The sequence below is a fragment of the Oncorhynchus gorbuscha genome, linkage group LG10, assembly GCF_021184085.1.
Source record: "Oncorhynchus gorbuscha isolate QuinsamMale2020 ecotype Even-year linkage group LG10, OgorEven_v1.0, whole genome shotgun sequence".
In the NCBI taxonomy this organism is placed as follows: Eukaryota; Metazoa; Chordata; class Actinopteri; order Salmoniformes; family Salmonidae; genus Oncorhynchus; species Oncorhynchus gorbuscha.
In genome coordinates, this window is record NC_060182.1 from 91,694,055 (window position 1) to 91,754,479 (window position 60,425).

At 42.9% G+C, this 60,425-nt stretch overlaps 3 protein-coding genes across 3 annotated transcripts; 1 reads left to right on the forward strand and 2 right to left on the reverse strand.

Annotated features, from left to right (window-relative positions):
* Positions 1-9,371: 9,371 nt before the first annotated feature.
* Positions 9,372-11,901, reverse strand: LOC124046739. The gene is made up of 3 exons (XM_046367460.1): positions 11,750-11,901; positions 10,188-11,572; positions 9,372-10,043 (listed from the first exon to the last, which is right to left on the reverse strand). Exons 1-3 carry the CDS (start codon positions 11,899-11,901, stop codon positions 9,652-9,654), a joined length of 1,929 nt encoding a protein of 642 aa, XP_046223416.1. The 3' UTR covers positions 9,372-9,651.
* Positions 11,902-12,260: 359 nt separating this feature from the next.
* Positions 12,261-15,350, reverse strand: LOC124046745 (SRA stem-loop-interacting RNA-binding protein, mitochondrial-like). Its single transcript, XM_046367468.1, has 4 exons — positions 15,172-15,350; positions 14,661-14,719; positions 13,767-13,874; positions 12,261-12,729 (listed from the first exon to the last, which is right to left on the reverse strand). Exons 1-4 carry the CDS (start codon positions 15,233-15,235, stop codon positions 12,658-12,660), a joined length of 303 nt encoding a protein of 100 aa, XP_046223424.1. The 5' UTR covers positions 15,236-15,350; the 3' UTR covers positions 12,261-12,657.
* A 73-nt stretch (positions 15,351-15,423) lies between these two features.
* Positions 15,424-36,005, forward strand: alkbh1 (alkB homolog 1, histone H2A dioxygenase). Its single transcript, XM_046367461.1, has 6 exons — positions 15,424-15,591; positions 26,130-26,238; positions 27,583-27,745; positions 28,057-28,147; positions 34,538-34,731; positions 35,364-36,005. The coding sequence occupies exons 1-6, from the start codon at positions 15,454-15,456 to the stop codon at positions 35,824-35,826; spliced, it is 1,158 nt and encodes a 385-aa protein (XP_046223417.1). The 5' UTR covers positions 15,424-15,453; the 3' UTR covers positions 35,827-36,005.
* Positions 36,006-60,425: the final 24,420 nt, after the last annotated feature.

A 60,425-nucleotide genomic window follows, 5' to 3' on the forward strand; every position in this document is an offset into this window, starting at 1 on the left:
CCTGGACTTGCCTGCGCCTCGTGAGTTTGGCTTTGATTACCAAACGCGCTAACAAAACGAGGTATTTGGACATAAATTATGGACTTTAACGAGCAAAACAAACATTTATTGTGGAACTGGGATTCCTGGGAGTGCATTCTGATGAAGATCATCAAAGGTAAGTGAATATTTATAACGCTATTTCTGACTTTTACTGACTCCACAACATGGCGGGTATCTGCATGGCTTGTTTTGTGTCTGAGCGCCGTACTCAGATTATTGCATGGTTTGCTTTTTCCGTAAAGCTTTTTTGAAATCTGACACAGTGGTTGCATTAAGGAGAAGTATATCTATAATTCTGTGCATAATCATTGTATCTTTTATCAAAGTTTATTGTCAGTATTTCTGTAAATTGATGTGGCTCTCTGAAAATTCGTTGGATGTTTTCAAGACACAACATCACTGATCATAAAGCGCCAATGTGAACTGAGATTTTTGGATATAAATATTAACTTTATCGAACAAAACATACATGTATTGTGTAACATGAAGTCCTATGAGTGCCATCTGATGAAGATCATCAAAGGTTAGTAATTAATTTAATCTCTATTTATTCTTTTTGTGACTCATCTCTTTGGCTGGAACATGGCTGTGCGTGTTTTTGTGACTTGGCTCTGACCTAACATAATCATATGGTGTGCTTTTGCTGTAAAGCCTTTTTGAAATCGGACACGATGGGTAGATTAACAAGAAGTTTATCTTTAATTTGGTGTATTGCACTTGTGAATGTATGAAAGTTACATATTTCTAAAAAATATTTTTGAATTTCGCACTCTGCCTTTTCAGCAGAATGTTGTCTAGGGGTTCCGCTAGCCGTAAGAAGTTAAATAAAGGTGTAATAAAAAATAAAATAAAACAAATACAATTGCTTGTGTTTCTTGGACCATGCACATTGGTGTCCTTTAGTCGTGGTTTCTTTGCAGCAATTTGACCAATAAGGCCTGATTCACGCAGTCCCCTCTGAACAGTTGATGTTGAGATGTGCCTGTTACTTTAACTCTGTGAAGCTTTTATTTGGGCTGCAATCAGAGGTGCAGTTAACTCTAATGAACTTATCCTCTGCAGCAGCGGTAACTCTGGATCTTCCTTTCCTGTGGGGGTCCTCATGAGAGGCAGGTAACTCCAATGAACTTATCCTCTGCAACAGAGGTAACTCTGGATCTTCCTTTCCTGTGGGGGTCCTCATGAGAGGCAGGTAACTCCAATGAACTTATCCTCTGCAGCAGCGGTAACTCTGGATCTTCCTTTCCTGTGGGGGTCCTCATGAGAGGCAGGTAACTCCAATGAACTTATCCTCTGCAACAGAGGTAACTCTGGATCTTCCTTTCCTGTGGGGGTCCTCATGAGAGGCAGGTAACTCCAATGAACTTTTCCTCTGCAACAGAGGTAACTCTGGATCTTCCTTTCCTGTGGGGGTCCTCATGAGAGCCAGTTTCATCAAAGCGATGGAAGGTTTTTGCGACTGCAGTTGAAGAAACTTTCAAAGTTATTTAAATTTTCCTCATTGACTGACCCGTCATGTCTAAAGTCATGATGGACTGTCATTTCTCTTTGCTTATTTGAGCTGTTATTGCCATAATATGGACTTGGTCTTTTACCAAATAGGACTATCTTCTGTATTCCACCCATACCTTGTCACAGCACAGCTGATTGGCTCAAACGCATGAAGAAGGAAAGAAATTCCACACCTGTTAATTGAAAAGCATTCCAGGTGACTGCCTCATGAAGCTGGTTGAGAGAATGCCAAGAGTGTGCAAAACTGTCATCAAGGCAAAGGGTGGCTACTTTGAAGAATCTCAAACATAAAATATATATTGTTTTGTTTAACACTTTTTTGTTTACTACATGATTCCATATGTGATATTTCATAGTGTTGATGTCTTCACTATTATTCTGTAGAAAACAGTCACAATAAAGACAAACCATTGAATGAGTAGGTGTGTCCAAACTTTTGACTGGTATATGTATGTATGTGTGTATGTAGTTCGTTTTTCTTTATTTTTTGTGTTTCTTTTCTGGATGTTCTTATCATGTTACTGTCTATCTAGGGACAGTACTGAAGATTAATGCGAGCTAATGTGTTATGGTGCAATGCGTCTTGCTGTTGTAAATTGAAATGTGTCGATGTTATTGCATTTTTCCCTACTCAATAATAGAGCACGTTAATAATAAATAAATAATAATAATAATACTGTATATGATATTATTAAAAAACAACTGCTAATATATACAACTGTTTACCATAATAACTTTGCTGGGAATGAATATTCAACCCTTTAGTTAGGGATTGGTGCAACTCAATACAATAAGAAAAAGGAAAAGTTAAATATTTACATTTTAGTAGACACTCTTATCCACAGCGACTTATAGTAGCAATTACAGTTAAATGCCTTGATCAAGGGCACGTCGATAGATTCTTCACTTGGTCCGGTCGGGGATTCGAACCAGCGCCCTTTCGGTTACTGGCCAAACCGCCAGGCTACCTGCCACCAAAATTTGAGAGGAAGCCCAGTGAACGGCAGTGGAAGAAGATTGAGCTAGATGGGTTTTGGCCGATATGCTAATATTCTCATAAAGGAAACATTTGATCTCCATACAATGTTCTGTTTCCAAAACTAGAATGTATAACAGAGTGCACTAAGTTTGGTAGATATGACTTACCTAATTGTTTCTAGAGATGATTTTGTTTAGGACGAGAGCACTAGATAGTGGTCGTTTTCCTAATGAACGTTATGCTTATTCAGGAAGGCACAAATCTTCATTCTCTTCTTGGCTGTACCTAGCTTGTTCCAAGCTGGCTAGCTAATTCACAAAAAAATAAAAATAAAAATGTACCTGGCGTAAATAGCTAGAAATCGATTTTCTTTGCAAGTTTCCCACTACTAGTACTCCTTCTGTGAATCAACTTTTTTTTCACGATAAGAAACATATGACATCAGTAAATACCTGTAAAATGGAAGGGAGAAAAATCGTTGTTCCAGTTTCCAACAGACGTTGAAAGGTATGTAACAAATAATGAGAAGATGAAATTGGAGTAATTATTGCATGGTGAGGCACAAGTGCCAGCAGCATTCTACCCTGCATACCACTGCTGGCTTGCTTCTGAAGATAAGCAGGGTTGGTCCTGGTCAGTCCCTGGATGGGAGACCAGATGCTGCTGGAAGTGGTGTTGGAGGGCCAGTAGGTGGCACTCTTTCCTCTGGTCTAAAAAAATATCCCAATTCCCCAGGGCAGTGATTTGGGACATTGCCCTGTGTAGGGTGCTGTCTTTCGGATGGGACGTTAAATGGGTGTCCTGACTCTCTGAGGTCGTTAAAGATCCCATGGCACTTTATTTTATTTCACCTTTATTTAACAAGGTAGGCTAGTTGAGAACAGGTTCTCATTTACAACTGCGACCTGGCCAAGATAAAGCATAGCAGTGTGAACAGACAACACAGAGTTACATATGGAGTAAACAATTAACAAGTCAATAACACAGTAGAAAAAAAGAGAGTCTATATATATTGTGTGCAAAAGGCATGAGGAGGTAGGCGAATAATTACAATTTAGCAGATTAACACTGGAGTGATAAATGATCAGATGGTCATGTACAGGTAGAGATACTGGTGTGCAAAAGAGCAGAAAAGTAAATAAATAAAAACAGTATGGGGATGAGGTAGGTAAATTGGGTGGGCTATTTACAGATGGACTATGTACAGCTGCAGCGATCGGTTAGCTTATTACTTATTGTAAGAGTAGGTGTGTTAACCTCTGTGTCCTGGCTAAATTCCCAATCTGACCCTCAAACCATCACGGTCACCTAATAATCCCCAGTTTACAATTGGCTCATTCAATCCCCTCCTCTCCCCTGTAACTATTCCCCAGGTTGTTGCTGCAAATGAGAATGTGTTCTCAGTCAATTTACCTGGTAAAATAACGGATAAATATATATATATATTTTTTTAAACGTTGTTGGCTGTGTAAGTGTGCTGTATCCATGACTACCCATCGGATCAATCACCAAAGCAATGATCTCTGATAGATAAATCATGCTAGCTACAAGTAATGAAACAAATGTATAGCTGGGTTTAACACAGCATGGCTAGCTAACGGTAGTTTACCAATGTGCCCAGCCAGATTACATCCAAGGCTAACCCAGGGTATGATGCATAATCAATAGAAGCTATCATTTGTGACACTGGGTCATTGCAAAGTATTTTATTGAGTTGTAGAACACCATTAAATACCTCCTAAATGATGGTAGATGTCTGTAAAACATTATATAGACAACTACTTATGTTCTGTTGCACTAGTACGTACAGATTAAATAAGAATAACACAAAATATAGTCTACTATAATTATATGCACCTTTAGAAAATAGACAAAACTCAAAAAGGTTGTAGATTTATTAAATGCCTGTTAACATGGTGACAAATATAGAACACTTGGAAACCATGACAGTAGAGCATTTAATCACAACCTGGAAAGAACAAATTGAGCATGTATCCCTCAATAGGAAAATGGTGCAAAAAAAGAAAGATATACACCATGTGGAGCATTAGAGCAGAGCATCTATCAGGTTTAAGAGGGCAGCAACTGAACATGTTTCATAGAACAGGATAGAGTCTGGGTCTTTATTGTGATATTCCATAGAACAGGATAGAGTCTGGGTCTTTATTGTGATGTTTCATAGAACAGGATAGAGTCTGGGTCTTTATTGTGATGTTTCATAGAACAGGATAGAGTCTGGGTCTTTATTGTGATGTTTCATAGAACAGGATAGAGTCTGGGTCTTTATTGTGATGTTTCATAGGACAGGATAGAGTCTGGGTCTTTATTGTGATGTTTCATAGAACAGGATAGAGTCTGGGTCTTTATTGTGATGTTTCATAGAACAGGATAGAGTCTGGGTCTTTATTGTGATGTTTCATAGAACAGGATAGAGTCTGGGTCTTTATTGTGATGTTTCATAGAACAGGATAAAGTGTAGGTCTTTATTGTGATGTTTCATAGAACAGGATAAAGTCTGGGTCTTTATTGTGATATTCCATAGGACAGGATAGAGTGTGGGTCTTTATTGTGATGTTTCATAGGACAGGATAAAGTGTAGGTCTTTATTGTGATGTTTCATAGGACAGGATAAAGTGTAGGTCTTTATTGTGATGTTTCATAGGACAGGATAAAGTGTAGGTCTTTATTGTGATGTTTCATAGGACAGGATAAAGTGTGCGTCTTTATTGTGATGTTTCATAGAACAGGATAGAGTCTGGGTCTTTATTGTGATGTTTCATAGAACAGGATAGAGTCTGGGTCTTTATTGTGATGTTTCATAGAACAGGATAGAGTCTGGGTCTTTATTGTGATATTCCATAGGACAGGATAAAGTGTGGGTCTTTATTGTGATGTTTCATAGGACAGGATAAAGTGTGGGTCTTTATTGTGATGTTTCATAGGACAGGATAAAGTGTGCGTCTTTATTGTGATGTTTCATAGAACAGGATAGAGTCTGGGTCTTTATTGTGATGTTTCATAGAACAGGATAGAGTCTGGGTCTTTATTGTGATATTCCATAGGACAGGATAAAGTGTGGGTCTTTATTGTGATGTTTCATAGGACAGGATAAAGTGTGCGTCTTTATTGTGATGTTTCATAGGACAGGATAGAGTCTGGGTCTTTATTGTGATGTTTCACAGGACAGGATAAAGTCCAGGTCTTTATTGTGATGTTTCATAGAACAGGATAAAGTCCAGGTCTTTATTGTGATGTTTCATAGGACAGGATAAAGTCCAGGTCTTTATTGTGATGTTTCATAGGACAGGATAGAGTCTGGGTCTTTATTGTGATATTCCATAGGACAGGATAAAGTGTGGGTCTTTATTGTGATGTTTCATAGGACAGGATAAAGTGTGGGTCTTTATTGTGATGTTTCATAGGACCGGATAGAGTCTGGGTCTTTATTGTGATGTTTCATAGGACAGGATAAAGTGTGGGTCTTTATTGTGATGTTTCATAGGACAGGATAAAGTCTGGGTCTTTATTGTGATGTTTCATAGGACAGGATAGAGTCTGGGTCTTTATTCTATAATATGTTCTCTGTTATTGGGGCTGTTGCTGATCAGGAAATGGTTGTTAAGGTGGTGTCTCACAGAGACAAGAGTCCGTTTTGATTGAAGAAAAGGAGTGTGACGTAGAGGTCTGCAGACTACAGGGATGAGTCCATATACACTACTAACTATAGCACGACACGATCAGTAAGAATGTAAGGTCCTGATTTTAATACTGGTCACTGCCTTTCTTGTTTTTGTTCTGTTTGTTCTGTTATTTTTAGGGTCAACATGAATATTGATTACTGCATTGTTAAGTTTGGAGATTGCAAGAAAGGCATTTCACTGTACTTAAAACAGTAACATTAAAACTTGAAACTGTGTTTTAATATTTAACCAGGAAATCCAAATGAGGTCAATTGATCTCTTTCCCTCTTTCCTTGTTGTCTGTTACGTTCCCCAGTTTCTGTTTTGAGTTTGTATGTGTTTGTATGTGTATGTTTAAGGAAATGGCTTGCTGGATTTGAAGCAGCTGATTGGTCGGCCCCATCGACAATTGGGGCTCTGACCCCGCCCTCTCGTCAGGGGATACATCTGTCTGCAATTACCGACTCCTGCAGCTTGAAAAGCCAGTGTAATTTTGTTAGGAGAGAGAGCTTCTTTGATGTCCTGTGTTGATTGTTGCTCAGAGACAGGTGTTGTAAAGGATTTTGTAGCCGGTCCTGCTGGGGTATGTGTATGCCAAAAGGACTGTGTTGGTTGTGGGTCAAAGACAGGTGTTGTAAAGGATTTTGTAGCCGGTCCTGCTGAGGTATGTTTATGCCAAAAGGACTGTGTTGGTTGTTGCTCAAAGACAGGTGTTGTAAAGGATTTTGTAGCCGGTCCTGCTGAGGTATGTGTATGCCAAAAGGACTTTGTTATTATTGAAATGGTTCACTTTAAGTTAGTAATTATTCTGTTTTTGTTCCCAGGGGGGAAGGCACCTTGGGAGTGTTTAGGCAGGAGGCCTGCGGGCATGCATATACCTGCCGTATGTACTCGAGTCTATGCACACTTGGTAAGACCTGAGTGGATCACCCCCTGTATTTTGGTTAGCGTGCCAGGTGGCATTAAGAATAAGGTAGGAGAGGGGGCTTTAACTTTTACCTTCTTTACTTTTGTTCTGTCCAGCCCCTTTTCTCCAAATTACCGTGTGAAGAATAAATTCCCTGTTAACGGTAATATTCTCTGCCTCGGTCATCCTTACCTGCACCTACAGTCACATACCTCTTCACTCCACGAGGAGTTGAGTGTAGCAGGTTGTTGCGTGTCCCGTCCCCCCCCTGCCAAGAGGCGTGCGTAACATTGTCCAATAACACCTGAACCAAAGAGCACCTTCAACCTTTGTTTCAGTGATCTACTGACTAGTATATCCTTTAGATGCATTGTTCCCCTTGGTATTGCCAGGAGACTGTTACCATGGCCACCATGACCCTATCACTGCTTCTCCCTCCTGTTGTTCTGCTCGGAACACTGACAGGTAAAATGCATTCCATTGTATTCCGAGATCATTTTAAGTTAAATTATAACCACAATTTTTATTTATTTACAGAGAATCCTTTGTATCACTTTTTGAGGGAGACCTAGGCTGCATCTTTAATGTCAGCCTATTCCCTACATAGTGCCCTACTTTTGACCAAGGCCCGTAGGGCACTGCTGTAACGTAGTGCACTATATAAGGAATAGGATGGCGCAGCCCAAAGCATCCAGGATGTACGTCCAGCAATGAATTTTATGTACAGTATGTTACCTGTGTGCATGGAGTGACGCCAGACGCCCTGTGAGATTGCTGGAGATGTTGCGGGGGCTTAACTTGATTGGAGACTTCACCCTGCAGTGTGACAACCAGGGACAATACACCCCTCAGCAGTGGCTGGGCTCTGCAGGTTACCACACATATGGACATATGCTGGAAATGTAACAAACTATTAACATGTGTGATTGTTGTATTTCCAACGTTCTTTTTGTTGTTGTACATTTCTGGTAAGTTTCTGTTGTGTGGACAGACGATCCCTGGTACTGAGTCCACCAGACACTGCTCACATTGTGAGACAGGTAGGATGTGGAGATCTGTGTGCATTTATACACTCACTGTACAAAACATTAAGAACATATGCTCTTTCCATGACAGACTGACCAGGTGAAAGCATATGATCTCTTATTGATGTCACTTAAATCTACTTCAATCGGTGTATGTGAAAGGGAGACAGCTTAAATAATCTATTTTTTAAACCTTGACAATTGAGACATGGATTGTGGCTGTGTGCCATTCATTTGGGGGGTGAAAGGGAAAGACAAAAGATTTTAAGTGCCTTTTAACAGGTTATGATAGTAGATGACAGGCACACCGGTTTGAGTGTGTCAAGAACTGCAATGCTGCTGGGTTTATCACAACAGTTTCACGTGGGTACCAAAGGACATCCGTAGAACTTGACACAACTGTGGGAAGCATTGGAGTGAAATTTGGGCCAGCATCCCTGCGGAACACTTTCCACACCTTGTAGAGTCCACGCCCCCGATGACTTGAGGTTGTTCTGAAGACCAAAAAGGGGGTGCAACTCAATACTAGGAAGGTGTTCTTAATGTTTTGTCTGTCATTGTTTGCATATTTCTATTTTTAAGAAAGCAAAAATGGCAAGTAATTGCATCTTGTTATATAAACCTTTTTTTTTTTTTTTTTGTGAAAATGTGTCATCACCCATTTGCACAAAATACTAGGCCTGCTTACAATGCAATACTTCAACCATAAGGAATTGTGCATACGCATGGTCTAACGTTTGCATTAAGCTAAGAACGTTCTCACGCCAAGTTGAAATTTTTATAAATGGCAACATGCATGTTTTGGTATTTTGTAGACATGTATGTAGTTCTAGGAGAGGAGTTAGATACCTTCTCCATTAGACACCTATACTGGCAGCAGAAGAGAAAGGTGGATTTGTCTTTAAAGTTTGACGAAGATCCTACTCCCAGCACAGTGAACTGGGGTATATGTAAAAATAAACATTACCTATTACCCTAACTTTAATATCAAGCAAGTCATAAAATGTTATATTTAAGAAATTACTGAAATGTTGAGGTGGAACCAAGTCACAAGTAAGTCTCAAGTCAAGACAGGCAAGGTCTAAACTTTGAGTTGAGTCCTAAACAAGTCAATGTGCTCTTCACCAAATGTAATACCATTTCATATTTAATGAGTAATAGTATATTACATTTATGCAAATCATGAGTCCTTCTAAAAAAAGATTTATTACTTTCCAAATAAACTTTATATTTCCATGAGACAAAACAATATTCTAGTGCTCTCTCTCCAGATATACACTTAAAACAATCCTGCCATAAAGCTACAATGATTTATTAAAAAAGGTACATCAAAACAACCAATACTGAACTTCAAGTAGGCCGACAATTTCAACACTGGCCTGACTGTCTGAGAAAAAAAACAAAAATCCCAAAGATGGGAGATAAAACCTGAACGTGTGTGTGTGTGTGTGTGTGTGTGTGTGTGTGTAATGCATAGTTTCATTTTTTTCCTCTTATCTCAGGGCCCTATGATGCATTGCATTTGCAAAAGAGCAAATTCGCTAAAAGTCTGTCAGTCATTTGTGCACGATGAGGTCGCGGTATGATCCCACCATGGCTGAAGACACGCTCCACCAGAGCACTGGAGGCAGGCACTGCCAAGACCCTGACGGCCACTCGGCACAGTGAAGGAAGAGCCTTCCTGTTCATTGCCCAGAACAAGAGGGCATTCTGTCCTTCACATATGTCAAGGTAGTGACTTAGTTGTAGTGCTGGAGAGGTCCCAACAGCTTTCTTCTGCCTCTTACAGTATGCTGCAAACAGCCCATCTTCTTGTCCGAGACTATAGTCCTCTCGCTCTTTCTCATCAACAAGAGGCACAGCTTGCTCAGTCCATGTAGCATCTTCCAGAATCAGTTCTGGCAAAACATGTGAAAGCATAGCAGAAAACAAAATGGCCGGTATTAGAGCATTGGTGATGCAGTGGGTTAAACTGAAGAAGTATTATTGTTGCAGTCAATTGGATTAAATTGAGAAAAAGTTACATTAAACTCAATATTTACCTTTCACTCTCTGTGCCACCTCCTCCTTGACCTCCTCCTTGACCAGCACATGGTGCTCCACCCACATCAGAGAAAAAGCTGGATCCAAGGCAGCTGCTTTGAGGTAGACTGGATCTGAAAATGGGGCAGTGATTCCATCTTGTGTCCTGGCCATTTTCACATTGATGAAGATTCCAAGAAATCTTTTGTTCAGGGATGCCTGGAGACTTCTGACCAGGCCGCTCAGGAAGTGGACGTGAGGCTTCCGCTGCTCCAGGTGGTGATTCAGGGACAGGACCGAGGGAACAACAGAACTGATTGTGACGATCTTCTCCCCCTGTGTCATATCTGTTGCTTCTCCAAATGGCTTCAGGATGTCCACCAACTCCTTCAACTTATTCCACTCCCGTACGGTGAACAACAACTCCTTGTGCCCAGCCTTTTCTAGAACATGACTGAGCTTTCGATGGTCACATTGAACAACTGCCTTCACTTGTCTCAGTGTTGAGTTCCACCTTGTGTTGACAGCAGCAGGGATGCCTCTTTCCCCAAATTCAGCTTCAAACACCTCTTTGAATGTTGTGTTTGTATGTAGCAGTGAGCTGATTTTTAATAACTTTGAAAGACAAGGAGTCATCACTTTTGTTTCTTTCAAGCCATCTCCCACCACCAGCTGGAGAGTGTGGGCAAAACACTGCAACCGCTGTTTTTTTGTAATAGTAGCATCCACTGTTTGCTGGTCTTCCAGGGTTAGGTCATTCCAGAGCTCTGGGTCATCAAGGTGATCTTCGTCATGTACTTCATCTTCTTGTTCAATGAGGAAGCACACCGTGAATGCTTTTCTCATGTTGGCAGCATTGTCACTAATGATATAGTCCAATTTATCTTTGATCCCGTACTCACCACATATGGCCTCAAATTGCTCACAGATTCTTTCGGCCATGTGTGGGCCTTTGACGCTGTCACAGGCCAAGAGATTGGATTTGAGCTGTAGCCTCTCTCCATCTTTCTCCATACAGTGCACAGTGACACCAAGGAACCCCCTCATCTTTCGGTCGGACCAAATGTCCACTGTGACTGAAACATGGTCTGTGTTGCTCAACTGAGTTTTCAGTTTTGAACGTCTCTCTGTAGCGAGGTTCTCTACTTTTGATGTCAATGTTCTACAACACACTGGGCTGTACTTACTGTCAACCACTGACAGAAAGTGACGAAAACTCTTGTTTTCCACAACAGACAGAGGCAAGTTGCAATCGATAACCAGGTCGGACAGTATTGCATTGTTGATGGCTTTCTGCTGTGTATGATTCATGCTGTACTGCCCTACACGGGTCTCCATGAACTGTGAGATTGGAGACTGTTGTGGTTCACTTGTGACACTTTTGTTCATCTGGTATTGTTCAAATCTGTAAACACATTTAAAAAAAATAATTGAGCGGGGCAGTAAGCACAATCTTGGGTGCAAAGATCACGTTTCCGCACTGGCTGACTGTGTGGAGGCTCATTGATTTAACGTTACGTTCGCCTACATGCTATACTAGCAGTTATATTTAGCTGCCCGGTATATATTTGCCACGACTTACCGTTCTTTGTGCAGCTTCAAATGTCGAACAAAGTTGGAAGTTGTTGCCCCTCCATCTGTAATTTTTTTCCCGCATGTTTTGCAAGTTGCAATCCGTTTTTTGTTGACTACAGTGTAGTCTGTATATCCGAAAATAATAATTTTGGGTATCATCTTTCCAATGGCTCAATCTGAATTCACCCGCAGACGTTCCTCTGTATTGCCACGCACAACTTTTTCTCCGCTGGCACAATTTGATTGGCTGCTGTCCGATTCAAATTTATCTGTTAAATGGAGAGTTGATGCGCTAAATACTTTATTTTTCAAATAGCGTCTTATATATTTGGGTTTGGGGAGGATATCAAGTCAGTTCGAGTCATAAGGCTCAAGTCCAAGTCAAGTGTCATTGGTGTCAAAGTCGAGTTGCAAGTCATATTTGTGACTCGAGTCCAAGTCATGTGACTCAAATCCACACCTCTGAAATGTACTGACACTCAGATTAAACCCACTACACACACAAAGGAATGAGAAAGTAAATTGTAAATGTCATTTTTATTAAGTCGAGTGTGATGCCAGACTTTGAGAAAAGTGATAAGCCTAGTCAGTTTAATACAGACAGATGCAGAGGTTGTGTAAAGCAGCCATCAATAATCATGATAGAAGCACAATAACAGATCCTGCCATCATCCTCGTCGTCTGTCTTAATATGCAGTTACTGACAGGGTGCCAAAAGGAACGCACTTCTCCCTTCAACCATTTTGTCAACATGCAAAACAGACACAGTAATCATGAGTCTTTCTTTTGACAAATTACAATAAAATATGAAGACATCGTACTATGAAAAAAAAACTTAAAAAATGAATGTTGAATGGCCTAGTTCTGTTTCTATTTAAAAGGTATTTAATACACCCTCTCATATACACACACCCTTCACCATCCCTCCACCACCTCTTTGTTTGTCTTCTGTCCCGCAAACACTTTTCTGTTTCTTTGAACTTGAAGCTGAAAGGAGATGATGGAAGAGAGAAATACATGTTTAGCTTGTTTAAAACCATCTACAGTCTTGACAGGGGAGGGGAGGTGTTCTACAATATTTTTGGGAATTATTTAAGATCATACCAAGGATCATTTAGGTATTTGATTTTTTTTTTTTAAAGTGAAAATTGTACATTTGGACTCATTGAATAACAGACTCACTATATGGAACAACAGAGTCCCAAAATACAATCTAAAGAAGTTTGTTCTGAAGTGTCTATCCTATATCTGAAAGATAAAAGAAAAATCTGAATATTTTTTATATATTTTTTTTAACCCCTAAATTGTCTAAAAATATACTTCCATTCATTTTTCAAACTGGTTCCCGGGGGACCTTCAGATGAGTCTTGTGAGGCCTGTGGGCAACCTAGAGAAGGGCCATACTAGTGTGTAGCCCAAACTTAAGTCGCTACAGGTGTGAGAAGACCGATGTTTCATGGTGTCTCACGGTCTGACAAACACCGCTCTCTCTCTTTGACTGCCGATGCGGAAGTGCAACGTCGGTGGATTGAGATGCATCTGATGCAACAAAAAAAACAAGGTCTCTCTACCTTAAAACTGAAGGATTTATGTTATGCTAATTAGATTTCCATGGGTCCATGGAAATAGACTAAGGGGTTAAGGACATGGTAATTCCCTTAAGGGGAGTGATATCACACTGCCTGATGGGATGCATTTGATTTCAGACCACTGACGTTAGAGACTGAAGTTAGCTTTCAAACTAGAATGGAGAAAATCAACATACATTCCATACTAAGAATACAACAGTCAACAACAACAGGGGTGTTTTCATTAGGCAAACACTGTAGCAAACAGTTGCAAAACGTTTTGCAACGGTAACAGTTTACTCCAAACATATGTTGCCACAAAAACAAGTTTCTATTGGAAGGAACTCAGGTTAGTCCCTACATGTTTAATTCCATTTGCTTCTGTTTATATCCATTTGGTTTGGTTCCAAGTGAACACACCCCAGTTCAGGTAAGACATGAGCTAACAAACTATACCGTGGCTCCCTCCAGCATGTGTTGGTCTTTCTGGAGAGCATTGTGCAGGCCTTCCTCGGACGTGTAGCCGATCCAGCAGAAGCCTCTGTGGAATCCTGTCTCCTTGTCCTGTTAGAAGATAGACATTGTGAGGTGAATATAGAGGTTGTGGTATATATTATTACTGGACCATGCTCGTCATTTATGGACATTTGAACATCTTGGCCATGTTCTGTTATAATCTCCACCCGAAACAGACAGAAGAGGACTGGCCACCCCACATAGCCTGGTTCCTCTCTAGGTTTCTTCCTAGGTTTTGGCCTTTCTAGGGAGTTTTTCCTAGCCACCGTGCTTCTACACCTGCATTGCTTGCTGTTTGGGGTTTTAGGCTGGGTTTCTGTACAGCACTTTGAGATATCAGCTGATGTACGAAGGGATATATAAATAAATTTGATTTGATATACCGGTAACTGCCAAAATAAAGGAAACACCAACTTAAAGTGTCTTATAGGTCGTTGGGCCATCAGGAGTCAGAACAGCTTCAATGAACCCTGGCATAGATTCTACAAGTGTCTGGAATTCTATCGGAGGGATGCGACACCATTCTTCCATGAGAAATTCCATCATTTGGTGTTTTGTTGATGATGGTGGAAAACTGTCGCAGGTGCCTCTCCAGAATCTCCTATAAGTGTTCAACTGACACCACACACACAAAGTCACTGAGATCTCGTCTTCTAGCCAACATCATGGGCAACTGGGCATTTTTATACATTGTTTGATGGGATGTCAATTGCTTATTTACTAGTGTGTTTCCTTTACTTTTGGTTGGCAGCTAGGTCAAATGAAGATACACATTGTGATATCAGAGGGCTGGGTTTCTCACTTATTAAACAATCTGTTAAAAAGTGTACTTACAAAAGGAAGTAGGCATTTCTTGACTTGCCCGAACTGCCCAAAGTACTCCTTCATGTCCTCTGAAAAAATAATGACAACATGTTATAGGTTATACTGTATGTTATCTATAGTGCAAATGACTGTACTAGAGGACGTGGTCTTAATCTTTGACTATACACACAGACAATGATGGTTTAGCTAGCCAGCTGATGCCAACTATCTCATTGACATACATTGCCCACATCATTAGGCTGCAATAAGCCCCACAACTTAGTAATCGGCACAACTACAATGTCAAATGAGCATTGATGAGAAAAAAAAAAGACAGAAAGGCTGGTTAAATTAAAATAAGGTTAGCTGAAAGACGCAGCCACACATAGTTAGCTAGTGAGCTTGGCTAGCAGCAATGTCAAGGCAGCAGTCACACAGCATGATGTATAAAGACGCCTACAAAAGCTCATAGCCTAGCATAAAATAGCCAACATACAGTAATTTTGTTTCCAATATACATTTTTTTTAAAAGCATGCTTACTGCTTGCAATGGTCCATGGTATTTTAGACACAAACACCTCAAAAACCTTCTTAGACGATGCCATGTTGCGTCCTTGGAAAGCTAACTAGCTAGAAGTTACCTTTGACCCGAGTCACGTGACTTAACACACACCGGTGTTATTTAACTGTTCATTTTTCAAATATGGACTTAAAATCACTGAAAGCAAAGCTTTACTTTACATATTTAACATGCTATGCTTTTTAATGTTTTGCTTATTTTTTTTGTTGTTGTACATTTTAGAGTTGAAAGGTAATTTTAGTGATGACAAAGATGGCGGCCTCCATGGTGGAGCATGGAGAAGATGCATTTAGAAAATTGTTCAAATTTTACAAGCGAAGAAATCCTCCACCAGATCTCAGGGATGTCATTGACTTCTCGAAAATTGTGAAACATGAGAAGGTGAGAGTTTCCAAATATAGCTAACTAACAACTAAATATTGATGTGTAAACAGACACACTTCCTGGTATAATACTACTGGCTGTAGCTAACTAGTTCGAAAGTACAACCATATTTCCTTCTGATATACAATTAACACCTAGAAAGTTAATTAATGTGCTGTCATACGAAGTCAACTCTTTGATAAATTGCAGTGCATTTATCACTTTTGCGTGGGCGTGTCACTCGCCATTTGTTCGTTTTATTAGAGAACTTAACAGCAAAACAACTGCGATTAGATTCAGATTTTCAGAAACTAAAACACAATCACGGGTCTTTCAATTTCCACGAAATAAACCGTAATTTTCAGAGTAATCATCTTCCACTTTGCAAACTGCTTCAGTCAGAAACCAGTCTCCAACCTTTTAATGCAAGTCAGATACAAATGTAATGACAGGCTTGATGGAAACAGAACATGTCAGTAAACTTTGCAAATGTTGACAAAACAAAATACTTTAGACAAATGATGTTTTTTACGGTAAAACAAATTATGCGAGATATGTCAGTGTAAACTATATATAACCATCATACAGATGTAAACTTGGAGTCACGCCACGCTGTGCTGTGGTGTGTGTGGTCTTCCCACTACGACTTCTCGGGAAATAATACAGTTTATTAGAGAAAGGGGGATACCTAGTCAGTTGTACAACTGAATGCATTCAACTGAAAGGTGTCTTCCGCATTTAACCCTCTGAATCAGAGAAGTGCAGGGTGCCTTGATGGACCTCTTCACTGTTGATGTTGAGACTGGTGTTTTACGGGTACTATTTAATGAAGCTGCCAGTTGAGGACTTGTGAGGCGTCTGTTTCTCAAACTAGACACTCAAATGTACTTGTACGCTTGACCAGTTGTGCACCCGGGCCTCCCACTCTTTCTATTTTGGTTAGAGACAGTTATTTTTTATTGAACTAGTTTGCACTGTTATGTGAAGGGAGTAGTACACAGCTTTGTACGAGATCTTCAGTTTCTTGGCAATTTCTCGCATGGAACAGCCTTCATTTCTCAGAACAAAAATAGACTGACAAGTTTCAGAAGAAAGTGCTTTTGTTTCTGGCCATTTTAGCCTGTAATTGAACCCACAAATGCTGATGCTCCAGATACTCAACTAGTCTAAAGAAGGCCAGTTTTATTGCTTCTTTAATCAAGTTTTCAGCTGTGCCAGCATATTACCAAAAGGGTTTTCTAATGATCAATTAGCCTTTTAAAATGATAAACTTGGATTAGCTAACAAAATGTGCAATTGGAACACAGGAGAGATGGTTGCTGATAATGGGCCTCTGTACGCCTACAGTATGTAGATATTCCATTAAAAATCAGCCGTTTCCAGCTACAATAGTCATTTACAGCATTAACAATGTCTACACTGTATTTCTGATCAATTTGATGTTATTTTAATGGATTAAAAAATGTACTTTTCTTTCAAAAACAAGGACATTTCTAAGTGGCCACAAACTTTTGAACGGATATATATATGTATGTACACACACACACACACACACACACACACACACACACACACACACACACACACACACACACACACACACACACACACACACACACACACACACACACACACACACACACACACACGTATGTATATATATATATATATATGTATATATATATATATATATATATATGTATGTATATATATATATATATATGTGTATATATATATCAAATGTATTTATATAGCCCTTCGTACATCAGCTGATATCTCAAAGTGCTGTACATAAACCCAGCCTAAAACCCCAAACAGCAAGCAATGCAGGTGTAGAAGCACAGTGGCTAGGAAAAACTCTCTAGAAAGGCCAAAACCTAGGAAGAAACCTAGAGAGGAACCAGGCTGTGTGGGGTGGCCAGTCCTCTTCTGGCTGTGCCGGGTGGAGATTATAACAGAACATGGCCAAGATGTTCAAATGTTCATAAATGACCAGCATGGTCGAATAATAGTAAGGCAGAACAGTTGAAACTGGAGCAGCAGCATGGCCAGGTGGACTGGGGACAGCAAGGAGTCATCATGTCAGGTAGTCCTGGGGCATGGTCCTAGGGCTCAGGTCCTCCGAGACGTGCGTGTGTGCGTGTGTGCGTGTGCGTGTGCGTGTGTGTGTGTATATATTTATATATGTGTGTGTGTGTGTGTGTGTGTGTGTGTGTGTGTGTGTGTGTGTGTGTGTGTGTGTGTGTGTGTGTGTGTGTGTGTGTGTGTGTGTGTGTGTGTGTGTGTGTGTGTGTGTGTGTGTGTGTGTGTGTGTGTGTGTGTGTGTGTGTGTGTGTGTATGCCCACTATGAACTCTGTGTTAGAGCCGATTTGGACATATTTGTATAAAAGACCGAACATATGGAGCTCCATGTATATTTGTGTAAATATATTAAATATGAATGTAAATGATGAAATATTAGGTACGTACCTTTATGATTTATATGTACCCGATTGAGATATATTAATTTGTTGTTAGTGTAACTCGGACATTTGGCCCCCCCTCTTGCCTGTTCATTGTATTGTGGTAATTGTGTTAGGATAAAGGCAGGAAGTTGGGCCTTCAGGAGAGAGAGTCCTTGCTAGACGTGGGAGCGGTATAGTTTTTGACCATACAGACATACAGGCATACAGACATATAGGTCATAATATGTATTTTCCATATCAAGTATTTTGTGCTTTAAGTTGATTGGAGACTCATTTATTTGTTAGATATAAGAAGAATAAACATTTTTGTTGCACCATATCCCTGGATGTCATGGAATGTTTGGCCGTTTGGAAACCTTGAGTGTGGACTGTATGCGTACCAAACAACCCCGCTTCAGGCTTGGGCAGTGGCTATGGTAAAGAGGAAAGGAAGCCACTACAATCAAGTCAAAAAACTCCGCGAAGGATTACTATCGGAAGGAAATCTCCGGTTCGGACACACGCTGGATATTGTTCTATTTGTAATTGCATTCGGATCGTAAGGACAGCTCGCTTGGAAGGATTTGAACTCCTAGAATTCGCCAGCCGTGAGTAACCACTGCGAATGAATGAGCTGCCCTGTTCAATGCGATCATTTGATCATGCATATTATGGAAGCGCAAATGTGCTTTTAATTGGAATGTTTGATAAACTTGGGAATGGTATTCAAAACACAGCGTTGTGAAAACAATTAAGAAGTTTAAGTTTGGGAAACACTGAGATCCTACGCACAATGTAGCCTAATCTTATGTCTAATATTTGGCCTAACGTGGAAATGCAATGCATCAACGCAACAAATTGCAATCTAAGGACCTAAATATACTGCGTGTTTAAACTTCATTGAAGGGACAACTTATAATGGGATGAAATGTTTAAAACGCATCTAAAATGCCGAACTTGCACATGTTCAATTCAAAATGGGTCAATATGCTGAAATGGAGGACTGTGTTTTAAAGCATTAAAGGAGGTCTAAAGGGGCATTACGTTTAACAATCAAAAACCAACAACTGTGTCATTGTAAATTGAGTGAACTAAAAGTGAATGATGGAGGATGAAATCCCAAATAAGACTCCACTGGAGAGGGCAGAGGAGCATCTAAATTCACTCTATGCAGCCCGGAGAGGCAAACTTGGAGTGTGTACACGCAAAATGAATGAAATAAAAGCCCTTCTTGTTGATGGAGGAAACATTGAAACTGTGGATGAGAGTCTTGAAGCATTCCATGCTGTTCTCAATGACTTTAAGAATGCTCATGATTCTGTGCTAGAGCTGGTCACAGAGGAGGAACACGAACAGGAGAGCATTAACTATTATCAACCAAGAATGAGAACTTATGAACATTTCCTGAAAGAGGTGGAAATATGGAAAAAAGCTGAAATCGAGCCACAAACGCTCATTGAACCACACGACAGCATTTCCAATGTGTCAAAAACATCAAGTAAAACAAAGTCTTCTAAAACTGCTTCCTCAGTGTCCTCTGCACGCCTAAAAGCTGAGGCAGAACGAGCAGCTCTACTAGCTCGCCAAGCATCATTACAGGACAAGCATGCATTGGAACTGGAGAAAGCTCAACTGGAACAACAGAAAGCTCAACTGAATGTTAGGATGGAAAAAATGGCACTGGAAACGGACATAGCAGCATATAATGCCAAACTGAAGGTCCTGGAGAGTGTTGAGTCAACTTCTCAATCCCATTCTGTGGCAGCCCATTTTCTAAGCCAAGAAGATGGAATGAACTCTTATTATGAGAACCAGGAACCCGAGGTCTATAAGGAACCTGAACCATCACCTGTTGCATTTTCTGCATTAGGTGCAGTTCCAAAGACCCCACTACAAAGAGTTTTACAACAACCGACCACAAAGCCATCAAAACCTATTCAGAAAACAGTCATAAACCACACCCTTCAGCAGCCAACATCGAGGTCTAGCAATCAACACAGAATCAACACTGCGGGTATCAGCCATAATACCAGCCATGATAACCTCACTACTGTCATGCAAAGGCAGAATGAAATTGCTGACCTCCTTGTACTACAGCACAAACAGGCCACACTCCCTGTTAGGGAGATACCCATGTTTGACGGTGATCCTCTAAACTTTAGGCCATTTATGCATGCATTTGAGCATGGAATAGAAGATAAGACAAGCAGTCACCAGGATAGGCTCTATTACCTGGAACAGTACACCTCTGGTCAGCCCAAGGACCTGGTCCGTAGTTGTCTGCATATGGAAGCCAGAAGAGGCTATGCAGAGGCTAAGAGGTTGTTAAAGGAACACTTTGGCAATGAAATCAAAGTCACCACTGCTTACATGGAAAAAGCTTGGAACTGGATAAACATCAAACCGGATGATGGAAAGGGACTGGGTGGCTCTGCACTCTATCTTAGAGGATGCTGTAACGCTATGCAAGACCTACAGAACATGGAAGAGCTTAATCTTCCCTCCAACATAAAGTTGATCATTTCAAAACTTCCCTACAAACTAAGGGAAAAATGGAGGTCTACGGCATGTGATATTTTAGAGAGAAGCCACCTGAGGGCCCAGTTCAGTGACCTTGTGACGTTCATGGAAAAACAGGCCAAAATACTGCAGGATCCGTTGTACGGAGATATCCAAGATCCCCTGACCAACAAAAGGTTTTTTAAAACCAAAACAGAAGCTGACTTTAAACAGCAGTTCAAGTCCAAGAGTAGGGGAAGCAGCTTTGCCACTGCAGTAGATGTACTGGCAGATTGTAACTCGGAAAAACCTCTAAAAGAACAAACATTCAAAATCAAGAAACCATGCACCTACCCTTCTGATGCTCCCAGTATCTCATGTGTATTTTGCACTGGTGAGCATTTCCTGGTCGACTGCCAACAGGTGAAGGCACAGCCACATGAAGCCAAGATTGAGTTTCTGAGATCAAAAGGCCTTTGTTTTGGCTGTTTGATGAGAGGACACTTAAGCAAAGAATGTAAAAGAAGGATGACCTGTCAGAAATGTCAAAGAAGGCACCCCACTATCCTGCACATTGAAGGAAGAGAGAGATTTAGATCTCTGAAGGCAGATACGAGGGGTGTAGCAGTAAAGCGGGAGGAGACTGTCAGCAGTGCTCTTGTTTCACTGGAAGCTGGTGAAGATACCGGGGCCGGTACAGATTGTGCACTTGCGATTGTGCCAGTTCAAGTAAAGATGGCAAATGGAAGCAAGTCTACGTTAACCTATGCATTTCTCGATTCTGGTAGCTCAGCAACATTTTGTACGGAGAGACTCATGAGGCAGTTGCAAGCTAAAGGCACTGAGACTGAAATTCTGCTACGCACAATGGGGCAGGAGAGTCCTACCAAGAGCTTTGAGATATCTGGATTAGAGATTGGCAATGTGGAAGGTGACACATTTCTTGCATTACCAAAGGTCTACACCCAAAATAAGATCCCAGTGACAAGAGAGAACATTCCCACTCAGAAAGATCTCAAAAGGTGGCCATACCTGAAAGAAGTTCAGTTGAAGGAAATTGACGCCGACGTCGAACTCCTGATTGGCGTAAATGCTCCAAAGGCAATGGAACCCTGGAAAATCATAAATAGCCAAGGCAACGGACCGTATGCAGTGAAAACTCTCTTTGGATGGGTGATGAACGGTCCTCTTAAGAATTGTACCATGGCAGAAGAATCTGGGCATCCTACGGTGATGGCCAATCGTATCTCAATTGCCGACCTGGGGGTTCTTCTTGTAAATCAGTACAACCATGACTTCCCTGAGAGAGGGTATGAAGAGAAAAGTGAGATGTCAGCTGAGGATTGTAGGTTTATGGAGATCATATCAAGTTCCATAACCCTCAAAGACCATCACTACTACTTACCGTTGCCCTTTCGCAAAAAAGACGTAGTCCTGCCAAACAATCGTGACATGGCAAAGCAGCGGGCTCTAAATATTATCAGGAAATTCAAGAAGGACAAAGGTTACGCTGCAGAGTACAAAGGCTTCATGGAAGAGATGATAACAAAAGGTTACGCCGAGAAGGTACCACAAGAACAGCTCCTCAGAGAGAAAGGCAAGGTATGGTACATACCACACCATGGCGTTCACCATAAGCGCAAAGGAACGATACGAGTAGTGTTTGTGACTGTTCATCATCATATAAAGGTATATCTCTTAACAGTGAACTCCTTCAAGGCCCTGACCTGGCAAACACGTTTATAGGAGTCTTGCTAAGATTTCGGCAAGAGCACATTGCCATGATGGCAGACATCGAAGGAATGTTCCATCAAGTACGTGTCCATGAAGATTACTTAGACTTCCTGCAATTCCTATGGTGGCCGGATGGTGATACTAACAAAAGATTGGAGGAGTACAGAATGACGGTACATCTTTTTGGTGCTATATCCTCTCCAAGTTGTGCAAACTTTGCACTGCGAAGGACTGCAGAAGACAACTGTGAGGTACGATGAAGAGGTAATTCAAACAGTCAAGTCCAACTTCTATGTTGATGACTGCCTCAAGTCAGTGGCCACAGAAGAACAAGCCATAGCTCTCACGAAAAACCTCAGGGATGTGTGCTCTCAGGGTGGGTTCAAATTGACCAAGTGGGTCAGCAACAGCCGCACTGTGCTGGCTTCTATCCCTGATGAACACAAAGCCAAGCAGATAAAAGAACTGGACCTGGACAGAGAAAAGCTGCCTGTTGAAAGAGCACTTGGAATCCGATGGAACATTGAAAGTGATGCATTTACCTTCCGAGTCACTGTCAAGAACAGACCCCTTACAAGAAGAGGTATTCTCTCAACTGTCAGCTCTATTTATGATCCATTAGGTTTCCTCGCCCCATTTGTATTAAAGGCAAAGCAAATTCTTCAAGTGCTCTGCAAGCTGAAGTGTGGATGGGACGAAGTCATCCCTGAAGAACACTCTATTTCATGGCAGAGATGGCTCTCAGAGCTGGACCAGCTCTCCAGATTCCAGATACAGGTGTATGATGCCTGAGAACTTTGGTCAAGTCAAGACTGCACAGCTGCATCACTTCGGTGATGCAAGTGAACAAGGTTATGGCACGGCAAGTTACCTTAGGTTCACAAACGGTATGGAAAAGGTTCACATTGCATTCATACTGGGGAAATCAAGGGTGACTCCCACTCAAGCAGATGACAGTCCCCAGACTGGAACTTGCTGCAGCAACATTGGCAGTGCGAGTGGACAGGATGTTAAGGTTGGAGCTCCAGATTGAACTTGAGGAGTCAACTTTTTGGACGGACAGCCAGTCTGTGCTAAAATACATCCGCAATGATACCAAGAGATTCCATACCTTTGTGGCTAATAGGGTTGCTATGATCCGTGACCTATCGAAAGCAAAACAGTGGAGATATTTGAACTCAAAACACAACCCAGCCGATGATGCCTCAAGAGGATTACATGTTGAAATGTTCCTGAACTCAAAGAGATGGCGTAAAGGACCAGAATTCCTGGAGAAAACAGAAACTCAATGGCCGAAAGTCCCCGAGGAGATTGGCTCCATCCCTCCGGATGATCCAGAGGTGAGAAAAGACGTAATCATAAACCATACAAGTGTGGAAGAAAAGAGTCCAACCAGCAAACTGATTGAGTACTATTCAACATGGAACAGCTTGAAGAAAGCAGTTGCCTGGATGCTGAAACTGAAGAAACGTCTTCTACAGTTAAGCCAGAAAAGGAAAATTCTCACTCAAACCGATCCAAGACCAGATCAGAGTCTGACAAACTCACTGAAGGAACAAATTGACAAGTTCAAACTGACGTTTGGAAAAGAAAGTCTGTCTGTGGACAACCTAGATGAAGCAGAAAAGGTCATCATTCGATTTGAACAACGGCATCACTTTAAACAAGAAATTGCACTAGTTGTGAAAGGAAAACAATGTGCCAAGAGAAGTGGCTCAATCTGTAAGCTTGATCCAATTGTTGACAATGGGATTCTGAGAGTAGGAGGAAGGTTAAGCAAAGCTGCTATGCCTACGGAACTAAAGAATCCTATGATCCTGCCCAAAGACTCTTACATCTCTAGACTGATCTTACTCCACATCCATGAGCAGGTTGGCCACTCTGGGAGAGGTCACATGCTTTCTAGACTTCGCCAGCGATATTGGATACCCTGTGCCAACTCTTTAGCAAGGAAGATCCTTAAGAGCTGTGTCTTTTGCAGGCGGATGCAAGCTAGAGCTGGAGAACAGAAGATGGCCGACCTTCCACAAGATCGGGTGTCACCTGATTTTCCGCCTTTCACCCATGTGGGCATAGATTATTTCGGCCCCATAGAGGTGAAGCGAGGCCGCGTTCATGTGAAGCGTTATGGTGTGATCTTTACTTGCCTTGTGAGTCGAGCTGTCCATTTAGAAGTTGCTAGTTATCTGGATACTGATTCCTGCATCAATGCCCTGCGCAGGTTCATCTGTCGAAGGGGCCCAGTAACAAGTATCAGAACAGACGATGGCACCAACTTTGTTGGAACACACAGAGAGCTAGGAGAAGCTATGAAAGAGCTGGATCACAACAAGATTCAAAATGAATTACTAAAGGAAGGAGTGACATGGTCATTCAACCCTCCCTCTGGAGCCCACCATGGGGGGATATGGGAGAGGTTGATCCGACTGGTGAAAAATATCCTCTATTCAGTCCTTAAAGAGCAAGTACTGGATGATGAGGCTTTGCAGACAGCCTTGTGTGAAGTTGAGGCGATTATGAACGACAGACCAATCACTACTGTAACAAATGACCCTAATGATCTAGAACCCCTGATTCCGAACCATCTGCTTCATCTGAAAGCTAAGCCAGTCCTGCCACCAGGACTATTCCAGAGAAGCGACCTATACTCACGAAGGAGATGGAAGCAAGTACAATATATCACTGACCTCTTCTGGAAGAGATGGATCAGGGAGTATCTTCCACTTATGCAGGAGCGGAACAAGTGGAACAAAACTAAGAGAAACTTCAGTCCTGGTGACCTCGTAGTCATCGTCAATGACACCGCCCCAAGGAACTCTTGGCTAATGGGGCGTGTGGTGGAGGCTTTGCCAGGGGCCAAAGGTCTTGTCCGGAGCGTCATGGTTAAGACTAAGACCAATATCTTACAGAGACCTATCAACAAACTCTGTCTACTCCTCGAGGCGACGGAGTGACACACACACACACACACACACACACACACACACAGTGCTCCATCTTAGAATCACGTGCACCTCTGATTCGTTGATGTCGTACTCTTACATTCTTTGATGTCATACATTTTTGGACATCACTCTTGACATTTTTTGAAGTTGAACACCTTTACACTTCAACTCAGATTGAGATCTATGGACTATTTTCCTATATGGTACCTTGTATACTTGTATATAGCTATAAACTGTAATAGTGCTCTGGTATAGAATGTTTTGTGTATTGGCTCTATGTTTGAATATTAAGTAATTGTTGTGCCTTCAGTGCAGTCAACAATTAGGGGCCGGTTTGTTAGAGCCGATTTGGACATATTTGTATAAAAGACCGAACATATGGAGCTCCATGTATATTTGTGTAAATATATTAAATATGAATGTAAATGATGAAATATTAGGTACGTACCTTTATGATTTATATTTACCCGATTGAGATATATTAATTTGTTGTTAGTGTAACTCGGACATTTGGCCCCCCTTGCCTGTTCATTGTATTGTGGTAATTGTGTTAGGATAAAGGCAGGAAGTTGGGCCTTCGGGAGAGAGAGTCCTTGCTAGACGTGGGAGCGGTATAGTTTTTTGACCATACAGACATACAGACATACAGACATATAGGTCATAATATGTATTTTCCATATCAAGTATTTTGTGCTTTAAGTTGATTGGAGACTCATTTATTTGTTAGATATAAGAAGAATAAACATTTTTGTTGCACCATATCCCTGGATGTCATGGAATGTTTGGCCGTTTGGAAACCTTGAGTGTGGACTGTATGCGTACCAAACAACCCCGCTTCAGGCTTGGGCAGTGGCTATGGTAAAGAGGAAAGGAAGCCACTACACTCTGGTTGATGTGATTGACCTAATGAAACGATGTGATGGTGATTGACAGGTCTTTCCCACCGAACTGAACCCAGCTGCAGTGAGTGATGCTGAGGCCAGGAGGGCGGGCCTTCGCCCCATCAGAGACTGGACAGCCTTTGGCTTGCACGGTTATCCAGGTAGGATATTAGGCTAGTGGAGTTTTTTTATTTTTTTATGCTGAGCTGTAACATAATCCTGCACATCATTTTAACTCTCTAGGACCATGATGGGAAACAAATTTCCTTATAATATTAGTCTTGACTCCTGTCTGAACTGATTCAGATATGTAGTACAGGGGGTTGGTGACACCTTAATTAAGGAGGACGAGCTCGTGGTAATGGCTGGAGTGGAATGGTTTAAAATACATCAAACACATGGTTTCCATTTACTTTGTTCCAGCCATTAGTATGAGCCGTCCTCCCTTCAGCAGCCTCCACTGATATGTTGTACTTGTAAGTAAAAAAAAAAATATATATATATTTATTTATATATATATATATATATATATATATATATATATATATATATATATATATATATATATATATATATATATATATATATATATATATTAGTCAGTATGTAAGATGTTACTTTTTATAGATGTGGGGTGGCAGGGTAGCCTAGTGGTTAGAGCGTTGGACAAGTAACAGGAAGGTTGCAAGTTCAAATCCCTGAGCTGACAAGGTTCAAATCTGTCATTCTGCCCCTGAACAGGCATTTAACCCACTGTTCCTAGGCCGTCATTGAAAATAAGAATTTGTTCTTAACTGACTTGCCTAGTTAAATAAAGGTAAAAATAAAGATGAATGTTAGTTTATTTTGTTTTTTAACTCTAGACCTAGGTCTTCACCAATGATATAGTGGTAAAATATCTGAGTTTAAATGCTGATTGCCATTCGCAGTGAGTAAAGTAACGCTCCCTATACTTTCAAATGCATTTTTCCACAAAAGGTGGGTAAATGCTTGCTTGCTAACTTCTCCTGAATTTAATTTCGCTGCTCCATCGATCGCTCCATACATTGTCTGAAACTGCCGTCCTAGAAGTTGTTTGCGCCGATGTCAAAATGAGCGACATTGTACAAGACAAATGTATAGTCATTGGTTCATCCCTAAACAATCATAGTATTAATCCCAATTACGTGAATCCTGATTCGGGTTTGGCCCAACCCATCGGTTTCTGGGACCAATCAGAATGGTCAAAATGTATTCGCGGTCTACAAAACGTTGGGGAGGAGAGCAAATCCAGACTCATTGTGCAGAAAAACCACTAGTGGATGTGGCGTTTGGCCGGAGCCATGTGGATGGGCGTGTTAGGCTAGGTAAATGCTTGTGATGTTTGACCTCCAGTACACCACTAGTCTCGACAGCCCCCTAATCTGTTGTTAATGTACCTTCCTGGCCCTTGAGGGGTTGAATAAAGTTGTATTGAATTGAATGTAGTAATTCCTGTGTGTGTGTGTGTGTCCCCTCCCCTCCAGGGTTCATCTTTATATCCAACCCGTTCCTGCCAGGCTCCCAGCAGCACTGGGTGAGACAGTGTCTGAAGACCTACCCACAGAAACCCAACGTGTGTAACCTGGACATGCACATGACACCCACGGAAACACAAGACATCTGGGGGAGGAGTGCAGACGCGCTCCGGTAAATAGACTAACTACTGTCAGCACCAGAGGACATGCTGCTGGAGTGTCGTGTGTCTATTTCCCATTATTATTTGAGTGAAAAATGAATAATTTATCAGAATGGAACTTCCACCTTAGATTTTGCCGAGAGACCCGATTCAGTCAAAAGACTATATTTGATAATTCTCTCTTTCTCAGCCTTGAAGGTTTAAATTTAACATTTGATACATGTGAAAGAGGTAGGATGTCTAATGTAATCAATTGACTTGAATGGGTAGCATTCCTTTTAGCCCTTAGCCGATGTCTGAGCCTGGTGTGATTTCCCCACAGGAAGACAGGTTCGAGGGTCAGGGAGCCCAAGACACTGCTGGAGAAGCTTCGCTGGGTGACCCTGGGCTATCACTACAACTGGGACACCAAGGTAGAGCTCTGTCTGTTCTCTCTCTCTCTCTCTCACTATGGGTGCATATTAATGGTTTTATGTAGAGCGTTCTCTCACTCACTCACTCACTCACTCACTCACTCACTCTCTCTCTCTCTCACTCTGGGTGTATCTTAATGGTTTTATGTAGAGCGTTCTCTCTCTCTCTGTATCTCTCTCTCACTATGGGTGCATCTTAATGGTTTTATGTAGAGCGTTCACTCACTCACTCACTCACTCACTCACTCACACTCTCTCTCTCTCTCTCTCTCTCTCTCTCTCTCTCTCTCTCTCACTCTGGGTGTATCTTAATGGTTTTATGTAGAGCGTTCTCTCACTCTCTCTGTATCTCTCTCTCACTATGGGTGCATCTTAATGGTTTTATGTAGAGCGTTCTCTCTCTCTCTCTCTAGCTCTCAACAGTCATATACCTTGTTAAAAGGTTTTAAAAACAATTCTAATAAATTCAGCAGTTGGACAATGGATGTCACTCCAAACGTTTAGATGTGTTTTAATCCACCAGATATTAACTGAATTATAGCACATAAAACGTTTTATTGGCACAGACAATGAGTTGAGTTCAGGGAGTCTGGTAGGAATTCAAATATTCAACAGCAAAAATAATCTTAGAATTCACTCATATACATTTTCTTAAGGTATCAGGTATTTTAAAATTAATTTGTGATAAAACAAATAAAGTTATGTTCATCCATTCCACGAGGCCAGTACAGGTGCATCAAAGCTGGGACCGAGAAGCTGTTTTTCAGTCTCTATCTCAAGTCTATCAGACTGTTAAACAGCCGTCACTAACACCGAGAGGCTGCTGGTTACACACAAACTTAAAATCATTGGTCACTTTAATAATTCCACAAAAACAAAATGAACACGCATCAAAACAAACGTATCTTTATTGTGATGTAAGTGTCGAGACTATGCGTTTAATCCCCAACGAAGCTTTAGCGTTCTTGTAAGATATAACGTACAGTATTCCATTGGACCCATTCTAGCCATTTCAAGGCATCTCATTGGTTAACATTACAACTGTATTAAATTACTTAAAAAATATGTATTGTGATGTAAGAGTAGTGTTATTATAGATGCAACAGAAAGATAATGTACAGTATTCCATTGGACCCATTCTTGCCATTACCTGGGTGTTTTTACAGGTCCTTACAAACATGTCCATGGGTCATAATGTTAACGGGAGATTTTTAAAAAGTGGGTCATAACGTTAACGGGGGGAAAAAAACTACAGGCACAAGCAAGAGTATGAAAGAGGAGAGGAGTAAAATGAAAGCAAGCAATCAATCTAGCGAGATTTAAGTGACAAGTAGATTTTGCTGCCCTCAAACACAGGAAAGAGATGGCTGATCAAGACAGATCCTCAGGTGAGCGGGGGCATACACGTTGCTATTCACTATGTACTATCGGTGCATCTCAAGGGTCTTAGTAGAACTCTGTCTCTCTCTCTCTCTCTGTGTACATCTCAATTGTCTAGGTGCTTCAAGCTCAACTCTGGACCTCGAAGCCAGTTCCACTGCATTTGTTTTCTCCCCCATTGTTCCCCTCTAATCAGGGACTGGTTTAGACCTGGGACACCAGGTGGGTGGTTCCCCTCTAATCAGGGACTGGTTTAGACCTGGGACACCAGGTGGGTGGTTCCCCTCTAATCAGGGACTGGTTTTCCTCTAATCAGGGGCTGGTTTAGACCTGGAACACCAGGTGGGTGGTTCCCCTCTAATCAGGGGCTGGTTTTCCTCTAATCAGGGGCTGGTTTAGACCTGGAACACCAGGTGGGTGGTTCCCCTCTAATCAGGGGCTGGTTTTCCTCTAATCAGGGGCTGGTTTAGACCTGGGACACCAGGTGGGTGGTTCCCCTCTAATCAGGGACTGGTTTAGACCTGGGACACCAGGTGGGTGGTTCCCCTCTAATCAGGGACTGGTTTAGACCTGGGACACCAGGTGGGTGGTTCCCCTCTAATCAGGGACTGGTTTAGACCTGGGACACCAGGTGGGTGGTTCCCCTCTAATCAGGGGCTGGTTTAGACCTGGGACACCAGGTGGGTGGTTCCCCTCTAATCAGGGACTGGTTTAGACCTGGGACACCAGGTGGGTGGTTCTCCTCTAAACAGGGGCTGGTTTAGACCTGGGACGCCAGGTGGGTGGTTTTCCTCTAATCAGGGGCTGGTTTTCCTCTAATCAGGGGCTGGTTTAGACCTGGGACACCAGGTGGGTGGTTCCCCTCTAATCAGGGACTGGTTTAGACCTGGGACACCAGGTGGGTGGTTCCCCTCTAATCAGGGACTGGTTTAGACCTGGGACACCAGGTGGGTGGTTCCCCTCTAATCAGGGACTGGTTTAGACCTGGGACACCAGGTGGGTGGTTCTTCTAATCAGGGGCTGGTTTAACCTGGGGCTGGTTCTTTAATCAGGGGCTGGTTTAGACCTGGGACACCAGGTGGGTGGTTCTCCTCTAATCAGGGGCTGGTTTAGACCTGGGACACCAGGTGGTTTTCCTCTAATCAGGGGCTGGTTCTCCTCTAATCAGGGGCTGGTTTAGACCTGGGACACCAGGTGGGTGGTTTTCCTCTAATCAGGGGCTGGTTTAGACCTGGGACGCCAGGTGGGTGGTTCTCCTCTAATCAGGGGCTGGTTTAGACCTGGGACACCAGGTGGGTGCAATTAGTTATCAGGTAGAACACAAAAGCAGCAGACTCCAGACTTCATAGTGTGAGAGTTGAATACCCCCTGGTCTAGGTAAAGCTCACTCTATGGGTGCATCTCAATGGTCTTAGTAGAGCTGTCACTCTCTTTAAAAAATAACATGACTTTTTATTTAACTAGGCAAGTCGGCTAAGAACAAATTCTTATTTACAATGAAGCCTAACTCGGTCGACCAAACCCACTCTATGGGTGCTTCTCAATTGTTTTAGGTGTTCTCTCCTTGTTTCCTTCCCTTCATCTGAACCCGTGTCTTTTCTACTTTTATATAACGTGGATGTATGTATATGAGTTCCCACATCTCCGACTCTGGAGGGAAAACATTTTTCAACTGAAGTTCATGTCAGTCCACTTCCTGTCAGGAAGGAATTACACTTCTTGCCAAATAGTCAAACATGTTAATCTAAAATAAAAAGAAAAAAGAAAAAGAAAAAAAAGAAATAACCTTTTTTCAGGACCCTGTCTTTCAAAGATAATTAATAAAAATCCAAATAACTTCACAGATCTTCATTGTAAAGGGTTTAAACACTGTTTCGCCTGCTTGTTCAATGAACCATAAATAATTAATGAACATGCACCTGTGGAATGGTCCTTAAGACACTAATCTTACAGCCGGTAGACAATTAAGGTCACAGTTATGAAAACTTAGGGCATTAAAGAGGCCTTCCTACTGACTGAAAAACACCAAAAGAAAGATGCCTGGTCCCTGCTAATCTGTGTGAATGTGCCTTAGGCATGCTGCAAGGAGGCATGAGGACTGCAGCTGTGACCAGGGCAATAAATTGCAATGTTTGTACTGTGAGACACCTAAGACAGTGTTACAGGATGGACAGCTGATCATCCTTGCAGTGGCAGACCACATGTAACAACACCTGCACAGGATCGGTACATCCCAACATCACACCTGCGGGACAGGTACAGGATGGCAACAACAACTGCCCGAGTTACACCAGGAACGCACAATCCCTCCATCAGTGCTCAGACTGTCCGCAATAGGCTGAGCGAAGCTGGACGGAGGGCTTGTTGTAAGGCAGGTCCTCACCAGACATCACCTGCAACAACGTCGCCTATGGGCACAAACCCACCATCGCTGGACCAGACAGGACTGGCAAAAAGTGCTCTTCACTGACGAGTCGCGGTTTTGTCTCATCAGGGGTGATGGTCGGAGTGTTACACTGAGGCCTGTACTCTGGAGTGGGATCTATTTGGAGGTGGAGTGTCTGTCATGGTCTAGGGCAGTGTGTCAAAGCATCATCGGACTGAGCTTGTTGTCTTTGCATGGAAATCTCAATGCTGTGCGTTACAGGGAAGACATCCTCCTCACTCATCTGGTACCCTTCCTGCAGACTCTTCCTGACATGACCCACCAGCATGACAATGCCACCTGCCATACTGCTCGTTCTGCGCGTGATTTCCTGCAACACATGAATGCTAGTGTTCTGCCATGGCCATCGAAAAGCCCGGATCTCAATCCCATTGAGCACGTCTTGGACCTGTTGGATCGGAGGGTGAGGGCTAGTGCCCCCCCCCCCCCCAGAAATATCCGGGAACTTGCAGGTGCCTTGGTGGAAGAGTGGGGTAACGTCTCACAGCAGGCACTGGCAAATCTGGTGCAGTCAATGAGGAGGAGATGCACTGTAGTACTTAATGCAGCTGGTGGCCACACCAGATACTGACTGTTACTTTTGATTTTAACCCCCCCCCCCCCCCCCCCCCCAGGGACACATTATTTAATTTCTGTTTGTCACATGTCTGTGGAACTTATTCAGTTTATGTCTGTTGTTGAATCTTATGTTCATACAAATATTTACACAAGTTAAGTTTGCTGAGTCGCTCGTGGTTTGCAGTTGACAGTGAGAGGACAATTATTTCTTTATATTACTCTATCAATGTCATATTTCTATGTACTGTCCAGATCATCTGTCCAGATCATAAAACACAGAAAAGTGAGAGCAGAGCCTTTTATATTGAGAGTAGATCGTAAATAAATGTCTCGACGACACCATGTTACGTATCTGACAATGACGTCACTAGTGAGGCGAAGACCTGACATGATGACTCCTTGCTGTCCCCGGTCCACCTGACTGTGCTGCTGCTCCAGTTTCAACTGTTCTGCAGTGTTATTATTCGGCCATGCTGGTCATTTATGAACATTTGAACATCTTGGCCATGTTCTGTTATAATCTCCACCCGGCACAGCCAGAAGAGGACTGGCCACCCCACACAGCCTGGTTCCTCTCTAGGTTTCTTCCTAGGTTTTGGCCTTTCTAGGGAGTTTTTCTATGCTTCTACACCTGCATTGCTTGCTGTTTGGGGTTTTAGGCTGGGTTTATGTACAGCACTTTGAGATATCAGCTGATGTACGAAGGGCTATATAAATCAATTTGATTTGATTTTGATTTGACCCATTGATACCACAGCAGTCAGTGCATGACTCAGTGCACCAGTTACATATGCTAAAGATCTTAAACATGTCCTCCATCCACCACATCACCGGTCTCCATTATGTTACAACGGTAGATGGAACAGTCATCACTTCAAACAGGACATGAATACTGTATGTACACAGTGGTGTTCTCTGTGTTTTAAATATTGGAGGTGTGTGTGTGAGAGATCACAGGGTTGTTTGGATCATATTAGCCTGGTGTTCTCCTTTCAGGTCAGGTCATCTGTAATTGTGCAGGCGCCTGCCTGTCTCGTTTATATGCTAATGACATCCAACGTGTTTAGTCGTCTGTCCCGTTTTAAATCAGTCAGGAGTTTTACACCAGATTCATTAGCTCCCATCCTGGCTCCGACACTGCCAAATGTCTGACAACAATCGCTGCATTTTAAGCATGCCCCCCCCCCCCAGCTAATCCATGTGTTTAGAGGACAGCAGCACAGTAATTATCCTGGGATTGCACGTGTGGCTGAGTGCATGCCCCCCATCACTAACCAGGAAGAGATGCATAGAGTTTGTTTGTTTATTAATGGAAATAATGCCACCCCCTCCCCATGCTGTCTGGCTTGCTGTCTGGCTTGCTGACTGGCTTTCTGGCTAGCTGACTTGCTAGCTGACTTGCTAGCTGACTGTCAAGCTGACTGTCAAGCTGACTGGCTAGCTGACTGGCTAGCTGACTGGCTTGCTGACTGACTTCAGTAAGAGAACATTGATCTCCCTAAGACCGACCTCCGAGACCGACCTCCGAGACCGACCTCCGAGACTGACCTCCGAGACTGACCTCCGAGACTGACCTCCGAGACTGACCTCCGAGACTGACCTCCGAGACTGACCTCCGAGACTGACCTCCGAGACTGACCTCCGAGACTGACCTCCGAGACTGACCTCCGAGACTGACCTCCGAGACTGACCTCCGAGACTGACCTCCGAGACTGACCTCCGAGACTGACCTCCGAGACTGACCTCCGAGACTGACCTCCGAGACTGACCTCCGAGACTGACCTCCGAGACTGACCTCCGAGACTCCGAGACTGACCTCCGAGACTGACCTCCGAGACTGACCTCCGAGACTGACCTCCGAGACTGACCTCCGAGACTGACCTCCGAGACTGACCTCCGAGACCGAGACTGACCACTGAAAGGCTTGTGCAACATGGATGTTATGATTCTTCCCTGAAATGACATTGTTGTAGTTATTTTTTCTTCTTCTCTTCTTTCTGTTGCAGACATACTCAGCAGATCACTACACTCTGTTCCCATCAGATCTCCACTCTATATCTGTCCATGTGGCCGCAGCCTGCCAATTCCCTGGGTTCAGCGCAGAAGCTGGAATCCTCAACTACTACCGCTCCGATTCGTCACTCGGGATCCACGTAGACGAATCAGAGCTGGACCACACTAGACCCCTCCTGTCATTCAGGTGAGTGGAGGAGGGGCTTGTTGTACTAACCCACCAACCACAGCTTTCAGTGAGTGAACCGGGTTAGCGTTGATTTCATTCGATTTGGAACCTGAATGCCTTCTGGGTGTGAGCCGGGTGCACCGTTCTGACCAATGGCGAAGTCGGCTCAAAGCAAAACTGACGTAGGTTCAGCACATGGAGTGATGAGTAGGATTCTGTGTGTTCACATGCAACAGATTGCTTTTGATTTTTTTTTAAATGCTTAATCTGCCTTCCTTAAGAAAACCAGTTTGAAAATTCAAACAGATTTTTTGGGGGCAAGAGATGTACCATGCTGCGTTGTTGACAATACGACCGAGCGGCACAGATTACTGTTCCATTTGAGCAGGGCGCGCCTCCAACACCGGCTTCGCCCGGACACGTGACGGGCCAAAACCCGGGCCAGCTTAATCAAACTCCCTCATTGAATATTGTCTCAATTCATCCTAAATTACAAATTGACACTCTTTGATTAATACTCTCTGGATGTGTTACTCTGCATGTGAAAGTTGCTATTGACCATTTCCTGTTTGTCTTGTTGTTGTTATCCTCATACGTGTCTTCCCCTCCTTTTTTTTGTGTTTTTGTTTTGTTTTTTTGATTGACCTCAGTTTCGGCCAATCCGCCGTCTTCCTGCTTGGTGGAACTCAGAGGGAAGACCCGCCCACCGCCATGTACATGCACAGTGGTGACGTCATGGTAATGTCAGGACACAGCCGCCTCCTCTACCACGCCGTGCCTCGCGTTGTCCCCGCCCCCAAGGGAGACCCCTTACACCCCTCTCTGGAGGAGGATGGCCTAGGCCCAGGGTCAGACCAGGGACTCGCACAGGACCATACCCAGGGAGAGGCCACGCTGATCCAGCCGGTATCAGAGGAGGACTGGGCGGTGTGCTCCAGGTACATCGAGACCTCCAGGGTGAATATGACCATCAGACAGGTGCTTGGGTCTGGCCAGGCCTTCCCCGCCATGGACACGACAGACAAACGAATAGACGCGGGACACACGGATGGGTACCATGACAACCAGGAAGGAGAGAATGTGGGACTGAAGAGGAGGAGGAGTGACTCATGAGACACCACACCAATAGAGGTTACATGTATGGACTGTTAAATGTTAACAGGTCTAAGAGGAGTACCAGAAGACCGTTATGATGAGAGTTCTATTGTACAGCGTTACCTCCTTATGATGAATATTTATTTCTGGATAATTTCGCATGGTGATGTTGTAATAAATGTGACATTGTGTTTAAAGACATTGTGGAGTCAGGGTCAGCTGTTACAGACTTTTACACTGTTACAGACAAACTGACATCATAGTGGAGTTTACAGGGTCAGCTGTTACAGACTGTATGCAGACTGACTGACATCATAGTGGAGTTATGTGAGGGTCAGCTGTTACAGACTGTATGCAGACTGACATCATAGTGACATCAGATGTTAGTGGAGACTGACATCATAGTGGAGTTATACAGGGTCAGCTGTTACAGACTGTATGCAGACTGACATCATAGTGGAGTTATACAGGGTCAGATGTTACAGACTGTATGCAGACTGACATCATAGTGGAGTTATGTGAGGGTCAGCTGTTACAGACTGTATGCAGACTGACATCATAGTGGAGTTATACAGGGTCAGATGTTACAGACTGTATGCAGACTGACATCATAGTGGAGTTATACAGGGTCAGCTGTTACAGACTGTATGCAGACTGACATCATAGTGGAGTTATGTGAGGGTCAGCTGTTACAGACTGTATGCAGACTGACATCATAGTGGAGTTTATACAGGGGGTTACAGACTGTATGCAGACTGACATCATAGTGGAGTTACTGAGGGTCAGCTGCAGACTGACATCATAGTGGAGTTATACAGGGTCAGCTGTTACAGGTCAGATGGCAAGGTGTATGCAGACTGACATCATAGTGGAGTTATGTGAGGGTCAGCTGTTAGACTGTATGCAGACTGACATCATAGTGGAGTTATACAGGGTCAGATGTTACAGACTGTATGCAGACTGACATCATAGTGGAGTTATGGGAGGGTCAGCTGTTACAGACTGTGCAGACTGAGAGTGGAGTTTACAGGGTCACTGTTACAGACTGTATGCAGACTGACATCATAGTGGAGTTATGGGAGGGTCAGCTGTTACAGACTGTCAGACATCTGTTATAGGGTCAGACTGTATGCAGACTGACATCATAGTGGAGTTATGACACATAGTGGAGTTAGGGTACAGAGCTGTTACAGACTGTATGCAGACTGACATCATAGTGGAGTTATACAGGGTCAGATGTTACAGACTGTATGCAGACTGACATCATAGTGGTTAGTTATACAGACAGGGTCAGATGTTACAGACTAGACTGCAGACTGACATCATAGTGGAGTTATAGGGTCACAGTATGCAGACTGACATCATAGTGGAGTTATAGGGTCAGACTGTATGCAGACTGACATCATAGTGGAGTTATGCGAGGGTCAGATGGCAAGGTGTATGCAGACTGGACATCATCAGCTGTTACAGACTGGAGTTGACATGTAGGAGAGGGTCAGCTGTTACAGACTGTATGCACTGACATCTGTGAGGGTCAGCAGACTGTATGCAGACTCATAGTGGAGTTATACAGGGTCAGATGTTAGACTGTATGCAGACTGACATAGTGGAGTTATGCGAGGGTTAGCTGTTACAGACTGTATGCAGACTGACATCATAGTGGAGTTATGTGAGGGTCAGCTGTTACAGACTGTATGCAGACTGACATCATAGTGGAGTTATGCAGACTGACATCATAGTGGGTTATCAGGGATGTTACAGACTGTATGCAGACTGACATCATAGTGGAGTTATACAGGGTCAGCTGTTACAGACTGTATGCAGACTGACATCATAGTGGAGTTATGAGAGGGTCAGATGGCAATGTGTAGGCCGGTTCAAAGCACTGAAACCACCATATCAAGATCACAGAATCTGGGTTATCTGGATCAGAATTATCCTTTCTGACTTACTTTCTTTAAACCGGATTTTAAAAAACACCCCGATTTAATCTGATGTAGGATTACAAAAAAAGACGATTACAGAACCCAGAACATTCTCATCCAGATGAAAAGTTGTAGAAAAACAGGGCCCTGGAGACAGAGAGAGAAAAAAGCATTGACAAAAACAGCCCATAAACATCCCTCATTGGAAACCTATTAAAAGTGATTCCTTTTATAAAAAGCGATTGTTTGTTTTTCTCTACGTGTTTGAAGTCATGTAACGGTGAAGCCACCTGAAGTTCTTCACACTCGTTCGGCCCCTTAAGAAATGCATCAATGGAGAATAACACTGGATTAATTGCCTCGTATTGAGAATGTGTTTCTTATTAAAGGGGTCAGAGAAACCTGATAGAGGGAGAATAACACTGGATTAATGGCCTCCTATTGAGAATGTGTTTCTTATTAAAGGGGTCAGAGAAACCTGATAGAGGGAGAATAAATTGGTTTCATGGTGAGATCTTTTGTGTGTTCTTCTGTACTACTGTAAACCCAACAGTTTATATTATAGCAGTGATTATTAGTCAACTATAGTTGAGTTCAGAGTTTCACTACATTAATTACAGCAAACAACATTGTTTTCATAAATGGGTTGTGATGTTTGTCTCTGCGAAATAGGAGAAAAATAGTCTTTCCTTCATGGTCCATTTATGGAGAAAGTAATGTTGGAATGAGCAGTGAAGTGAACTGCATTTGACCCATATCACATGACGAGTTCGCCCGAAGGCCAGCAGATGGCGATAATGAGTCGTTTCATCTTACCGTCCAAAGGCATTTGTATGCGATACATTTGTATACCCTGCGGTCCGGTTCGTACGTAAATTCTCCACTCAGGCTGCAAAGACGTCCATTTCCTCCTCAACTCGATTTAATGGCGAGAAGGCGTAAAAAAAAAAAGTGGAAAATATATGCGTCTTGTTTTTTGTGAAACACCATTTTCCACCACCGTGCTAAAGTGGCTAATGTTAACTCCCGGATGTTGTGGCCCTCGTTCAGCCAATGGGAAACAACAACTGCTGCAACCTGATTGGCTGAACGCAATACGCAACATCAGGGACTAGCATTCCGAGGTATTAGCCACTAGCATGGTGGTGGAAAATGGTGTTTCGTAAAGAAAGCATACATATTTGATCTTTTTTCCCCCCCGTGTGTATGGGAGACGAGCGTATAGCCTGCGTCATACAATGCCTTTGGACGCTAAGATGAAGCGACTCATTATCGCCTTCTGCTAATGATGAGTGAACTGGGGGAGAGCTGAGACTTGTAGAAGAGGTCCAGTGTGGGACGTTAGGTCATCATGACATGGACAGATATTACAGGATCACTTTGTCATCAAGGGGATCTAAAGTTGTTTTGTACATGTATTATATAATACAGACAGTTTATATATTACTTTGTAAGAACACGGAATTCCAAAAGTATGCAGGATAAATATGCCTATGCAGAACCATAGAGAGTTGGACTAACTTTTAGAATGTTGAATATTGTTCTAGACATTCAGTTTCATAGCATTAGTTAAATATTCCCCTTTTTCTGTCAATGAGGGGCCAACATGGCTGCCATGGAACGTTGTAGTGTCATGTAATTGTAGAGCCAACATGGCTGCCATAGAATGTTGTAGTGTCATGAAATTGGAGAGCCAACATGGCTGCCATAGAACGTTGTAGTGTCATGTAATTGTAGAGCCAACATGGCTGCCATAGAATGTTGTAGTGTCATGAAATTGGAGAGCCAACATGGCTGCCATAGAACGTTGTAGTGTCATGTTAATCGGCTCTAACATGACTGCCATAGAATGTTGTAGTGTCATGTTAATCGGCTCTAACATGACTGCCATAGAATGTTGTAGTGTCATGTTAATCGGCTCTAACATGACTGCCATAGAATGTTGTAGTGTCATGTTAATCGGCTCTAACATGACTGCCAGACGCTTTTATAGACTTGTCATGTAGTGTCATGTTAATGGGTGGCTCTAACATGACTGCCATAGAATGTTGTAGTGTCATGTTAATCGGCTCTAACATGACTGCCATAGAATGTTGTAGTGTCATGTTAATCGGCTCTAACATGACTGCCATAGAATGTTGTAGTGTCATGTTAATCGGCTCTAACATGACTGCCATAGAATGTTGTAGTGTCATGTTAATCGGCTCTAACATGACTGCCATAGAATGTTGTAGTGTCATGTTAATCGGCTCTAACATGACTGCCATAGAATGTTGTAGTGTCATGTTAATCGGCTCTAACATGGCTGCCATAGAACGTTGTAGTGTCATATAAATGGAAGAGCCAACAAGGCTGCCATAGAATGTTGTAGTGTCATGTTAATGGGAGCCAACATGGTTGCCATAGAATGTTGTAGTGTCATGTTAATGGGGAGCCAACATGGCTGCCATAGAATGTTGTAGTGTCATGTAAATGCTTCATAATGCAGAAACCTAAATGTTCTACCTCTAAAAGCATGTCTCTGGACCTACGTATGTTTTAATATCCAAAGTACTAAATCAACTTGAACTCAAACTTGAGAAGTTGAGTGAAAATGATTTGTTGTGTTCCTCCTCTCTGTATCTCTCTTTTGCACGCAACATTAGGCAGGTTTCCATTAACGCAGGTTTATTTAACAAAAGGCAATGCATTCCGCTTCGCTCCACAGGTAGTATCACATTTTCATTTAATTTCATCACAGTACAACGGTTTGATTTGTTTGATCGTAGCTAGCTACATAGCTAGCTACATAGCCGTCTTTGTATCAAAGATAATTGTGTAGTCTAGAGCGACTTTCTAGGTTAGCTAGCCAGCTATTGTCGTTCTTTTAACGCAACGTAACGTAATCAACACTGCTAGCTAGCCAGCTAGCCCCCGAATAGCAGCACTGTAGAAACTATTACACTCAACGGAACGACTTGATTAGTGTAGTGTCAACAACGCAGCCACTGCCAGCTAGCCTACAAAGTCAACAACGCAGCCACTGCCAGCTAGCCTACTTCAGCAGTACTGTATCATTTTAATCATTTTAGTCAATAAGATTCTTGCTACGTAAGCTTAACTTTCTGAACATTCGAGACGTGTAGTCCACTTGTCATTCCAATCTCCTTTGCATTAACGTAGCCTCTTCTGTAGCCTGTCAACTATGTGTCTGTCTATCCCTGTTCTCTCCTCTCTGCACAGACCATACAAACGCTCCACACCGCGTGGCCACGGCCACCCTAATCTGGTGGTCCCAGCGCGCACGACCCACGTGGAGTTCCAGGTCTCCGGTAGCCTCTGGAACTGCCGATCTGCGGCCAACAAGGCAGAGTTCATCTCAGCCTATGCCTCCCTCCAGTCCCTCGACTTCTTGGCACTGACGGAAACATGGATCACCACAGACAACACTGCTACTCCTACTGCTCTCTCTTCGTCCGCCCACGTGTTCTCGCACACCCCGAGAGCTTCTGGTCAGCGGGGTGGTGGCACCGGGATCCTCATCTCTCCCAAGTGGTCATTCTCTCTTTCTCCCCTTACCCATCTGTCTATCGCCTCCTTTGAATTCCATGCTGTCACAGTTACCAGCCCTTTCAAGCTTAACATCCTTATCATTTATCGCCCTCCAGGTTCCCTCAGAGAGTTCATCAATGAGCTTGATGCCTTGATAAGCTCCTTTCCTGAGGACGGCTCACCTCTCACAGTTCTGGGCGACTTTAACCTCCCCAAGTCTACCTTTGACTCATTCCTCTCTGCCTCCTTCTTTCCACTACTCTCCTCTTTTGACCTCACCCTCTCACCTTCACCCCCTACTCACAAGGCAGGCAATACGCTCGACCTCATCTTTACTAGATGCTGTTCTTCCACTAACCTCATTGCAACTCCCCTCCAAGTCTCCGACCACTACCTTGTATCCTTTTCCCTCTCGCTCTCATCCAACACTTCCCACACTGCCCCTACTCGGATGGTATCGCGCCGTCCCAACCTTCGCTCTCTCTCCCCCGCTACTCTCTCCTCTTCCATCCTATCATCTCTTCCCTCTGCTCAAACCTTCTCCAACCTATCTCCTGATTCTGCCTCCTCAACCCTCCTCCTCCCTTTCTGCATCCTTTGACTCTCTATGTCCCCTATCCTCCAGGCCGGCTCGGTCCTCCCCTCCCGCTCCGTGGCTCGACGACTCATTGCGAGCTCACAGAACAGGGCTCCGGGCAGCCGAGCGGAAATGGAGGAAAACTAGCCTCCCTGCGGACCTGGCATCCTTTCACTCCCTCCTCTCTACATTTTCCTCCTCTGTCTCTGCTGCTAAAGCCACTTTCTACCACTCTAAATTCCAAGCATCTACCTCTAACCCTAGGAAGCTGTTTGCCACCTTCTCCTCCCTCCTGAATCCTCCTCCCCCTCCCCCCCTCCTCCCTCTCTGCAGATGACTTCGTCAACCATTTTGAAAAGAAGGTCGACGACATCCGATCCTCGTTTGCTACGTCAAACGACACCGCTGGTTCTGCTCACACTGCCCTACCCTGTGCTCTGACCTCTTTCTCCCCTCTCTCTCCAGATGAAATCTTGCGTCTTGTGACAGCCGGCCGCCCAACAACCTGCCCGCTTGACCCTATCCCCTCCTCTCTTCTCCAGACCATTTCCGGAGACCTTCTCCCTTACCTCACCTCGCTCATCAACTCATCCCTGACCGCTGGCTACGTCCCTTCCGTCTTCAAGAGAGCGAGAGTTGCACCCCTTCTGAAAAAACCTACACTCGATCCCTCCGATGTCAACAACTACAGACCAGTATCCCTTCTTTCTTTTCTCTCCAAAACTCTTGAACGTGCCGTCCTTGGCCAGCTCTCCCGCTATCTCTCTCAGAATGACCTTCTTGATCCAAATCAGTCAGGTTTCAAGACTAGTCATTCAACTGAGACTGCTCTTCTCTGTAGCACGGAGGCGCTCCGCACTGCTAAAGCTAACTCTCTCTCCTCTGCTCTCATCCTTCTAGACCTATCGGCTGCCTTCGATACTGTGAACCATCAGATCCTCCTCTCCACCCTCTCCGAGTTGGGCATCTCCGGCGCGGCCCACGCTTGGATTGCATCCTACCTGACAGGTCGCTCCTACCAGGTGGCATGACGAGAATCTGTCTCCTCACCACGCGCTCTCACCACTGGTGTCCCCAGGGCTCTGTTCTAGGCCCTCTCCTATTCTCGCTATACACCAAGTCACTTGGCTCTGTCATAACCTCACATGGTCTCTCCTATCATTGCTATGCAGACTACACACAATTAATCTTCTCCTTTCCCCCTTCTGATGACCAGGTGGCGAATCGCATCTCTGCATGTCTGGCAGACATATCAGTGTGGATGACGGATCACCACCTCAAGCTGAACCTCGGCAAGACGGAGCTGCTCTTCCTCCCGGGGAAGGACTGCCCGTTCCATGATCTCGCCATCACGGTTGACAACTCCATTGTGTCCTCCTCCCAGAGCGCTAAGAACCTTGGCGTGATCCTGAACAACACCCTGTCGTTCTCAACTAACATCAAGGCGGTGGCCCGTTCCTGTAGGTTCATGCTCTACAACATCCGCAGAGTACGACCCTGCCTCACACAGGAAGCGGCGCAGGTCCTAATCCAGGCACTTGTCATCTCCCGTCTGGATTACTGCAACTCGCTGTTGGCTGGGCTCCCTGCCTGTGCCATTAAACCCCTACAACTCATCCAGAACGCCGCAGCCCGTCTGGTGTTCAACCTTCCCAAGTTCTCTCACGTCACCCCGCTCCTCCGCTCTCTCCACTGGCTTCCAGTTGAAGCTCGCATCCGCTACAAGACCATGGTGCTTGCCTACGGAGCTGTGAGGGGAACGGCACCTCTGTACCTCCTCCAGGCTCTGATCAGGCCCTACACCCAAACAAGGGCACTGCGTTCATCCACCTCTGGCCTGCTCGCCTCCCTACCACTGAGGAAGTACAGTTCCCGCTCAGCCCAGTCAAAACTGTTCGCTGCTCTGGCCCCCCAATGGTGGAACAAACTCCCTCACGACGCCAGGACAGCGGAGTCAATTACCACCTTCCGGAGACACCTGAAACCCCACCTCTTTAAGGAATACCTAGGATAGGATAAAGTAATCCTTCTCACCCCCCCACTTAAAAGATTTAGATGCACTATTGTAAAGTGGCTGTTCCACTGGATGTCATAAGGTGAATGCACCAATTTGTAAGTCGCTCTGGATAAGAGCGTCTGCTAAATGACTTAAATGTAAATGTAATGTAAATGCAATGCCACAAAACAAAACATTGCGACGTGTAATTGAAACGGAAACTATAGGATAAACGATTGTATTTGTTCGACAGTGGTGGATTTTTTCCTTTGTCAAATTATGATTAAAACAGTGTTTTTTCCCAGTAATGATTGTAGAATCATTTTGCAGGTACACAGGGCATGTGATGTTGTCACATAACCATAAACCTCCACTACACATTTAATTCTTGTCACGCTCTGACTATAGAGAGCCCTTGGTTTTCTATGGTGTTTAGGTCAGAGCGTGACTAGGGGGGTGTTCTAGTAATTCTATTTCTATGTTGGTGGGTTGTATGGTTCCCAATTAGAGGCAGCTGGTAATCGTTGCCTCTAATTGGGGATCATATGTAGGAAGCCCTTTCTCCCACCTGCTTTGTGGGATATTGTTTTGTGTATGTGCATGAAGCACCAATGATGTCACTATTCGTTTATTGTTTTATTTGGATGTTTTGCTTTATTAAAAGATGTGGAACTTTAATCACGCTGCGCCTTGGTCCGTCTCTCATCACGATCGTGGCAATTCTATATCCCTACTGTTCGCTAAACTAATTTTTCAATTATTGAAAAAAAAAAAAAATTTGCAGTTCAAGGATTTTCCTGACTTTGAAGAATAGCTTCCCCTTGCTTTTGTAGTTGACTGGATGCAAGTTTCACCGTTGAATTATTTCAGAACTAGGTCTACATGAGTGCAAGTTTCACTGTGAAACAGACCGTGGTGATACGTTGGCACATGACAATTATTAGAATCTAGTTATTGCATTCTATCCATGCTGGCTTTTGCGGGCTACAAGAGACATGAAACAGATCAAAATCAAATCAAATGTATTTATAAGGACCTTCGTACATCAGCTGATATCTCAAAGTGCTGTACAGAAACCCAGCCTAAAACCCCAAACAGCAAGCAATTCAGGTGTAGAAGCACGGTGGCTAGGAAAAACTCCCAAGAAAGGCCAGAACCTAGGAAGAAACCTAGAGAGGAACCAGGCTATGAGGGGTGGCCAGTCCTCTTCTGGCTGTGCCGGGTGGAGATTATAACAGAACATGGCCAAGATGTTCAGAACATGGCCAAGATGGCCTTCCTACTAGAGGTCGACTGATTAATCGGAATGGCCGATTAATTAAGGCCGATTTCAAGTTTTTGGACACCGATTCGGCCAATTTAAAAAACATTTTTTTACAACTTTATTAACTAGGCAAGTCCATTAAGAACACATTATTTTCAATGGCGGCCTAGGAACGGTGGGTTAACTGCCTTGTTCAGGTGCAGAACGACAGATTTTTACCTTGTCAGCTATTGGATTCAATCTTGCAACCTTACGGTTAACTAGTCCAACGCTCTAACCACCTGCCTTACATTGCACTCCACGAGGAGCCTGCCTGTTACGCAAATGCAGTAAGAAGCCAAGGTAAGTTGCTAGCTAGCATTAAAACTTGTCTTATAAAAATCAATCAATCAATCATAATCACTAGTTAATTACACATGGTTGATGATATTACTAGTTTATCTAGCGTGTCCTGTGTTGCATATAATCGATGCGGTGTGCATTCGCGAAAAAGGACTGTCGTTGCTCCAACGTGTACCTAACCATAAACATCAACACCTTTCTTAAAATCAATACACAGAAGTATATATTTTTAAACCTGCATATTTAGTTAATTTTGCCTGCTAACATGAACTTCTTTTAACTAGGGAAATTGTACTACTTCTCTTGCAACAGAGTCAGGGTATATGCAGCAGTTTGAGCTGCCTGGCTCGTTGCGAACTGTGTGAAGACTATTTCTTCCTAACAAAGACAGCCGACTTCGCCAAACGGGGGATGATTTAACAAAAGCACAATCGTTGCACGACTGTACCTAACCATAAACATCAATGCCTTTCTTAAAATCAATACACAGAAGTATATATTTTTAAACCTGCATATTTAGCTAAAAGAAATCCAGGTTATCAGGCAATATTAACCAGGTGAAATTGTGTCACTTCTCTTGCATTCATTGCACGCAGAGTCAGGGTATATGCAACAGTTTGGGCCGCCTGGCTCGTTGCGAACTAATTTGCCAGAATTTTACGTAATTATGACATAACATTGAGGGTTGTGCAATGTTACAGGAATATTTATATTTATGGATGCCACCCGTTAGATAGAATACAGAACGGTTACGTATTTCACTGAAAGAATAAACATTTTGTTTTTTAAATGATAGTTTCCGGATTCGACCATATTAATGACCAAAGGCTTGTATTTCCGTGTATTATTATGTTATGATATTTGATAGAGCAGTCTGACTGAGCGGTGGTAGGCAGCAGCAGGCTCGTAAGCATTCATTCAAACAGCACTTTCGTGCGTTTTGCCGGCAGCTCGTCGCTGTGCTTCAAGCATTGCGTTGTTTATGACTTCAAACCTATCGACTCCCGAGATTAGGCTGGTGTAAACGATGTGAAATGGCTAGCTAGTTAGCGGGGTGTGCGCTAATAGCGTTTCAAATGTCACTCGCTCTGAGACATGGAGTAGTTGTTCCCCCGCGGCTTTTGTGGAGCGATGTGTAACGATGTTTCGAGGGTGGCTGTTGTTGATGTGTTCCTGGTTCGAGCCCAGGTAGGGGCAAGGAGAGGGACAGAAGCTATACTGTTACACTGGCAATACTAAAGTGCCTATAAGAACATCCAATAGTCAAAGGTATATGAAATACAAATGGTATAGAGAGAAATGGTCCTATAATAACTACAACCTAAAACTTCTTACATGGGAATATTGAAGACTCATGTTAAAAGGAACCACCAGCTTTCATATGTTCTCATGTTCTGAGCAAGGAACTTAAACGTTAGCTTTTTTACATGGCACATATTGCACTTTTACTTTCTTCTCCAAAACTTTGCTTTTACATAATTTAAACCAAATTGAACATGTTTCATTTTATTTGAGGCTAAATTGATTTTATTGATGTATTATATTAACTTAAGTGTTAATTCAGTATTGTTGTAATTGTTGTAATTGTCATTATTACAAATAAATTTAAAAAATAGTCTGAAAATCTGTTTTTTTTTGGTCCTCCAATAATCGGTATCGGTATCGGCGTTGAAAAATCATAATCGGTCGACCTCTACTTCTTACTGACTGAAAAAACGAAAGAAAAGATGCCCATGGTCCCTCCTCCTCTGCATGAACGTGCCTTGTGCTGTAAGGAGGCATGAGGACTGCAGATGTGGCCAGGGCAATAAATTGCAATGTTTGTACTGTGAGACGCCTAAGACGGCGCTACAGGGAGACAGGGTGGACAGCCGATCGTCCTCGCAGTGGCAGACCATGTGTAACAACATCTGCACAGGATCGGTACATCCTAACATCACACCTGCTGGACAGGTTCCAGGATGGCAACAACAACTGTCCGAGTTACAACAGGAACGCACAATCCCTCCATCAGTGCTCAGACTGTCCGCAATAGGCTGAGCGAAGCTGGACTGAGGCCTTGCAGGCCTGTTGTAAGGCAGGTCCTCATGGGCACAAACCCACCGTCGCTGGACCAGACAGGACTGGCAAAAGTGCTCTTCACTGACGAGTGCGGTTTTGTCGCAACAGGGGTGATAGTCGGATTCTCGTTTATCGTCGAAGGAATGAGCATTACATCGAGGCCTGTACTCTGGAGCGGGATCGATTTGGAGGTGGAGGGTCTGTCATGATCTGGGGCGGTGTGTCAAAGCATCATTGGACTGAGCTTGTTGTCAATGCAGGCAATCTCAACATTGTGCATTACAGGGAAGACATCCTCTTCCCTCATCTGGTACCCTTCCTGCAGGCTCATCCTGACATGACCCTCCAGCATGACAATGCCACCTGCCATACTGCTCGTTCTGTGTGTGATTTCCTACAAGACAGGAATGTCAGTGTTCTGCCATGGCCAGCGAAGAGCCCAGATATCAATCCTATTGAGTACTTCTGGGACCTGTTAGATAGGAGGGTGAGGGCTAGGGCCATTCCCCCCAGAAATGTCTGGGAACTTGCAGGTGCCTTGGTGGAAGAGTGGGGTAACATCTCACAGCAAGAACTGGCAAATCTGTTGCAGTCCATGATGAGGAGATGCACTGCAGTACTTAATGCTGCTGGTGGCCACACAATATACTGACTGTTACTTTTGATTTTGACCCCCACATTATTAAATTTCTGTTAGTCATGTCTGTGGAACTTGTTCAGTTTATGTCTCAGTTGTTGAATCATGATATGTTCATACAAATATTTACACATGTTACATTTGCTGAAAATAAATTCAATGGCTCAGACACGAGATGTATGTGGCAGCGTCTACAGGAAATTAGGGACTACAAAAAGAAAACCAGCCACGTTATGGACACCGATGTATTTCTTTCAGACAAACTAAACACCTTCTTTGCCCGCTTTTAGGATAATACAGTGCCACCGACTTGGCCCACTTAACAAGGAATGTGGGCCTCCCATCTCCTTCTCTGTGGCCAATGTAAGATGTTTAAACGTGTTAACACTCGCAAGGCTGCTGGCCCAGACGGCATCCCTCAGAGCATACTCAGACCAACTGGCTGGTGTGTTTACGGACATATTCCACAATTGTTCCTATACCCAAGAAGGCCAAGGTAACTGAACTAAATGACTATCGCCCACGTAGCACTCACTTCTGTCATCATGAAGTGCTTTAAGAGACTAGTCAAGGATCATATCACCTCCACCTTACCTGCCACCCTAGACCCACTTCAGTTTGCATACCGCCCCAACAAGTCCACAGATGATGCAATTGCCATCACACTGCACACTGTCCTATCCGATCTGGACAAGATAATACCTATGTAAGAATGCTGTTCATTGACTACAGCTCAGCATTCAACACCGTAGTACCACTCAAGCTCATCATTAAGCTGGAAGCCCTGGGTCTCAACCCGGCCATGTGCAATTTGGTCCTGGACTTTCTGACGGGCCGCCCCTAGGTGGTGAGGGTAGGAAACAACATCTCCACTTGGCTGACCATCAACACTGGGGCCCCACAAGAGTGTGTGCTCAGCCCCCTCCTGTACTACCTGTTCACCCATGACTGCGTGGCCACGCACTCCTCCAACTCGATCATCAAGTTTGCAGACGACACAACAGTGGTAAGCTTGATTACCAACAACGACGAGACGGCCTACAGGGAGGAGGTGAGGGCCCTCGGAGTGTGGTGTCAGGAAAATAACCTCACACTCAACGTCAACAAAACAAAGGAGATGATTGTGGACTTCAGGAAACAGCAGAGGAAGCACCCCCCTATTCACATTGAAGGGGCAGTAGTGGAGAAGGTGGAAAGTTTTAAATTCCTTGGCGTACACATCACAGACAAACTGAGATGGTCCACCCACACAGACAGTGTAGTGAAGAAGGCGCAACAGCGGCTGAAGAAATTAGTGTTTTCTCCTAAAACCCTGACAAACCTTTACAGATGCACAATTGAGAGAATCCTGTCGTGCTGTATCACAACCTGGTACGGCAACTGCACCGCCCACAATCACTGGGCTCTCCAGAGGGTGGTGAGGTCTGCACAACACATTACTGGGGGCAAACTACCTGCCCTCCTGGACACCTACAGCACCCGATGTCACAGAAAGGCCATAAAGATCATCAACGACATCAATCAGCCGAGCCGCTGCCTGTTCACCCCGCTACAAACCAGAAGGCGAGGTCAGTACAGGTGTACCAAAGTTGGGACCGAGAGACTGAAAAACAGCTTCTATCTCAAGGCCATCAGACTGCTAAACAGCAATCACTAACTCAGAGAGGCTACTACCTACATAGGGACTCACAAGTCACTTTAAACTATGCCATTTCAATAATGTTTTACATATCTTACATTACTCATCTCATATGTATCTTGTACCATCTATTGCATCTTGCCTATGCCGCTCGGCTAACGCTCATCCATATAGTTATATGTAAATATTCTTATTCCATCCCTTTAGATTTGTGTATTAGATAGTTGTTGGGGAATTGTTAGATTACTTGTTACATATTACTGCACTGTCGGAACTACGTAGAAGCGCAAGCATTTGGCTACACTCGCATTAACAGCTGCTAACCATGTGCATGTGACCAATAACATTTGATTTGATTGTTTAAAGGGCAATGGGTTCTGTTTATGATTCATGTATTTTTAGCCAGATCCTAATTGGGATGTCAAATTGTATGTTCCTTTTGATGGCGTAGAAGGCCCTTCTTGCCTTGTCTCTCAGATCGTTCACAGCTTTGTGGAAGTCTCTCTCTCTCGATGTTCTGGAGGAGAGCACCAGCTGCCTTTGGTTGTTAAGGTGATGGTGGGCTTGGCTAGGAGCGTTGTAGCAGCAAGGCCTCTCCATGACTTCATTAGACCCAATTATGCCATTTCACTCTTGCTTTGTTTTTAATTGGCCGGCCTGCCCCCGTTACCATGGTCACCGATGGAGCGCTGCTAGCTGCTCTTTTCAGACTGCTTTGGCTAACGGCTAGCTGTGCTCTTGACAGACAGACAGACAAACAGGCTTTGTGTTTTGAGGTCATCTATTGTGAAATAGGTCAGGAGTTTTTCAATGTGATCTGATCAGGAAAAGGTCTGGGCTATGGTAGAGCGGCCATATTATTATATGGGCCTATTATCCTGATGACCATGTGTGGTCAGCAGTGATGTATTGTAGTGGTCAATTCTAAAAGGTTTGTTTACCCTCCACCAACTCCGCCTACTGGTGGTCCGCCAGCATGGAGGTATGAAGTGAGGCATGAAGTCTGGCGTGAAGTGAGGCGTGAAGTCTGGCGTGAAGTCACTCATGATGTCTGGCATGAAATCAGGCATGATATCTGGCATGAAGTCACTCATGAAATCAGGCATGATGTCTGGCATGAAGTCACTCATGAAATCAGGCATGATGTCTGGCATGAAGTCTGGCATGATGTCTGGCATGAAATCACTCATGAAAGTCTGGCATGATGTCTGGCATGATGTCTGGCATGAAGTTACTCATGAAATCAGGCATGATGTCTGGCATGAAGTCTGGCATGATGTCTGGCATGAAGTCTGGCATGATGTCTGGCATGAAGTGAGGCATGATGTCTGGCATGAAGTCTGGCATGATGTCTGGCATGATGTCACTCATGAAATCAGGCATGAAGTCTGGCATGAAGTCTGGCATGATATCTGGCATGATGTGAAGTCTGGCATGAAATCTGGCATGAAGTCTGGCATGAAGTCTGGCATGAAGTCTGGCATGATGTCTGGCATGATGTCTGGCATGATATCTGGCATGAAGTCATGAAGTGGGTAGCAGTTTCATAGTGTACGTACTATATGGCCTTTAACGCTAATTGAAAACAATGTTTCCTTCTCCTTGTATTAGCTTATGGCCGGTCATGAGTTTTGACCTGACCATGAAGGACTCCAGGCCCTAGTTATAGCCTGTAGCCTTGTTATAGAATAGAACTACCAGGTCACATGGTCATGAAAACCAGAAACCTGCCACCCTGAACCTAAACCAGAAAGCTACCACCCTGTGTTTGACTTGCTTGGTTATTCAGAGGGTGAAAGCTGAAGGAAACTAGCGTCCATTTTGTTTTCTGGCCTGTAGAAGAGATTCAGAACCAGGGGTAAATTGGTTCCTTGTCTCCTGTCCTCCACACTGTGACCGTTGAGTTCTCCTCCCCAGTGAGTTCGCCCAAGGGGGAACAGAGGAGTGAAACTACTTTTGTTTACTTTTAACATAATCTCCCTTTGTGAGCGAGAGCTGGAGAGTGCTGGCACTGTGCCTCTCTGTCCTTCTCTTTTTCTATTCCTCCCTCACTTCTATCCTCTCTCTTTCTCTCATCTTTAGGCAGCCTGTCATTTTTTTCTCCTTCAATTACACTGACTCCCATGGTAACTATTTGCTGAGTGTACCAGAGAGGGTCTGTTAAATGGTTCCAGGGCACAGCTGTAATTGGTAGCAGGTTAGGTTTCGAGAAAAACGCTGTGTGTTTTCCCCCATGCGTTATCACGTGACCAGGTGTTATTGGCTTTCTGATGTAGCTAGGCCTAACTGCAGGCACTGCTAGGAAAATGATGTCATCGAAGCGCTTTGATTTCATAAATTAGTCATATGTAAGGAAACATGTCTTACTAACACATTACTACTACTCCTCATGGTTTAGTAAAACGTTTACATACCCATCATGGTTTAGTTCAACGTTTACATTACTCCTCATGGTTTAGTTCAACGTTTACATTACTCCTCATGGTTTAGTTCAACGTTTACATTACTCATCATGGTTTAGTTCAACGTTTACATACCCATCATGGTTTAGTTCAACGTTTACATTACCCATCATGGTTTAGTTCAACGTTTACATTACTCCTCATGGTTTAGTTCAACGTTTACATTACCCATCATGGTTTAGTTCAACGTTTACATTACTCCTCATGGTTTAGTTCAACGTTTACATTACTCATCATGGTTTAGTTCAACGTTTACATTACTCCTCATGGTTTAGTTCAACGTTTACATTACCCATCATGGTTTAGTTCAACGTTTACATTACCTCATCATGGTTTAGTTCAACGTTTACATTACTCCTCATGGTTTAGTTCAACGTTTACATTACTCATCATGGTTTAGTTCAACGTTTACATTACTCATCATGGTTTAGTTCAACGTTTACATTACTCCTCATGGTTTAGTTCAACGTTTACATTACCTCATCATGGTTTAGTTCAACGTTTACATTACTCCTCATGGTTTAGTTCAACGTTTACATTACTCCTCATGGTTTAGTTCAACGTTTACATTACTCCTCATGGTTTAGTTCAACGTTTACATTACTCATCATGGTTTAGTTCAACGTTTACATTACTCATCATGGTTTAGTTCAACGTTTACATTACTCATCATGGTTTAGTTCAACGTTTACATTACCCATCATGGTTTAGTTCAACGTTTACATTACTCCTCATGGTTTAGTTCAACGTTTACATTACTCATCATGGTTTAGTTCAACGTTTACATTACTCATCATGGTTTAGTTCAACGTTTACATTACCCATCATGGTTTAGTTCAACGTTTACATTACCCATCATGGTTTAGTTCAACGTTTACATACGCATCATGGTTTAGTAAAACGTTTACATACCCATCATGGTTTAGTTCAACGTTTACATACCCATCATGGTTTAGTAAAACGTTTACATACGCATCATGGTTTAGTAAAACGTTTACATACCCATCATGGTTTAGTTCAACGTTTACATACCCATCATGGTTTAGTTCAACGTTTACATACCCATCATGGTTTAGTTAAAAATGTACATACGAATCACAGTTTAGTAAAAAGTTTACATACGCATCATGGTTTAGTAAAACGTTTACATACGCATCATGGTTTAGTAAAACGTTTACATACCCATCATGGTTTAGTTCAACGTTTACATACCCATCATGGTTTAGTAAAACGTTTACATTGGTTGTTTAATTGATCAAGGTTAGGTATTTTATCTATTTTAATCCGATGATCCCGCCTGCATTGGGAAACTAATCAAGATAGCTTGTGGATATATATTTTCAGTTGTTGTTTGTCTTCTGTCAGATGATCTTTCTCTAAAAGTTATATGCTCACCCTGGTAATTCCAGGAGGCCTTTATGTGTGTAGTGCATACAGCAAGTGACTTGACCAGCACCCTGCTGGGCTAATGGTGTAATCCCACCTCTGAATGAAGCCTGTGGTTCGTGCTAAATCAACAGTGATCAACTCACAGGTAGATGCAACGCGCTGCAGTGCAACAGTGACACTTGTAGGCCCGAGGCGGTACTGCAGTGGTACTCTGTAGCAGCAGTTACATCTGTTAGTGTATTTACTGTGTTAGAGGGATACGTCTTTAGAGGTGTTGATCACAGTGCTCTATGGTCTCTCAATCAGGTGCTACACTGTTTAAAAAAAAGTGTTGAATCTACTTTTTTTAAATCAAGGCGACAATATTATTTAGTAGATCGAACTTCTTATGTTTTTGAGTATAATTTTGTTGTTGTTGAATTTACACAAATTAAGTAAATCCAGGGAATTAACAATAGCCATGAAAATGTGTTGGATTCACTGACAATATGATTAAATATGAGTTGATGTCACACAAATATTTAGTAAACCCAACACATTAGTGTTCAAATGAAAATGTATTTGTCACATGCACAGTGAAATCCTTACTTACAAGCCCTGAACCAACAATGCAGTTTGAAGAAAAATACATAAAGACAAATAAGAATGAAAAATAACAAATAGACACTTAATGTTTAATATTGTCCTAAGGTGTTCAATCATTTGTATTTGAACTGACTTTGGCGGGCGCTGTACCTGGAGGTAGAACTGCAAGCATTTCAGGATTCTGCATTAGTCTCTGTCATTAAGAGGGGTGACGCTGGGAAAATGGGTGGCCTCATCATTGAACATCTATTTTCTTGACCATTTTGATATCCCTTCGTCATGACACCTTATGGCACAACAAGCTGCTTAAAGATAATATAGAAATATACAACATTCTGTAAGAGAATCATAAAGTCTAAAAATGTTAATTTATCCTCTAAATCCTCTAAAAATGTAGCCACATGGCAAGTTGTGAGAAATACAATTATTATTCAAATGTGCCCAATTTATTCAAATTAAAATAAGTCATTTTTTTCTCTTTGGTTATCCTAAAAAATATATATATACAGTTGAAGTCGGAAGTTTACAAACACTTAGGTTGGAGTCATTAATTTTCATTTTTGAACCACTACACACATTTCTCATTAATGAACAAACTATTGTCTTGGCAAGTCGGTTAGGACATCTACTTTGTGCATTGCACAAGTAATTTTTCCAACAATTGTTTACAGACAGATTATTTCACTTATAATTCACTGTATCACAATTCCAGTGGGTCAGACGTTTACATAGACTAAGTTGACTGTGCCTTTTGTCACGCCCTGGTCGAAGTATTTTGTGTTTTTCTTCATGTATTTGGTCAGGCCAGGGTGTGACATGGGTTTTTGTATGTGGTGTGTAGTTTAGTGGGATTGTAGCTTAGTGGGGTGTTCTAGGAAAGTCTATGGCTGTCTGAAGTGGTTCTCAATCAGAGACAGGTGTTTATCGTTGTCTCTGATTGGGAACCATATTTAGGCAGCCATATTCTTTGGTTGTATTGTGGGTGATTGTCCTGAGTGTCTTGATGTCCTTGTTAGATGCTAGTTGACACATGTATAGGCTGTTTCGTTTATTGTGTTATTGTGTTATTGTGTTATTGTGTTATTGTGTTATTGTGTTATTGTGTTATTGTGTTATAGTGTTATTGTGTTATAGTGTTATAGTGTTATAGTGTTATAGTGTTATAGTGTTATAGTGTTATAGTGTTATAGTGTTGTAGTGTTGTAGTCTTGTAGTCTTGTAGTCTTGTAGTCTTGTAGTCTTGTAGTCTTGTAGTCTTGTAGTCTTGTAGTCTTGTAGTCTTGTAGTCTTGTAGTCTTGTAGTCTTGATGTCCTTGTTAGATGCTAGTTGACACATGTATAGGCTGTTTCGTTTATTGTTTTGTAGTGTTTAGTCGTGTTTTACGTTTGTTTAAATAAACATGGATCGCAATCGACACGCTGCAGTTTGGTCCGACTCTCCTTCACCATTAGAAAACCGTGACACCTTTAAACAGCTTGGGAAATTGCAGAAAATTATGTCATAGCTTTAGAAGGTTCTGATAGGCTAGTTGACATAATTTAAGTAAATTGGAGGTGTACCTTTGTATGTATTTCAGGGCCTACCTTCAAACCCAGTGCCTCTTTGCTTGACATCATGAGAAAATCAAAAGAAATCAGCCAAGATCTCAGAAAAAAATTGTAGACCTCCACAAGTCTGTTTCATCCTTGGGGACAATTTCCAAACGCCTGAAGGTACCACGTTCATCTGTACAAACAATAGTACGCAAGTATAAACACCATGGGACCACACAGCCGCCATACCGCTCAGGAAGGAGAAGCGTTCTGTCTCCTAGAGATTAACATACCTTGGTGCAAAAAGTGCAAATCAATCCCAGAACAACAGCAAAGGACCTTGTGAAGATGCTGGAGGAAACAGGTATAAAAGTATCTATATCCACAGTAAAATAAGTTCTATATCGACATAACCTGAAAGGCCGCTCAGCGAGAAAGAAGCCACTGCTCCAAAACCGCCATAAAAAAGCCAGACTATGGTTTGCAACTGCGCATGGGGACGAAGACCATACTTTTTAGAGAAATGTCCTCTGGGCTTATGAAACAAAAATGGAACTGTTTGGCCATAATGACCACTGTTATGTTTGGGGGAAAAAGGGGGAGGCTTGCAAGCTGAAGAACACCATCCCAACTGTGAAGCACGGGGGGGTGGCAGCATCATGTTGTGGGGGTACTTTGCTGCAGGAGGGACTGGTGCACTTCACAAAATAGATGGCATCATGAGGTAGGAAAATTATGTGGACATATTGAAGCAACATCTCAAGACATCAGTCAGGAAGTTAAAGCTTGGTCACAAATGGGTCTTCCAAATGGACAATGACCCCAAGCATACTTCCAAAGTTGTGGCAAAATGGCTTAAGGACAACAAAGTCAAGGTATTGGAGCGGCCATCACAAAGCCCTGACCTCAATCCTCTAGAACATTTGTGGGCAGAACTGAAAAAGTGTGTGCGAGCAAGGAGGCCTACCAACCTGACTCAGTTACACCAGCTCTGTCAGGAGAAATGGGCCAAAATGCACCCAACTTATTGTGGGAAGCATGTGGAAGGCTACCTGAGACGTTTAAACGGTTTAACTTGGATCAAAGTCAATGCTACCAAATACTAATTGAGTGAATGTAAACTTATGACCTACTTGGAATGTGATGAAAGAAATAAAAGCTGCAATAAATCCTTCTCTCAACTATTATTCTGACCTTTCACATTCATAAAATATAGTGGTGATCCTAACTGACCTAGAACAGGGCATTTTAACTAGAATTACATGTCACGAATTGTGAAAAGCTGAGTTTAAATGTATTTGAGTTTAAATGTATTTGGTTAAGGTGTATGTAAACTTCTAACTTCACCTGTACTTACATTTTGAGCAACATATTAAAGTTGACTATTTTTTTAAATGCTCAAATTAAATTAACAAATTATTGAAACGATCTGCATACATTTTTATTAAGTTTTTTTATTTTTATTTTTTTCAATTCACCCCATAATCAATTTTTACAGAGTTTAGATTTTAACAGTAGCGGTTAAACGTGACAAAAGTGTATTGGTTTAAAATTCATACTTATCATATGTTGGGATATATTGTTTATAAGGAGACTATAAAACAACAGTATGTTGAAGGGTTTCCTTCTCCATAAAACTCATATACACACTTTAAAAAACTATTATGTTTTTTATGGAGAGACAGTATCAAGTGACCGGTTCAGCTGGCTAAGCAACAACAGTGTCTGTTGGAGCGTGGTGACATCATGCCCTGAGGGGATTATAGAGCAGGTCCAGTCACTTCTAGGAAGGTGATACCAGTGCACACACAAAGGAATACTCTGTGTACAGGCTAGGCTGCCTGGGCTGTCAAACTCTGAGGAATGGAATCTGTGAGTGGATTCTTCTTGTGACTGGGAGTGATGCCAGACAGAAGCAATTAGTGATATATGGCCTGCCTGGGGATGAGAACAAATATGAGGACAGTCAGGACCGCTATCAAGTGTAGCTAGACAGCTAAATGCTTTACGCGTATTTATTTTTGGACTTATTTGTCAAGTGGAGTCTTCCATTTTGGAATTATCACTTCATTAACCCGTTGACTGACAGAACTACTGCAGGGCTCTTCTTCTCTCGCTGTATCTCTCTCTCTCTCTCTCTCTCTCTCTCTCTCTCTCTCTCTCTCTCTCTCTCTCTCTCTCTCTCTCTCTCTCCACACACACCTGTAAGTCACGTGTGCTGTAATGGAAACATCTGATAATGAGTGCCAAGGCTACTTAGTGTCTGGTTCAACTCCGAGTCATTGGTTGATGGTTTCAGATACCAATTAATCCCCAAGCATAAGAAAGTCTAACACACTTCAAGCACTAACCAGCCAGTGTAGTTGTGGGGGCTCGGAGGATCGATGGGGAGGAGCTGAGGCATCCGTTATTGAGGTGTTACAGCGCCACCGTATCGCTAACTGGTCAGACTGACCACAGCTGGTGTTTGGTCACACATGGTCAATTACGACAGCAGCCGTCGACCCTGTTGCGAAATGTAAGGCAGAAAATGGTTACCGTCTCTCTCCGTCTGTCCCTCAGCCGGCTAATACTGTGTTACTTCTCCATCTCTATCTCTCTCATTCCCTCCATCTCTCTCTGCCAGCGGCTAACATTAATTCAGGCAGGGAAGGAGAGAGAAACTGCTTAGGTTCCCTCCATCCCCTCTCTCCCCCCTCCTCTCCCCAAACCGGTTTTATTCTCCTCAGCTCCACGCCTCTTATCGGCCTCTTCCAGACGCATGGCGGGCGAGAGCGAGATATTGAGGTGGCGATACATCAGACTTCGATCACTTTGTCCCCTTATCGGCCATGACACCAATCTCCTTGACTGACATTCCGGCCAAACTGTTATATACAATTCCTTCAGAAAGTACTCATGCCACTTGACTTATTCCAGATTCAGTTTTGTTAGCCTACATTCTAAATGTATTTTAAAAAATCTTATCCTTCCACACCCAATACCGCAAAAAGACATAGTGAAATCATGTTTTTTTTTACATTTTTGAAAATGAAATACGGTATGTGTATTCACGCCCCTGAGTCAATACATGTTAGAATCACCTTTGGAAGTGAGTACAGCTGTGAGTCATTCTGGGTAAGTTTCTAAGAGCTGTGAGTCTTTCTGGGTAAGTCTCTAAGAGCTGTGAGTCTTTCTGGGTAAGTCTCTAAGAGCTGTGAGTCTTTCTGGGTAAGTCTCTAAGAGCTGTGAGTCTTTCTGGGTAAGTCTCTAAGAGCTGTGAGTCATTCTGGGTAAGTCTCTAAGAGCTGTGAGTCTTTCTGGGTAAGTCTCTAAGAGCTGTGAGTCATTCTGGGTATGTCTCTAAGAGCTGTGAGTCTTTCTGGGTAAGTCTCTAAGAGCTGTGAGTCTTTCTGGTTAAGTCTCTAAGAGCTGTGAGTCTTTCTGGGTAAGTCTCTAAGAGCTGTGAGTCATTCTGGGTAAGTTTCTAAGAGCTGTGAGTCTTTCTGGGTAAGTCTCTAACAGCTGTGAGTCTTTCTGGGTATGTCTCTAAGAGCTGTGAGTCTTTCTGGGTAAGTCTCTAAGAGCTGTGAGTCTTTCTGGGTAAGTCTCTAAGAGCTGTGAGTCTTTCTGGGTAAGTCTCTAAGAGCTGTGAATCTTTCTGGGTAAGTCTCTAAGAGCTGTGAGTCTTTCTGGGTAAGTCTCTAAGAGCTGTGAGTCTTTCTGGGTAAGTCTCTAAGAGCTGTGAGTCTTTCTGGGTAAGTCTCTAAGAGCTGTGAGTCTTTCTGGGTAAGTTTCTAAGAGCTGTGAGTCTTTCTGGGTAAGTCTCTAAGAGCTGTGAGTCTTTCTGGGTAGCTGTGAGTCTGGGTAAGTCTCTAGAGTGAGTCTTTCTGGGTAAGCTGTGAGTCTTTCTGGGTAAGTCTCTAAGAGCTGTGAGTCTTTCTGGGTAAGTTTCTAAGAGCTGTGAGTCTTTCTGGGTAAGTCTCTAACAGCTGTGAGTCTTTCTGGGTAAGTCTCTAAGAGCTGTGAGTCTTTCTGGGTAAGTCTCTAAGAGCTGTGAGTCTTTCTGGGTAAGTCTCTAAGAGCTGTGAGTCTTTCTGGGTAAGTCTCTAAGAGCTGTGAGTCTTTCTGGGTAAGTCTCTAAGAGCTGTGAGTCTTTCTGGGTAAGTCTCTAACAGCTGTGAGTCTTTCTGGTAAGTCTCTAAGTCTCTAAGAGCTGTGAGTCTTTCTGGGTAAGTCTCTAACAGCTGTGAGTCTTTCTGGGTAAGTCTCTAAGAGCTGTGAGTCTTTCTGGGTAAGTCTCTAAGAGCTTTGAGTCTTTCTGGATTGTCTCAAGAGCTTTGAGTCTTTCTGTTTTAAAATTCTTTCAAGTCTCTAAGTCTCTAAGAGCTGTGAGTCTTTCTCAAGTCTTACCAGATATATTTTTTCACCTTTATTTAATATTTGTAGGCTAGTTGAGAACACCTTATTTAACCAGGTCTTACCTATTGAGATTTTTTCACCTTTATTTAACCAGGTAGGCTAGTTGAGAACACCTTTATTTAACCAGGTAGGCTAGTTGAGAACACCTTTATTTAACCAGGTAGGCTAGTTGAGAACACCTTTATTTAACCAGGTAGGCTAGTTGAGAACACCTTTATTTAACCAGGTAGGCTAGTTGAGAACACCTTTATTTAACCAGGTAGGCTAGTTGAGAA

Coding starts and splice junctions, on each gene's coding strand:
- LOC124046739 (XM_046367460.1), bottom strand. CDS start 11,901: ATGATACCCAAAATTATTATTTTCGGATATACAGACTACACTGTAGTC. Junction 11,573..11,749: donor TTGAAGCTGCACAAAGAACG/GTAAGTCGTGGC, acceptor ATGTGTTTACAG/ATTTGAACAATACCAGATGA. Junction 10,044..10,187: donor GGTGGCACAGAGAGTGAAAG/GTAAATATTGAG, acceptor ATGTTTTGCCAG/AACTGATTCTGGAAGATGCT.
- LOC124046745 (XM_046367468.1), bottom strand. CDS start 15,235: ATGGCATCGTCTAAGAAGGTTTTTGAGGTGTTTGTGTCTAAAATACCA. Junction 14,720..15,171: donor ACCATGGACCATTGCAAGCA/GTAAGCATGCTT, acceptor TTATTTTTTCAG/AGGACATGAAGGAGTACTTT. Junction 13,875..14,660: donor AGAAATGCCTACTTCCTTTT/GTAAGTACACTT, acceptor ATCTTCTAACAG/GACAAGGAGACAGGATTCCA.
- alkbh1 (XM_046367461.1), top strand. CDS start 15,454: ATGACAAAGATGGCGGCCTCCATGGTGGAGCATGGAGAAGATGCATTT. Junction 27,746..28,056: donor AGGAGTGCAGACGCGCTCCG/GTAAATAGACTA, acceptor ATTTCCCCACAG/GAAGACAGGTTCGAGGGTCA. Junction 34,732..35,363: donor AGACCCCTCCTGTCATTCAG/GTGAGTGGAGGA, acceptor GATTGACCTCAG/TTTCGGCCAATCCGCCGTCT.